The sequence below is a fragment of the Alexandromys fortis genome, unplaced genomic scaffold (genome assembly GCF_014885135.2).
Source record: "Alexandromys fortis isolate MF-2015 unplaced genomic scaffold, M_Fortis_MF-2015_v1.1 scaffold_157, whole genome shotgun sequence".
NCBI lineage: Eukaryota > Metazoa > Chordata > Mammalia > Rodentia > Cricetidae > Alexandromys > Alexandromys fortis.
Window position 1 is genome coordinate 2,817,664 of NW_026068041.1, and position 68,995 is coordinate 2,886,658.

Sequence of the window (68,995 nt, forward strand, 5' to 3'; positions counted from 1 at the left end):
TCGGGCGCAGGGAGTAGCGTAGGTTACAGTAAGCTTAGCAGCTTACAGCCCTGCTCCTGGGAAATGTTTCCTGGATAGAAGAGCTCTGCTCCAGCAGGAGAGGCTTCCCCAGTGAAGGTCTTAAATTTTGGATCCAGTGCTCCTGAGTTTAACAGCTCTGCTCTGCTAGGGGAAGATTTTTTTTTTTTTTTTGCTCCAGTCCTCTGTCTCCAGCTCCTCTCCTCTGGAGAAAGAAGGTCTTCATCCAAACCTCGTTCAAGAGATTTACTGGGAGGGGAGAATCCAGGAGAGCGGCTGCCCCTGCCAGGGTGGAAGAAGAGCAGCTGAAAACTCAAGTGCTAACTAGGGACAAGCACCAGCACGGTCTGCAGTCTTTCTTTCCATAGGGGATCAAAAAGAAGAAGAGAGGGAGAGTGCTTGGGGGAGGGGAACAAACCCAGGGCCCTGGATTTCAAAGAAACACTGCATAAACTCACAGCCCTCCAACCAGTGAACAGCCCACCCTTCCTGCCCCAGAGGAAGTCAGTCTGAGTGCACAGCCAGCTTGCTCAAGGACCTGGAAGCTTGTTTGTATACTTGGTCTGACCTAGCCCAGAAACAGGTGCTGTGTCTGCTGGGGGAGTTGATCTGATCCAAGGTGGTCCTTGATGAATGCTAGCACGCCCATCTTTTTTGTCGGGGGGGGGGGGGCGGGGGAACTGAGTCCCTGTCAAGCAAGCAGTCTACCAGCTTCATCTCCTGTCCTGACCTGGTGTTCGCTAAGACTAAGATGAGCCTTGAAGAAGTGAAACAAGCCAAGGTGTCTGTCTCCCGCAGTTTAGTTAACAAGCGGTAATAAGAGAACAGATTTAACATTCTATACAGTGACCCAAAGTTCCTATTGGTAAGTAATCAACATTAATTGCATGATTTACAACAGCTGAGGGTCTTTCCTTTCCATTTTCAAGTTTGACAGAAAGTGTGTTTAGGGGGCAGAGTAAGGAAGAGAGCAAGCAAGAAATCTCAGACATTTGCAGGTTAAAATCAGCCCACTGGCGTTTTCTTACAATAACTATTAGTATTACATATTTTCATTAATTTTTAAAAATAATAAAACCTGGGGGCTGGAGAGATGGCTCAGTGGTTAAGAGCACTGCCTGCTCTTCCAAAGGTCCTGAGTTCAATTCCCAGCAACCACATGGTGGCTCACAACCATCTGTAATGGGGTCTGGTGCCCTCTTCTGGCCTGCTGGCATACACACAGACAGAATNTCTTTTTTTTTTTAAATTCTTCCATAAAGTGAGGAAAATAGGGAAAAATGTCAACCATCTGCACCAGTAAATAATAACTATTAATATTACATATTTTCATTAATTTAAAAAAAATAATAAAACCTATTGGAGGTGCAAGGCAGGAGCATATGGTTGGCTTCAGGCCTCAGTCGCCTCCCAGTGCACACTTGAACCACACACACAAGGGGAGAAAAACGGCTGGATTGACCAGCCATAACAAAAATATATTCTTTGTAATCTATCATCCCTCAGGCTCACCTAGCACGTTTGCTTAAACCACACACGGCTACTGCACAGTTTTTACATGTTCCAAGGAAAACTGTCTTTTAGGCTGAGAAAGATTTTTTTTAATTGTTTTCAGTACAAAAAGTCTTGTTAAGAGAAAATAACCTTTTTGTTCCCAAAATGCTACAAGGTGTCTCTAGTATATGTCTAGTGTACTCTGTGAGAGGTTTCTCCTGGAATTCCCTCTGAAGACCAGGCTGGCCTTGAATTCATGGATCCACCTTCCTCCCAGTACTTTTTTTTGGGGGGTTGGTTTTGGTTTTGGTTTGCCACAGGGCAACTCACGCATTTCAGAAACTGCAGTTGTAGTGGTTCCTACTCTGTCTTCTGAGGATGCCAGACACTGCTATGGCGCAGAGTGGCAGGATACACACACACACACCTATACACGCCTGGCTAGTGTTGCACGCCTTTAATCTCAGCATTTGGGAGGCAGAGGCAGGCGGATCTCAGTAAGTTTGAGGCCAGCCTGGTCTACAGAATGAGTTCCAGGACAGCAAGAAGTGTTTCACGGAGAAACCCTGTCTCAAAAAGCAAACAAATTATCAAAACTGAAAAATAAAGAAAAGTCAGTATGAATATGGATCTGTGAGTACTGGGAATCAAACCCTGCTCCTCTGAAAAATAGCCACTAACCACTGAACCATTTCTCCAGTCCTTGCCTTTTTTATTACATTTATTTATTTAGTGTGTGTGTGTTTGCTTGATATGGGGGCGGTGTGCATGCGGAGGTCAGGACAACTTCATGGAGTCGGTTCGCTCCTTCCACGTTTGCCAGTGGGGTTGGAGATTTGAACTCAGGTAGTTCGTGTGTCAAGCTCCTTTTCATGCTAAACCATCTCGCCAGCCCCAGTCTGAGAATTCTGAGTGACTAGAACATTTATAGCATACATAGTGATTAAGAATATTCCAGTTTCTGACTGAGCTGAAAGAGAGACTAGGCATTTCTTCTAGGCATCCAAGTAGAAAAGCACCTTTACTTCCTCCCTAGGGACGATGCGAAGTGTTGCCTGGCGCCTGGACGCGTCCATCCTAGGTGCTGGGAAGGGTTTAAAGTTGGCAGACACAGAAAGACGAGAGAAGCAGCCTCCAGGAGTTTTATGCGTTGCTAAGGCAGCTCCCCTTCTAGTGCACGCCGGATAAAACTACAACTCCCATCACCGCCCGGGCTACCCAACCCCTCCATGTTAAAGGCGGGGTGCGAGCGAGCGCGGAACCGGCTTTTCCTATTTCCTATGGTGTGATTGGTCCACAGCTCAGGCGCAGTAGCCAGTGAGCACACTCTTGGTCAGCAGCGAGGGCAATATGGCTTCCTGCACCTGGTGAATTTGGCACCATGGAGAAATCGCGGGGAACTGAGGTAAGAGGGAGAGGGCTCAGCCCCTCCGGGAAAGGGAACCCCGAAGGCCTCACTCGGCAGTGCGTCGTTTTAGCGACCCGTTGGGGGTGGAGAGGTGCAGGGTTGGTAAACTGAGGTAAGGAACTTAGTCCCGACCGGAGACCACTCGGGTTCGTTTTTGCTCCTGTGCTGTGGGCTCGGTCCGTGGAAGAAGGTAGGAAGGAAACGCCTCCCATCCAGGGGCAAGGAAACGGGGCTCCAAACTGCGACACCACTTCTTTGACTAATTGGTTTCGTGGTCCTGTGCTTTAGGGATTGTGCGGCCTGTCGCTTCCACGCGGGAAGTAAAGGGAAATATAAGTTGACTTTTACTCCACGCTGGGGCGTTCACGTGCCTGTCTGCCAGTTTAGGCACAACCATCTTCATTAGGGAGGGCTTAAAAGAGCCTGTTGGTTCCCCCCGGAAGTGGACACAGCTGCAAAGGGCAAGAGGTTGCCAGCAAGTGTGTCAGTTTCCAAAACTTTGTCATGTGTTCCGTGACACGGCAGCCGGTTGCCCACCACCCCTTCCATTTGAAGTCTCTTCCCTTTTCCACGCAGTAATAATGGCCAACGTTTACGGAGCGCTCTTCTCGTGGTTTACTTTTGTCATCCTTTCTTCCCAAAATATTATTGTAAAGTGATATTGTCCTCGTTTAGTGGAAGCTGAGACAATGGGAGTTGACTTGCTGTGGATTATACAGCTAGGAAGCAGTAGAGGTGGTATTTGAACCCTCGGGGGGGGGGTTATAATTTATTATGATTTATTTAACTTTATTTTATGTGCATTGGTGTGAAGTTGTCAAATCCCCTGAAACAGGAGTTAATAGACCGTTGTAAGCTGCCATGTGGGTGCTGGGAATTGAACCTGGGTCCTCTGGAAGAGCAGTCAGTGCTCCTAACCGCTGAGCCATCTCTCCAGCCCCGAACCCTGTGTTTTTAAGTAGTATCACATTTGTACCCCACGTTCTGTGAGCCAACACGTTCTGTCACAGGTGAGAAGACTGAGGTTCTCAGAAGGTAAATGACCCGAGGATCAGTAGTTGATTAAGATCCGAGCTTAAGTGTAAGCTGTGGTCCATACCATTATGCAATTACTGCCTGTGGCATCCTGCTCAGCTCCTCCTTGAGACAGTCTGGGTCTCAATTTTTATCTGCCTTTGCCTCCCCCTCTGTTAGGAAGAAAATAGGTTTACTGACTAGACTTGCAAGGGACAGTGTGCTAGGCAGTAACAGGATTACCACAGCTGCTGACCTTAAATGTGTCTTTGAGCCAGGTGGTAGTAGCACACACCTTTAATCCCAGCACTGTGGAGGCAGATGCAGGTAAATCTGTCAGTTCAAGGCCAGTCTGGTGTACTGTGTAAGTTCCTGCACAGCCAGGGCTCCATTTGGGTGTGCATATACTGAACAGGGAGAATGGGTTTCAAATGCTGTCTGCCCAGGAAGTTCCTTTGAGGTGTTTGGTATAGTTCCACTTTTTCTTTTTTTTAATTTAAAGTCCTCCTGATTCAAGTTAATTTAAATAATGAATTACTGTTGTGGTTTTTAAGATTTATCATTTATTTTATGTGCATTGGTGTTTTGCCTACATGCATGTCTGTGTGAGGGTGTCGGGTTCCCTGGAACTGGAGTTACAGACAGTTGTAAGCTGTCATATGGTTGCTGGAATTGAACTGAGTCTCCTGGAAGAGCCGCCAGTGCTCTTAACCACTGAGCCATCTCTCCAGTCCTCTCCCCACGGTATTATTATATAGAGCTCTGATCCCTGGCATAATTTTTTGACTTTATAGTGGTATGAGAACAATATTGATTCAGTGGACATTGTTCTATGAAGTTTGCTCTGTGCCCAAGCTCCCCATATGAGAGGTCGTGGTGGGCAGAGGCATACACAAACCACAGCTTGCAGTTAGCTATGCTAAGGTAGGTTAGGTGTCATCTTTTCCCTTCTTTCTTTTCTTTTCGAGACAGGGTTTGTCTGTGTATCTTTGGAGCCTATCCTGGAATTCGGTCTGTAGACCAGGCTGGCCTCGAAGTCTATGAGATCCACCTGCCTCTGCCTCCTGAGTACTGAGATTAAGAGGCCCATGCCACCACACCTGACTTCTTTAAGATTTATTAAGTAAATAAATTTTACAGTGTACAGTGTTCTGTCTGTATGTCTGCCTACAGGTCAGAAGAAGGCACCAAATCTCACTACATATGGCTGTGAGCTACCGGGTGGGTGCTGGGAATTGAACTCAGGACACCTGGAAGAACAGCCAGTGCTCTGAACTGCTGACCCATCTCTCCAGTGCCCCCATCCGTATTCTGTTTTGCCCATGTAGGGAGCTGAAGAGATGGCTCAGCAGTTAAAAGCTCTTACTGCTCTTTCAGAAGACCAAAGTTTTTAATCCCATCACTCGGAAGGCAGAGGCAGGCGGATCTCTGAGAGTTCGAGGCCAGCCTGGTCTACAGAGCTAGTTCTGGGACAGGCACCAAAGCTACAGAGAAACCCTGTCTCAAAAAACCAAAAAAAAAAAAAAAATAAAAAAAGAAGACCAAAGTTCAAATTCCCAGCCCACACAAGGTGGATTAGCAGGTCTGCAGATTCTCTTCTCAGGCCAAGCACATGTCCATCTTCCTCTAGGAGACGCCGTCTTCAGAGCCAATGGAAGAAGAGGAGGAGGATGACTTGGACCTCTTCGGGGGCTACGACAGCTTCCGAAGTTACAACAGCAGCGCAGGCAGTGAGAGCAGCTCCTATCTGGAGGAGTCGAGTGAGGCGGAGAATGAAGACCGGGAAGCCGGGGAGCTTCCCACCTCACCTCTGCATTTGCTCAGCCCTGGGAACACCCGCTCCCTGGATGGAAGTGGTTCTGAGCCAGGTGACTTCTTCACGGTGCCCTTAAAGATGGAGGGGAGTCGGGAGCTTGTGGGCGAACACATGCGATGTGGGCAGAGCCATGCAGATATCTAAGGGACTGTCCTCGAGGACCATTCCCTGTCCTGCAGTCTAGTTAGTCTAATTCTCTGACACCTCGTGTCTCTTGTGTCCATTCAGCACTTGGTAGGTGCCATTGCCCTAGTGTAGTCGCCTGGGTAGTCTGGGTCTGGGTGTGAAGGCGGTGAGACCCATAGAGTGGCAAGCACATAGCTTTTTTTAAATATAGTACGTATGCAGGGGTATGCAGGGTTCTGCCTCCATGTACACCTGCAGGCCAAAAGTGGGCATCAGATCTCATTATAGATGGTTGTGAGCCACCATGTGGTGGCTGGGAATTGAACTCAGTACCTCAGGAAGAGCAGCCGGTGCTCTGAGCTTCTGAGGCATCTCTCCAGCCCTGCAAACAGCTTATGGACTACAAGTTAACACATTGTAGGGAGACGTACAGGATAGTGACCTTCAGGTCAGGACAGACAGACAGACAGACGTGGAGGTGGGCAGAAGGGAGTGGTCAAAGATCATTTGAAAGCCAGTTGACTTCGAAGAGGTGGATCTTGATGGTTGCCAGTCCCTGTGTCAGGACTCCCAGAGTGTGAGCAGTGTGTCCTGAGAAAGAGGCAGGCTCCCATCTGCAGACGGCCCCTCCTGTTTCTTCATGCTTGCGCTCCTGGGCAGTGGGGTCCGGTTTCCTTCCAACCATCTTGACTTCTCCCCCCATTTCTTCATCTTTCGCCCTTCTCAAAATCTGAGCATTTCAATCCTAGCAGGAATCACTAGGGAGAGCCACTGGGCCAGGGGCTGGTTCCCTGGTCCTCTGGGAAGCTGGTTAAGCACTTCAGATGCCCATGTCACTGGGGCCCAGGCCACAGCACCGTTTGACCTACGGTGAAGTCAAGGGAAACACAGCTTGTCCACTTGTCCCTGAGAACACAGAGCTACAAATACTAAGTGACTTCAGCACCTCTCTCTTGTCCCTGTCCTCTCTCTAAAACTTGTCACCAGGTTCGGCAGGTGTTCGTGTGGGTTTTCAGACCCTTAGCACTGGCTCTTGCTACAGGCCCAGGAGGAATCGCCTGCCATCTTAGGTGGATAGATGGAGGGGCAGCTGCTGGAGGGGCTGACAGCAGAGGCAGCATGTTGCAAGACTCGCTCCTGACAGAAGACAGGCACTGTCCTCCCCCTGTCACTCATGTGGCTGACACAGTGCTCTGGACTCTGAGGAACCCATGGGTTGGTCTGACTTGAAGTACTTACGTCTGGAGTCATGTGCCGGCTTCTCTTTCTAGCGGTCTGTGAGATGTGTGGTATCGTGGGCACAAGAGACGCTTTCTTCTCAAAGACCAAGAGGTTCTGCAGTGTCTCGTGTTCCAGGAGCTACTCCTCCAACTCCAAGAAAGCCAGTATCTTGGCCAGACTGCAGGTGAGAGCAGCCACTCATGTCCATCTTGGGGTCCTAGATGCTGAGCTGAGCCATCATGTGATTGGAGGCAGACACATAGTCAGTTTGGGGAACTCATCTCTAGTGGTCACTCGAAGTACATGAGACCTTGCCTCAGAAAGTGCCACCCACTCCTTTCTTTTCTTTATTCTTTTTTTTTTTTTTTTTTTTTAAGATCAAAAGTGTCAGGGTGTCAGGTACCCTGGGACCTCAAGACTTTGAGGCAGTGGAGGCAGTTGTGAGCCAAGTAGATGCTAGGGACTAAACCTGGGTCCTCTTAACCAGTGAGCCATCTTACCAGACCCCTATTTAATTTAATTTTGTTTGTTTGGGTTTTTTTGTTTTTGTTTTTGAGACAGGGCTTCTCTGTGTAATGGCCCTAGCTGCTTTGGAACTAGTTTTGTAGACCAGGCTGATCTTGAACTCACAGAAATTTGTCTGACTTTGCCTCCAGAGTGCTGGAATTAAAGGCATGCACCACCACACTTGGCTCCTTTATTTTATTTTTGAGACAGGCTGAACTAAAACTCACTATGTAGACCAGGCTGATCTCAAACTCACAAAGATCTGCCTACCTTTTTCTCACCTGCCTCCCTGTTGCTTGGATTAAAGGCATGCCCTACCATGCCCAGTAATTCCTATTTTAAAAGGCTCAAAAACTTTAAGGTAATGGTTCTCAACCCTCCTAATGCTGCAGTTTAATACAGTTCTTCCTGAGTTTTTTGGTTTTGGTTTTGTTCTGTTTTTGTTTTTAGCTTTTCAAGACAGGGTTTCTCTAGCTTTGGGGAGTGTCTTGGAACGTTCTTGTAGACCAGGCTGGCCTCAAATTCACAGAGAATGCTAGGATTAAAGGCGTGCGCCGCCGCCACCACCACCCAGCATTTTTTTGGGAGGGTTGGGGTGTTGAGACAGGGTTTCTCTGTGTATCCCTGACTGTCCTGGAACTAGCTCTGTAGACCAGACTGGCTTAGAACTCACAGAGATCTGCCTGCCTTTGTCTCCCAAGTGCTGGTATTAAAGGTATGTGCCACCACGGCCCAGACAGTTCTTCATGTTGTGGTGACCCCCCCAACCATAAAATTATTTTTATTGCTACTTTATAACTGTAATTTTGCTACTGTTATGAATCATAATGTAAATGTCTGATATGCAGGATATCTGATATGTGACCCGTGTGACAGAGTTGTTTGGCGCTCCCTTCCCGCAGAAGGGTTGAGAACTGCTCAGTGCATGTGTGCTTCTGCTTAGCTGTGTGTTGAATGGACTCCCGGCCTTTGTCATGTTGCTTAGTTATCCTGTGTAAGTGAGCTTTCCCTGAGCCCTAATGAAAGCTCCCCAGCATGCTCTGGAGTAGACTCTTCAGGCCGTTACATATGAACAGAGGTTACCTGTGGGTTTGGAGAGTTTCTGGCCCCGCCGCAGTCACTCAGTAGTAGCTCTCCAAGGAGCTCTGCAGGGGAAATGTTAGGAAGAGGCTGGAGAAGTCAAAGGATGACCCCAGCCTTCTGTAACCCTCCCCTGGGTGTTCTCTCTCATCATCAGTTTTGTTTTGTTTTTGTATTTTCTGTGTATGTATCCCTGGCAGTCCTGGAACTCTCTGTGTACACCAGGCTGGCCTCAAACTCACAGAGATCCGCCTGCCACCACCTCCCAGCTCATCATCAGTTTTACAAAAGAAACTCAAGCCCAGAGAAAGTTAATTAGCTGGACCAAGACCATGAGCTCGGCCTGAGCAGTCCCAAGCAAGCTCTTCTTTCTTACTTGGTGTGGTGGCCTGGAATCCCAGCAATCAGGGGACAGAGGCACAAGAGCTACAAATTCCAGGCCTACATATCTCAAAAAAAAAAAAATCAAAATAGAAACAGATCCCAACTCATATCTGTCAGCCTGTCTGTTTCTCTTCTTGCCCTCCAGGGAAAGCCACCCACCAAGAAAGCCAAAGTGCTACACAAGGCAGCCTGGTCTGCCAAAATTGGAGCCTTCCTCCACGCCCAGGGGACAGGACAACTAGCAGATGGGACACCCACAGGACAAGACGGTAAGACAGAATCCTGGGATGGGGACCCGGGTCGGGAGTGGCCTTGCCTAGGAAGATGGACTGGAAAAGGTGACCTGCTGGAAGTTGGGGGTCCTTGCCCACCACGAACTGTCTCCACCTGCTGGATGTTGAGGAAATGACCCTAGGCAGTTCTTGGTGGCCCTCAGTTACCTGGGTCTGTGATAACCCTGAAACCAGAGTTAGCAGCCTCGTTTCTCTTTGCTTCTGTCTCCATGGCTTCTGTCTTCCTGGTACAGGAGAGGTCTAGGGTGTGTGGAGCAGGTGGAAGGGGCCTGTCAGTTTTCCAAGCATGGTGATTAATGAGCAAATTACACAAAGAAAACCTCAAAGAGGCTGAAGTGTTATCCCCAAGTCATGAGAAACCCCCCCCCCCCCCCAATCAACCACCAGGAGCCAGAATCCAGTGTAAACACAATAGGGTCTTTATTGATGCAGGTTTGAACCTGGGCAGCTACTCAGCACTCAGGTGACTGAGAGCGGCCCTGATCATTCATGGAGTAGGATTTATAAAGGGAAAACCACAAGCAAGTGTCACAAGCCTTGGCATTACTCGGAAGGTCATAGGGCGGTTGACATTTAACCTGATTGGTTGTGGTGAGCAGCATAGTACAGCATTGAGAGGTAGCTAATGATGTTAAAAATACGTCAGGCGTGGTCGAGGCATGTGTTAAGTGTTATACCCAGGGTGGGAGATCAACCCATTCCGGGAACTTAGGACCATGGAGAGGACATGAGGTGGGTGATCTTAGCTTAGTTTAATTTTAATTCTCACAACAGCACTGCGCAGCCAGGTGAGCCATGTGCCACTCTTCCTACCCTTGCCAATTAGGTGTGCCAATGACCGGGTGCAGGAGGAGGAATTTAATCGCCCTTTCTGTGGGGCATGAAGGGAGAGAAGTTTCTCTTTGATGCCCCTCTGCTCCACAGTCCTGATGGCCATTGGTGGTGATAAAGGGACTTGTTGCTAGAGCCCAGTGGGGCCTCCAGGTTCATGTTCTAACTCGGCTCCTGTACATAACCTACTTAACTCTTCCTTGTGCTCTGCAGCTCTGGTCTTAGGGTTCGACTGGGGAAAGTTCCTGAAGGACCACAGTTACAAGGCCGCTCCTGTCAGCTGCTTTAAACATGTAAGTTCCCTGGCAATGAAGGAGGAACAACCAGGGATAGCCAGGGGACATCTCAGGCTGCCTGCCTCATTGCTTCCCACACACTGCAGTTGAGCTGCTCCAGGCTGGACAGCATCTCTGAGAACAGTGGCCATTCCCCAGAAATCCTCCTTTGTCTTGCAGGGCTGGAGAGTTAGTTCAGTGGTTAAGAGCACTAGCTGTTCTTCCAGGAGCCCTGAGTTCAATCCCTAGCACCCACATGGCAAGTCACAACCATCTGTAATTGTATTCCCATGGGATCCTGTGCCCTCTTCTGGGGTGCAAATAAAGCACCAGTATGCTTATACAATATATGCTAGGTGTGGTGGTACACGTCTTTAATCCCAGCACTCGGGAGGCAGAAGCAGGTGGATCTCTATGAGTTCGAGGCCAGCATGGACTACAGAGTGAGTCCCAAGACAGCCAGGGTTACATAGATAAACCCTATCTTGAGAAACAAACAAAAAACAACAAAAACAAAAAAGGGGGAGCGGGTATCAGATCTTCCAGAAGTGGAGTTCTCTGGATGACCGTGAAATGCCATGTGAGTTCTGGGAAACAAACCCTGGTCCTCTGCAAGACCAACAAGTGCTCTTAATCAATAAGTTATTTCTCCAGCCCTCATTTGTTTGTTTTTAGTTGGTTTTTTTCTTCCTGGCAGGGTTTTATATATCCCAAGCTGGTCTCTAACTTCCTATATAGCTGAGGATAGCCTTGAACTTGGATCCTCCTACCTCAACCTCCCATGTGCTGGAATCACAAGCGTGTGCCACGGTGCCCAGCCTCCTGCCAGTTGACTCTGGGCCCTTCTTTCTTTCCCCTGCCCTTAGGAATTGCATGCTCTTTATGTCACCAAGCTGCACCCTCAGGCTTGTCTAAGGACCTTTCTAATACCAGACACACTCCAGTGGGGGACTCCCTTCAGTTCTTCCTGGAGAACAAAGGATTTGAGTGATTTGAATGAACTTGAGGCCAAGAACTTAATAGCACTCAGCAGCTGTTCTTGTGCTGGCCTGGAGTAACACCAGGTCTTTTGTCATTTGAGGAGAGGTGGCTTTTCAAGACGGGGGTTTCTCTGTACAACAGCTCTGGCTGTCCCAGAACTCGCTTTGTAGACCAGGCTGGCCTTGGACTCGCAGAGAACTACCTGCCTCTGCCTACCAAGTGCTGGAATTAAAGGCGTGCACCACCTCTACCTGGCTTGTCTTGTTTTAATTTAAGACAGTGTCTCAAAGGGTCTCAGGCTGGCCTGAGAGCAGTCTTATGTCCTACTATGTCTTTCTCTGAGTTGTTAGTGAGTATGTATCTTTCCTGCAGGGTAAGAAAACGTTCTCTTTTACCCCCAAATTCTCCTAGTCCCCACATTTTTTTTTTTCAATTTAGTGTTCTGGCTGCATGTATGCCAGCATGCCAGAAGAGGGCGCCAGATCTCTATGCAGATAGTTGTGAGCCACCATGTAGTTGCTGGGAATTGAATTCAGGACCTCTTGAAGAGCAACCAGTACCATCTGAGCCATCTCTCCAACAGGCCTCCTCCCCATTTTTATTGTAGGGAAATTAGGTCTTTTGTTTTGTTTTGATTTAGCTTTTAGCTTTTGGAGCCTGTCCTGGAACTCACTCTGTAGACCAGGCTGGCCTTGACCTCCCAGAGTTCTGCCTGCCTCTGCTTCCAGAGTGCTGGGATTAAAGGCGTGTGCCACCACAATTAGGTCATATTTAACACAAGATAAAGGATGCTCTATAAGGAGCTTTGCTGTGTGCCTGGCCACTGTGCTGCCCAGGCCTCTGTGAGCCTGTCTGCCTTGGGAGATGGATTGTTACCTGAGCAGCTTAGGCTGGGTCTGATAGTGAAAGACTCCGGCAGCAGATCGGGGTTAGGCTGTGGGGGAGGTACCAGACTGCCCAGTGGGGAAGGGCTGGGGTGAGCGCATGTGCTCTGCCCGCTCTGTGTAAACTGAGGTAGTCTCTGTGCTATGACACTGCTGTACAACTGGCAGGGGTCCACACTGGGAGTTGGAGCTGACCCTGGAATGCTGAGAATCCAGGTCTGTGCCTCTGACCCTCCACCCATGGCTGATGTCCACTGATGGCACACTGCCATCCCACACTCCTGGCCAGTGAGTGGGCAGGCCTTATTTCGCTCTTGATTCCTGGTTTTCTGCAGAGTGCATGGTGTGTGACGTTAGGTGCTGAGGACAGCACGGCTCAGGCCTGCGGCTCCTCCCAGCCTTCAACGCTCTCATCACCACAGGTGCCCCTCTATGACCAGTGGGAAGATGTCATGAAGGGGATGAAGGTGGAAGTCCTCAACAGCGATGCTGTGCTCCCCAGCCGGGTGTACTGGATCGCCTCTGTCATCCAGGCGGCTGGTGGGTATTCCTCTGGTCAGGGCAGGGTCTGGAGTTTGTCTTCAGAGTGACATATCTCGTGGGTGGGTAGTGTCATAGGGTGAAATGGGTTTCATAAATCAAAACCTTACCCACTGGCTGCTTTCTCCTTAGAGATTCGCCCTTAGATGAAAACACAGAACTGGGCAAACTCAAAAACTTTGTTTCATTTTGATTTTTTTTTAATGATTTATTTATTTATTTTATGCACATTGGTGTTTTACCTGTGGGTATGTATGAGGGCAACAGATCCCCTGGAATTGGAGTTAGACAGTTGTGAGCTGCCATGTGGGTGCTGGGACTTGAACCCAGGGCCTCTGGAAGAGCAGCAGTGCTCTTAACCACTGAGCCATCTCTCCAGCCCCTTATTTGATTTTTTTAAAGGTTTATTCTGGGGACAATGGAGGTGTAGAAGAGGTCACCAGACCAGAATGCTTCCTTAATATATGGCATGGGTTTTGCTTTGTTCTGTAGATCAGAGACCCCGCATATCTGGGACATTTCCCAGCTTAGGAAGTAGGAAATCTGCCTGGGGCTACAGAAGAATGAAAGCTTGAGAACATGCCTTCCCCATCTCCTTCTTCCTCACAGGTCCCCTTGTCCTTCCTTTCAGGGTACCGAGTGCTGCTTCGGTATGAAGGCTTTGAAAATGATGCCAGTCATGACTTCTGGTGCAACCTTGGGACTGTGGATGTCCACCCCATCGGGTGGTGTGCCATCAACAGCAAGATCCTGGTGCCTCCACGGAGTGAGTGAATGAGGAAGCTCCCCATGCCAATTCTTCCCCATGCCAGTTCCGTAGGGCTCCGGGTGGAAGGGAAACTCAAGAACAAAATGTCCCCCTTGTGCCTTCCCTACAGCCTAGAAATCTCTGGGCCATTTGGATTTATAGAACATATATATATGCATGTGTGTGTGTGTGTATACATTTTTAAAATATGCATACACACACACATTAATTTGTGTTTATGCCGGAGTGAATGTCTGTTGTTCACCAGGTGTGTATAAGAGCCTGAGAAAGCTGGAAGGAATGCTGATCTTTTGGAACTGGGGGTTAGAAGTGGTTGTGAATTACTATGTGTCCTCTGAAAGAGCAGGCGGTAGTGTTAACCGTGAACCATCTCTCCAGCCCCTTGAGGCTGGTTTTATGAGATGAAGCGGCAGAACTGAGTAGTCCCCCCCTCCAGCTGCTCTCTGGGTTATGAAGGTGCTGTCGGTCTATGTTACCGGCCTGTGCTGGTGTCTCCGCAGCCATCCATGTCAAGTTCACTGACTGGAAGAGCTACCTCATGAAGCGGTTGGTGGGCTCCAGGACGCTTCCTGCAGATTTTCACATCAAGGTCTGGCTGTGTTCCCAGCTATCCCCCTCCTCCCTCCCTCTCCCACTTTTCTCCATCCTTCATATGATTCATTTCAGGGGTTTTATTTTGATTTTGCAGTTCTGGGGGTAGGACCTGGGGCTTTCCATATACAAGCACTATGCGTTGCAGTACTCTTCTGTGACTACAGGTTTGGCAGTCTTCACCCCAGAACTGTCTCTGGTGGCTGACCAACTCCAGTTCCAAGGGATCTGGCACCCTCATACAGTCATACATGCAGGCAATACACCAATGTACATAAAATAAAAATAAACTATAAAAAACAAAGCACTGTGGGAATACAGAGTGTGTGTGTGTATAGTGCCTAAACTCTCCGCCTAGGGAGAGAAGTACGAGTCATGCACACTAAGAACGATGCGATCGGCACCGTCTGAGCTGGGGCTGTGCACCCATCTGTGTGGAGTATCGTTTCAGTTTAGAAGGCTTCTTTGGCTGAACATGGTGGGACATACCTTTAACTCCAGCACTTGAAAGGTAGAGGAAGATGAATCTCTGTGAATTTGAGGCCAGCATGATCTACATAGTAGGTTCTAAGCAAGCCAGGACTATACAGTGAAATCTGTTTCAAAAAAACAACAAAACCTTAGAAAACTACTTAAGCCTTTACCTTACAAAGGTCTGTGTACATAGAAATTGTTCAGAAGGATCCCAAACTCTACAGAACATGTCTCTCCCACCTCAGTAGACCTCTCACTGGGGCCTCCTGCGGGCTCCTGAGCGAAGCCAGGCTTTCAGGGTGTCCTCAGGAGGTGGGAAAGGCGTCCCAGCAGGATACAGGAAATGTGCAACACTTGCTGCCAGGGCTCTCACTTGACCTGGCCTTGTGTTCTCAGAGGAGCAGGTATCAAACAGGCTTCCTAGAGGCTATGGCTTTTGAATTGTACCTACATGGGCAGAGATGATGTGGAACCCAACTCCGAAACATAAAGGTGGAGTGGAAATTAGGGCCATTACAGAGGAGGCTCTGGGTGTAGGTGGAAAGCTGTGCCTGGGTCCTTCCAAATGTTTGTTTCTGCTGTTTTCTACAGACATAAAAGGCAACTGGTCTTTTGTTTGTTTCCATGACAGGGTTTCTCTGAGTAGCCCTGATTGTCCTGGAACTTACTCTGTAAACCAGGCTGGCCTTGAACTCAGAAACCCTCCTGTCTCAGCCTCCTGACTGTTAGAATTAAAGGTGTACATTACAGCCCAGCATTTTTTTTTAGACCAACCTAGACTATGTGGAGTATGATCTCACTATGATCCTCGTGTGTGCTAGAATTACAGCTACTATACCTGTCAGACATAAATCTGGCATGTGCCATTCACAGAGGACCAGGAGGCAGCAGGGAGTGTGAGGTGCCCAGGGATCAGTGCAGAGCCGTGAAAGGCCCAGTGGACACTAGAACTGAGTCTGCCTATACTTTTCTAGGTCATTTGAGTTTCCTTGGTCTGAAGTAGACTCTGGGATTCCCACCATCCTGACTAACTGAAATCTGGTGAGAAATGGGCACCCACTGAGAACTGAAGGTCTGCCCTCTGCTCTTCTGAGGGACTGGGACCCAGGCAAGACAGAGGGCGCAGTGTCTGAGATCCCACTGCCCTTCCCTGTCCTCTAAAAAACAGATTCAATTATTTTTATGTGTATGGATGTTATACCTTCATGTATATGTGCTGGGTGCGTGCAGAACCCTTGAAGGCCAGAAGAGGGCAATGGGTCTCTAGGAACGAGAGTTATAATAGGTTGTGAGCTGTCATATCAGTCCTGGGAACCAAATGTGGGTCCTCAGGAAGAGCAAGTGTTCTTAACTTCTGAGTCATCTCTCCAGTCCCTCCTTTGATGGCCTTTTGCTTGGATCACTTTGGTTTTTTGAGACAAGGTTTCTCTGTGTAGCCCTCATTGTCCTGAAACTTAGTCTGTAGACCAGGCTGGTCTTGAACTCAGAGATCTACCCGCCTCTGCCTCCTGAGTTCTGGGATTGAGGATGTGTGCCACCACGCTTACCTTTTGCTGGCAGAGCAGGAGTGTAAGGACTGGGTGACTGAAGCAGGTGGCCTTCCCTTGTCCTTGCAGATGGTGGAAAGCATGAAGTACCCCTTTCGGCAGGGCATGCGCCTAGAGGTGGTGGACAAGACCCAGGTGTCACGGACCCGCATGGCTGTGGTAGACACAGTCATTGGGGGTCGCCTTAGGCTTCTCTATGAGGATGGTGACAGTGATGACGACTTCTGGTGCCATATGTGGAGTCCCCTGATTCACCCAGTGGGTTGGTCCCGGCGTGTTGGCCATGGCATCAAGATGTCAGGTTAGTAGAGCCCCTGGCTGGTGTGACTCTGGGCACAGCCTCTCTAAAGATCGGTAGGACCTTTGCTGTACCTCACAGTAGTGTAGTGAGGTGGACTGCCATCACTGCCCTGCGAGGGACAGTGCTGAGGGTCAAAAAGACCCAGTGACTTGGCTCAGGTCACTCAGCCCAATCTGAATAGTGTCACAGTGCCAGCATAGAAAAGCCTAGCTCCCCCGTGCTGAATAGGCCACAAGCCTGCTCTGGGCTCCTCTCGGCTAGACTTGTCTCCTCTATGTAGGGTGGGGAGCTGGGGCACAGCTGAGAACAAATTAGTCTGCCTGGCCCCATAATTCTGGGGAAGTATGTGACAACCAGTGGCTGCCTTCAACTCCCTTTTCTTCCTCTCCTCTCTGTCACCTCCCCAAGAGAAACGATGTGACATGTCCCATCACCCCACCTTCCGGAAAATCTACTGTGACGCTGTTCCTTACCTCTTCAAGAAGGTAAGGTGCGGCCTGTGGGCACTTCCTTCCCGGGCTGCAGGCGCTTGACTGTCCCTTGCCTTTTTTGTAAAAGCTGTTCCATAGTCCTTAACAAACTTGCTAGGGAGTAGACTAAGGCAGGGTCTCGCTGTAACCCAAGCCGGCTTGTCACAGCCTCCTAAATTCTGGGATTATAGGTGGGCACCACCACACTGTCCCTTGCCCTCTGTTCCTCTTTCTTCCCCGGAATCCTCAATTGCCCCGTTCCCTTAAGGTCCGAGCTGTCTACACAGAAGGTGTCTGGTTTGAGGAAGGAATGAAACTAGAAGCCATTGACCCTCTGAATCTGGGCAACATCTGTGTAGCAACCATCTGCAAGGTGAGCCTAGGCCACTCTTTGACCTCCAGCATGGCTGTCTGTACCCTGCAGTTAGGCTCTGGGGACTCAGAACCTACCTGCATGTTAGGGCTTGAGGCACTCAACATCTGAGCCTTGCCCAATGTCGGGTACAGGCTGTCCCCTGCCACTTGCATCTCCTCTGCACACCCAAAGCCTCGGCCCAACTCCTTGCTCCTGCCTGCCTCATTGCTGCAGCCTGAGGATACCAGCCTGCTCTGTGCCTCCTAGCCCTGTGCTCCCTAAACGTGCTGTGAGCCCAGTGGCAGCAAGGCAGGTGCAGTCGTGGCTGCATGGGGTGGCCATCCAGTGGAGAGGATGCCTTATCGCACATTCCTCAGCGCTGGGTGCTCCACCACACACCTTGGGGCATTTTAGTGGGGGACAGATTCCATCCATCCAGTTGGATCCACCTCCATGTTCAGTCATAGCTACCTTACTGGGGTGGGGAGTGTCCTGCGGTCTGCTGTTTATTTCTCTACGCTCACCCCAAGGGCTTGTTTTTAATTACATTTATTTTATGTGCACATGCATGGAAGTCAAAAGACAATTTGTTGGTTTGTCCTTCCACTGTGTGGCTTCTTGAGTCATGCCAGATAGAAGTGTTTCTGACCTGTTGAGTCATCTTGCTGGCTCCTCCTCTAGGTCCTCTTGGATGGTTACCTGATGATCTGTGTGGATGGGGGGCCCTCCACAGATGGCTCAGACTGGTTCTGCTACCATGCCTCCTCCCATGCCATCTTCCCAGCCACCTTCTGCCAAAAGAATGACATTGAGCTCACACCCCCAAAAGGTAAGGCCTTGCAGGGTGAAGCCACAAGTCCAGCCCCATAGCTGACGTGAGGCTCTGTGGTGTGAGAGAGGTGTGGGCATCTCCTGCCACTGCTGCCTTCCTTTCCTCTGCCTGGCTGACCTGCCCCATAGCTGATGTGTGGCTGGTGAGCAGAGCTCCCGTGTGTCCTAAGGCAGCACCTGACCTGTGCAGCACGACTTCCTGGAGCAGGTGCCGTCCTGGGGAGGAGGGCAGCTGCAGTGACTCGCACTGTGTACTGCTCTGCCCCTGCTTTCCTCTCTTCATCTAAATGTTCTGCCCTCCAGGGTATGAGACCCGACCGTTTGACTGGGACACCTACTTGGAGAAGACCAAGTCAAAGGCAGCCCCTGCAAGACTCTTTAACATGGTGAGGAGACACAGCACTGGGTTGGGAGTCTGTGGCAGCCTGGCGACTGGCTCTGCTCACCGACATCAATTTCAACCCCATCTTTTCAAGTCTTTACTGCTGGGATCAGCCACTTCTAGAAAAGTCTGTGACATGAACGCTCTGGCCAGTGTGGACCAGGCCCTTCTCGTCAGAGGGGTTGGCACTTGAGAAAGAGTTCAGTGGGGTTGCTGTCTGAAGGAACCTGCTACAGTGGCCCCTCTCCCCACTCCTAGTTCTGTCAGCAGCTCCTTGCCTATCCGGGTGACCCCACTCAGGCCTAGCACTGGCCAGCTGGTCAACTGCCTTCTTCCCCTAACCAGGACTGCCCCAACCATGGCTTCAAGGTGGGCATGAAGCTAGAGGCTGTGGACTTGATGGAGCCCCGGCTCATCTGTGTGGCCACTGTGAAGCGGGTGGTGCATCGGCTCCTTAGCATTCACTTTGATGGCTGGGACAACGAGTACGACCAGTGGGTAGACTGCGAATCCCCGGACATCTACCCTGTGGGCTGGTGTGAGCTCACCGGCTACCAGCTCCAGCCTCCGGTGTCTGCAGGTCAGGTGCGGGGGGCAGCGCTGACAACTCCTGGATTTTCTGCACCTGTCTTTTTCTTTGCTGCCAGCTGCTCCTCCCCATGCCCAGCATAGTTCTCTGGCATGAGACTGAGAAGTCCCCAGGTTTCCTTAGGCCACTGCTTCTCAACTTTCCTAATGCTGCAACCCTTTAATTCAGTTCCTCATGTAGTGATGATCCCCTAGCATAAAATTATTTCTGTTACATCATAACTCCAATTTTGCTACCATTATAAATTGTAATGTAAACATTATTTTCCATGATCTTAGGCGACCCCTATGAAAGGGCCATTCAACACCCATAGGGGTCACGACCCTCAGGCTCAGAACCACTGCTCTAAGCAAAGTGTGTGCTCTGCCTTTCGTGCCCCCTCCCACCTTTGTCTCCCTCTCCTCTGCCCTGTAGAACACCTTTCTTCAGCTTACTTTGCCCTAGGCCTGGGTCCTCGTGCACCCAGACTCCTTGAGCAGCTCTGGTGACAAGAGGTGGGTGGGGTAATTGTTCTCCAACCCCTCCCCATCCTGCTCTTAGTGTCCAACTCTGGCTTCTCTATTTGGAGTTCCCCATATATGAGGGCCAAGGGTCTTTTAGGTTTCCTGTACCCTTCCAGAACTCATCTCTTTTGTTCTTTCAAACATTAGAACCAAACACACCTCTGAAGGGCAAAGAGGCCACAAAGAAGAAAAAGAAGCAATTTGGGAAGAAAAGTAAGTGAAGTCCCAAAAGGCCAGCGCTGGCTTCTGGGTGTTGCCATGCATAGGTCTCTCTATGGCGGTCTCACCGTTCCTCTTTCTGGAACTTGCCCCAGGGTACCCTGTGCCTTAGGGGATCAGAACACATTCAGGAATGGGGTGTGTACTGAGGAAAAAGGAGATTGGAGCGGGGAAAGCTGGGGGGGGGGGGGGTCCTATCCCTGCTGCTGCTTGTCCGAAGTACCTGTCACTGGGTTGTGAAGAAAGACAGCGAAAGAAAGGAGCCCTGTGTCCAAGGCTCTCTTTCCTCATGCCCTCCTGGAGCAGCTAGGTGGGGCAGACTCCATCTAGCTGTCCAGAGGGACCCGCCCTTAGTAGATCATGGGGCTGCAAGAGGAGGGGACAGAAGGACAGGTGACAAAGCCATCTTCTACTGTGGACTGTAAAAGGTGGTTCCACACATGGCCACCAGGCAGAGGGAGACAAAGCCAAAGCAGGGCCTAGGTCGCTAGGCAGGAGTGACCTCTGGATAGAGACTGTGCTGTTCAAAGTGGGACCTGATTGTGCCGTTGTTACAATCAAATCAAACGTCAGAAACCTAGCCAGGCAGTGGTGGTGCACATTTTTATTCCCAGCACTCAGAGGCTGAGGCAGGTATATCTCTTTAGTTCAAGGCCAACCTGGTCTACAGAGTGAGTTTAAGAGGTACACAGAGAAACCTGTTCTCAAATAAAAAAGAAAGAAAACTAACAGCCACAACATCTTTGACCTCAGCAGGCACCTGACCAATAAAGGGGGTATTTACCTTGTGCCCCACTGCCTGCTAGTACCAATGCTGGGTTTGTTTTGTTTTCATTCACAGGGAAAAGGGTCCCGTCAGCCAAGACTCGTCCCGTCAGACAGGGCTCCAAGAAGCCCTTACTGGAGGATGACCTGCAGGCCTTGGGGGTCTCATCGGAGCCTGTTTCTGATGACAGTAAGAACGGCTGGGCTGAGCTGAGGCAGGGCCAGGCTGTTCCATTCTGAGATGTGGCCTCTTTGCTCTTCCACCTGGGCACAAAAGAATAGAGTTGAGTTTGAAGGGGATTTTCCAGGCACCAAATCTCTGGAACTAGAAGGCCTCCTAAACGCCCAACCAATGTAACTGGACAGAACCTCTCCAGCCAGTGTCCTGGCTCCTGCGTCCTCCCACCTCTAACTGCCCACATGCTCACTCAGGTGGCGGGCTGGCAGGAGCAGATTTCTGGCAGTCTCCCTGGCTAGGCTATGCCTGGGGCCTTTTTTTTCTCTCCTGGACTTTTATTCCTGTACATTGGGATTGCTCAAGTAGACCACAGCAAACATGTGGTCATCAGAGGGCGGTGTGCAGGAGTCCATTCTGTCACATCGTATGGGTCTCGGGGGTCAACCTCAGGTTTTCGGCTTGGCTGCAAGTGCTGTTATCTGTTGAGTTACCTCACTGGCTATGCCTGCAGTCATGGACCTTCTCTTGTTGCTGCTTCTGGGAGGGTGAGGAGGAGAGTGAGGTGGTCACTTAGGCTCCCTGCTAGCCCCAAAGCACCACCTCCCCCCCACACCAGGGGAAAACAGCTCCCTTACTAGCCTGTCATCCCACCCCAGGCTGTCACACCTTCACACACTCATTGTCTGCTCCCCACTACCCTCCCTGTCCCCAGTCATTGCTGTGTGTGTGAAGGAGGAGCACCAGGACATCTCCTCGCCTGACCGGTCACCCAGTCCACAGCTGCCTCTCCCCATTGAGAGCATCAAGCAGGAGAGGGACAACTGAGCCATCCCTAGTGCCAGTCTGGAGGCCTGGCTTCACTGCTGCACACCGAAAGGACAGCCTGGTCTTCTAGGCCCACCTCTGCCCACTGGCCAGGCTTGTGGGCTGGGCAGCTCGAGGTCTAAGCTGGTCTGTTCACTGCATCCTCAGCACACTGGAAAACTGGACTGCCCCCACGTGTTCACCCAGGGAAGTGGAGGAAGTAATGTTACAGAGCAGCCGTGAGCGGGCAGCCCTGGCAGGCTCTGGGTGGGAATGAGGCCACCTCTGCCTAAGACAACTTGAGGACCTCTGCCTCCTGGGGTGCCCTGCCCTGCCTAGCGCCCTGAGGCCCTGCTGTGGCAGGTAATCAGGAGCGAATGAGTGAATGGCCTTGACCTCAGGGTTGACAGGAACACTGACTTCTTTCTTAAGCAATTACTTGTAGGGACCTTGGGCCAGGCTACTTGCTGCCAAGTACAGGATCCTACAGTGACTTGGCCCTGGGGATCCTGCTTCTGGAGAGCCTGGCTGGTGTTGGACCTAGCATTTCCATTTCCCTGCCTTGGTCGGCCAAGTCACTGCTCAGCTCGCATCTTTACCTCAAGTTTGAGCTTTTGTTTTTCCCAGGCACACTTTTTGTTGTGGGTTTTGTTTGTTTTGGCTTTGTTGTTTTTGTTTTTGGAGACAGAATCTTTCTGTGTAGACCAGGTTGGCCTCTGACTCAGAGATCTCCCTGCCTCTGTCTCCTGAGTGCTAGGGTTAAAGGAGTGCACCCGGCCCCAGTTAAACACTCTAGAAACTAGTCATCTAGCCCTCCGGGAACATCCAGGAAAACCAGTGGGGCTCCTGCAGTCGGCCGTTTCTGTTTCTCTGTGTTTTGGAGAAGCAGTGTGGCCGTGGCTCCGTGTCCTGTCGTGGCTGTGCTGTGTTGCACAGCCGCCTTTTGTGCTGGTCAGTCTGCACCGTCATCCTGACATGTGCTCCCTGGCTTTGCTCAGGACCTAGGCTGGGTTCATCCCTGAGGTGGCGTGTGAGTGGCCAGTCTGTACAGACTGGGAAGGTCAGGAGAGAACTCAGCCCTGACAGAGCCCACCCTGTGCAGAACCTAGGTGAGAGAGGCGTTTGTCACAGCCTGATTTCCTCAAAGGGTAAATAGGTCTGGAAGTAGATGGAAGACCACAGCAAAAGGCAGGTTCAGTTCCCAGTATCCACTCATAAGCACCTGTCACTTGAGCTCCAGGGGGACCTGCACCTGTCGTTTCCATGGGTACAATGTATAATTTGTGTAGATGTACATATAAATGTGTAATTAAAAATAAAATCTTTCAAAAAGAAATATGAGGTGAGTGGGCATCAGGCGCAGGAGAGGATGCTGGGAGGAAGATGGCTGAGTGCCTCTAATGTGTCAGGAGCATGAGACCCCCCCGACAAGAGGGTGGATGCTTGGCCTTCATTCCAGCTCTGGCCTGGCCTTTTCACGGATGAGCAGAGGGAGCTGTGGTGATCATTGCTGGAACTTGAGAGCCTGAGGTGACTGGACCTTAGGCTTGCTTGACTCCAGGCCCTTTTTTCCCTTTATTTATTTAGCTTTATTTTATGTGCATTAGTGTAACTATGCCAGATCACCTGAAACTGGACAGTTGTGAGCCGCCATGTGGGTGCTGGGAATTGAACCCGGGTCCTCTGGAAGAGCAGCTAGTGTTCTTAACTGCTGAGCCATCTCTCCAGCCCCCCAGATTCTTGTTATTCTATTAAAACAACAAAAACAGGGTCTTATGTAGCCCAGGCTGACCTTAACTTCTAACCTTTCACCTCCTGAGTGCTGGGCCTGCAGATATGTGCACCACACCTGTATGAGACAAGTCCCAACCTACATGGCCTCGTCTTAATGCCACTTTAGAGAGTATTGAGACAGTTAACACACAAAGGGACAAGCAATAGACTGCCCTCTGTCTCCATAGCAACCTCAGCTGTGTTGTCATTGGTAGTTCTGGGAGCTCACCTGTCCCTAGTTAGTGAGGTGCGATGCACATAACTTACGTTGCAGTTGCCAACGGGTTAGATCTGTGGTCTCGCTGTATAGCTCCGGCTGTCCTCAAACTCAACCATGCCTCAGTTCCCAAAGTTGTTGGACAAGGTCTCTTCCCCCCGCCCCCCAAGATAGGGTTTCTCTGTGTAACAGTCCTAGCTATCCTGGAACTCCTTTATAGACCAGGCTAGCCTCAAACTAACAGAGATCCACCTGCCTCTGCCTCTTGAGTGCTAGAATTAAAGGTGTGTGCCACCACACCTGGCAGGATAAGGTGCATGATACAAGTTATGTGGGTTCTAAGAGTCAAACCTGCTTCCTCTAGAAGCTGGTGCCCTTAGTGCTGAGCCATCGCTCCAGCCCCTCTTGGAAATGGGGGTTTCTGCCTCAGTTTGCCCTTGGTTAAGAACTAAAGGCCTCAGAGTCTGAGCGGTGGAGTTGGCTGGCTAGCATCATCCTGGCGTTCCCTCCTGACACCCACTTCATCCACTGGAGGCTTGCTTTCCATTAGACCAGATCTCAGCACTTCAGGAGCCCACCCTCTGCTTCCCAACCTTTCTGGAGATTGAGTCTTCCACCCTTTGAGGGAAGGAGAGCCTTCTATGCTCGATGCCAGACTACACGTTGTAAATAGCTAACTCATTTCTGCTGGTGCCCTTGTGAGGTGCATCCTGGCTTCATTTGCAGATGGGAAAAAGAAGGCTCAATGAGAGATAAATTGGTAGCTTAAATATACAGGATAGATACAATAGGAATGAGCCTAGGTTGGTCTGCAAAGTTACCACCATATCTGGGACACCCCTTAATGACCTTTCATGACCACACACCAAGCTTGATGGGCTTCATGCCAAGTCAAGAGCACAGGTGTGGTCCAGCCTTCCTGCAGGCACTGAATCCCCATTGGCTATCAGGCCCAGGGGACATACGGACAGTGAGCTGGACTCAGGAGTTTGAACCCTGAAGAGTCCACCTCCAGCCAGCATGCACTTGGAAGGGGTGTGGTATAGACCAGCAGGGCAGTGGAGTGGGTGTGCGGTGTAGACCAGGGCAGTGGAGTGGGTGTGCGGTGTAGACCAGCAGGGCAGTGGAGTGGGTGTGCGGTGTAGACCAGCAGGGCAGTGGAGTGGGTGTGCGGTGTAGACCAGCAGGACAGTGGAGTGGGTGTGTGGTGTAGGCCAGCAGGACAGTGGAGTGGGTGTGCGGTATAGACCAGCAGGACAGTGGAGTGGGTGTGTGATATAGACCAGCAGGACAGTGGAGTGGGTGTGTGGTGTAGGCCAGGGCAGTGGAGTAAGTGCACTTGCCACAAAGCCAAGGACCTAAGTCTGATCCCTGGAACCCACATAGGTGAAAATGACTCGAGTTGTCCTCAGACCTTGTGCACACCAAGACACACGTACAAATAAGTGTAAGAAGTACATGGTGGCTTTGAGGGAAGTATGGGGCCTCTTGGGCTATTTGATCCATTTTGATTTTATGGAGATAATCTCATATAGCCCAATGTGACCTTCCATCATTTTCCCCTGCTCCTCCAAGGACTAGATTATAGTCGCTTGTCACCGTCCATGTCTAGTGTTGGCATCTGGGTTCTAGGCGACTCCGATGTACTGATGACTAAAAAGGCTGGAGAAGGCGATGCCAGTGAGTGGCAACTGTGTGCTTCTGCTGCTGCCCCCAGAACTAGCTCCAAGTCTGTTTCCTAAGGACTTGTATCCTGCAGCTCGAGATCTTGCTTTCCTTTGTGTGTGTGCGCACACTTGCATCCACCACCACCTCACCTCTGTCTCAGGCACCCCCTCTCATCTGAATGCTGGTGGAAGCCAGAGGTGTTAGGTCCCCTGGAGCTGGGATTACAGACATCTGTGAGCCATTCCACATGGGTAATGGAATAAAACTCAAGTTTTCTACAAGAGCAGTAAGTGCAGAGGGCAAGCCTTGTGCAGGTCAGAGACTGGAAACCAGATGCAGACTTGGCCAGAAAAACAGACTTCTGAGGGCTGAGAGCGGCTTTGTTCTTCTTGTCCTTGTTCCGCTCCAGTCTTCTGTGTTCTGTTCGTCTACCCTGTTTTCCTTCCTCTTTCCTGAGGACTTCCTTCTACATCTTTCCTAGTGTTTTCCTTCTCCCTTCTTATTTTTTCTCCTTACAGCTTATATACCCCAGCAAAATCAAGAAGTAGAAAGATTTAAGTGAGTGATTACAATGACTACAAGTAAAAACCATGTTTTCCATATCCCTGGACATGATTAAACATTTTACATATTAGAAGTGAAAAATTAGTAGCCCCAAGAAGCCGCATACATTCATGTCCAGCAGCTTGTTATAGATTAGCAGAGTGTGAGCAAGCAAGGTATTTTTCTCAGCCAGTTCTTTGACTGGCAGGCTGATTTCATGGTTACAAAGAAAGGACCAATCATTGTCTATTTAAGCCTATATAAGTCTTGAATCACAAATCTAAAGTTTTATATATGAAAAACAATTTTAAAAACTTTAAATCCACAGGGTGCATACCCCCTCATCAACAGTTTTTTTATACCAGGAAGCGGAGGACAAATGGGCACAAGGGATGGTCATCTTCGATCACCAACCCATCCTAACAAGAAAGGCGCGCCAGCCAGTAGCTGGGCTGCTTTGTTCTTCCCTGACAGTGACGAGTCCCTCACTCAACTCTGCCTTTCTAAACTCCAGCTAACCCAAGCTTTTCATCTCAAAGGTATTAGCAAAAACATCTTTCTTTTAACATTTAATGCTTTATTGAGGCATAACAAATATATGAAAAATTACACATGTAACATAAACAAAAACATCTTAACCAGATCTTATTAACAATTCTATTATGTCTAAATTCTTTCTAAAGGTGCCCAGCAGCAATGCTTAGGGCAAGTCAGTCACTATTACTGTAAGTACCAGTACCACTGCCTAGTGGGGGGCTAGAGACCCCCGAGAGTTTTTCTACAGCCCATAGACAGGGATGTGGTGGACAGAAGGCGACGCTCAGCTGTGCTCTGTAACAGCATGAGGTAGGTCCTCAGGACATGGAGTCCTCAGGGCTTTGCCTCTCCACGGCTCACTCGGGTGTGGCTTTGCCAACTGCCTAGCTGTGTTCCATGAGTTCCAACATTACCTGTTGCTCCCCTCACATGGTCCCCAACATTCAAGGACACCTCAACCTGTGACTGACAGGTGGTGGGAGGCAGAGCCAGGTCTGAGGTCAGGATAGCAAAGGGTGGAGTCAGCAGAGGTCAGTAAAACAGGACTGGGGTAAATACGTGGTGTCCAGTGAGGAAAGCAGCGTTGCTGCATCGTGCAGCAGGACCATGGGTCACTGCCCAGTTCAGGAACTACAATTCAGGACCAAGAAAAATCAGGGCTTCCCAGCAGGTTGGGACCCAGACCTCCCTCCCACCTAAGGGCCCACCTTGTCTGTTCACTGATGTCTTCTGTTGCTAGGGCTTCTCCTGGCACTGAACCTGGAGCTTGGCGTCCTCTTGGCCTTCCTGGCAGTCCAGCCTGGGCAAACTTCAAAGACAGTAGCTGCAGCTTTCACCTTCTGGCCACGGACACTGGGAGGGGTGGCACAGGTGGCCCCTACCCGCAGGTTCAGCCCAATGAGCCACCTGAGGAGGAAAGAGATGGGGAGCTCACTGCGGGCGGCATGCACCGGTGAGAGATTTCCCGAGGAGTATGAGGAGGGGTCAGGAGCTCTGAGGCAGGGCACCAAAGACAGTCTCCACGGAGAGTTCTGACCGGGTGGCTCGCCTCTGATTCCTTCTGCATAAAAAGACAGAAACAGTAGCAGTGCTTACTGTGTGCCAGACATTCTACTGACACCTGCTAACGGTACTGAATTCTCCAGCAGCCATGAGTCTGTGGATTAGACTGCTCATCCTTTTCACAGATGAGCAAAGGGAGGTTATGGAACGTATTACATCAGAGCCTGGGCTGACCGGCCCTTAGGCTTGCTTGACCCCAGACTTGTTATTCTACTAAAACAACAAAAACCGGGTCGCATATAGCCCAGACGGACGTCAACTTCTGATTTTCCGGTCTCCACCTCCTGAGTGCTGGGGTTAGAGATGTGGGCACACACCTGGTACTTATAAAACAGGGACACCAGGTCTCATATAGCCCAGACGGATGTCAACTTCTGATCTAGTCTCCACCTCCTGAGTGCTGGGGTTGCAGATGTCTGCACACACCTGGTATTTATAAAGACCGAACCCTGGGCTTCGTGCTAGGTAAGCAATCTACCAACTGGGCTCTGTCCCCAGCCTTTGTTTTTATTTAATCCAGGCTGATCTCAAACTCCTGATCCTCCTGCCTCCACTTCCCAAGTGCTGGGATTACTGCCATGGTCACCAGCCCAGCTTCTGGTTGCTTTTTTATGTCATCGTGCCAAATACACATATGTATTTTTTTTTTTTTTTTGGTCCCAGCTCACCAAGAGAGGACGAGATCCCAACTTTATGAAGGAGTCAAAAAAGCTCAGTCCACCTGCGTCACTGTGTTCTCTTCAGCTTGACTCAAATGACCCACCGAGGAAGAAGGGGCCTCGGTTGGGAATTGCCTCCTCCAGACTGGCCTGAGGCGTTATCCTGATTAATAATTGAGGTAGGAGGGCCCAGTTCACTGTAGTCCGTGCCAACCTAGGAAGTTGGTCCTGGCTTGTATGGGAAAGCAAAGTGAGCAAGCCAGCCAGCAGAGCAGTCTCCCCGCCTGGCTCTGCCTCAGTGCAGCTCCTGCCCTGAGCTCCTGCCCTGGCTGCCCTTGATGAACTATATAATCTGTAAGCTAAACCCATTCTAAGTTGCCTTTTGATTTGTTTTGCTGTTTCTGTTTTTTGCTTGATTTTGGTTTTGCTTTTTCTCATTTTTCGAGACAGGGTTTCTCTGTGTAGCTTTGGAGCCTGTCCTGGAACTCGCTCTGCAGCCCTGGCTGGCCTCAGACTCACAGAGATCAGCCTGCCTCTGCCTCCTGAGTGCTGGAATTAAAGGCTTGCACCACTAACACCTGGCTTATTTTTGGTTTTTTAAGACAGGGTTTCTCTGTTTAGCTCTGGCTGTCCTGTCCTCTTGCTCTGTAGACTGAGCTGGCTTCCAACTCAGATCCACCTGCCTCTGCCTCCCAAGTGCTGAGATTTGAAGGCCTGCACCACCGCTGCCTGACTGTTTTGAGATAGAATCTCACTATGTAGCCCTGGCTGGCCTGGCCTGTATCAGTCAGGCTGGCCTCCATCTCACAAAGGTCTGCCTGCTTCTGCATCTTGACTGCTGGGACTAAAGGTTGTTGCCACTATGCCCACCACACCTGTTGTCTTTTGGTCACAGCGTTTATCAGAGCAACAGAGACGCTAACACCATCCTAGGTACTTAGGAATAGCAATGACTTGGCAAGAATGCCTTCATGCTTGGCTTCGAGGATCCTCACAGGCGCCCTAAGCTGACTGGTGGTGCACAGCCACAGCACCTCCAGGGAGCTAGCTGGACTTCATGCCAGCAGTTGATGCCGCTGCGGGGGGCTCTGGTGGGGGTGACTACCTGTAGAGCGGGAGCAGTTGGCAGTCACAGTGGAAGGGATTGCCACTGAGGTCGATGAGCTCCAGCCCGCTGAGCCACGGCAGCGCAGGCAGGGACTGAAGTTGGTTCTTCTGCAGGTACAGGTTCCGGAGCCCTGTTCCCAGGCCCGAGAAGGCCCTGGGAGAAATCTGCAAAGAAATGCCAATTCCCGTTGTGTGCCCCTGCCAGGCAGACTGCCCCAGGTCTGCAGGGACGGTCCATCCTCTCCAGCAGAGAGATGGAAGGCCCAAGTGGGTCCACGTGGGAAGGGCAGTTAATACCCAGCGTGATCTCATTCCAAGTCACACAATGCCCAGCTTCTGTCAGTTAGGCCTGAACCTATCATTGCCATGCCTCTTAGGGACTCTTCACAGCAGTAACTGCGCAGACTCCAGTTCTTCCATGTCCCTCGACAGGCCTCTAGCTGCCCCTGGCCTGACACCCACACCTGAACTCCCTAAGGGTTTAGGGGAATGTTTGGTTTATCTTAGGGTTCTCGTGCCCTGCCTAAAATGCTTGCCGAAGGAATGTACTCCTATGGCCTGTGCTTCCTGCCTGCCCTTCGCCCAGCACCCACCTGCTCCAGGCCACTGCTGTTCAGGAAGAGCTGCCGCAGCGACCTCCCCACAGGCTGAAAGGCCCCATCTTGCAGAGCCCTGAATGGGTTCCCGGAGAGCTGCAGCTCTGTGAGTGCCGGCAGCCCCTCCAGGGCGCCTGTGGGCACCTCTCGCAGCTGATTCCTGTCAAGATGCAGCTTCTCCAGCTCCCGAGCTGGCCCCAGCGCCCCAGGTGAAACCTGGGTGATGTGGTTTCCACTCAGGTAAAGGCAACGCAAAGCCCGCGCTCCTGCCAGGTCCCCAGGCGCCAGGCGGTCCACCGCGTTGTCCTGGAGGTGTAGCGAGAAAAGGCTGGGTAGGGCGCGCAGAGCAGCCCCCGGGACCCTCAGGAAGCGGTTGTGCTCCAGGTACAGGTAGGCGAGGTGAGGGGCTCCTTCGAGGGCTGCGGCGCTCAGGCCCGAGAGCTGGTTGTCTGAGAGGTAGAGGTAGACCAGGCGCTCCAGGCCCGCCAAGGCGCCGGGCTCCAGCTCCGCGATGCCGCAGTGCTGCAAGTGCAGCGACACCAGGTGGCGCAGGCCCGGGAAGGCGGCACGGGGCACCGAGGGGAAGTTGTTGCGCCTCAGGTCCAGGAGCTGGGTGTCGTTGGGGAAGCCGCGGGGCACAGCCCGCAGGCCGCGGCCGTCGCAAGCGCTGTGCCGCGTCTCCCCGACGCACGCGCAGACCGGAGGGCAGGGCGTGGCCGTCGGGGCCTCCTGGTGCGGGGAGCGCGGAGGGGCGCGGGGACCCGCGTCGGCCTCGACCTCGTCCTCGTCCTCCGCCGCGTCCCCGGGGCAGCGCAGGTCTGCAGGCCGCAACGCATCCAGGGCCTCGCCTCGCAACCTCCGCGGCCCGCGGCACGCGCCGTCCGAGCGCACGCGGGCGCGCACCAGCCACTCGAGCAGGGGCCGCGCGTGGCAGGCGCACCACAGCGGGTTGCCGTGCAGCCGTAGCCGGCGCAGCTGGCCCGGGCCCTGCAGCGGGGGCAGGCTGCTCAGCTGGTTCCCGCGGAGGTCGAGGGTGTGCAGGCGCGGGCAGTGGGCGAAGGCCCGGGGCCCCAGAGCCTGCAGGGCCCCGTGGTCCAGGGCCAGCTCGCGCAGGCCGGGCAGCGCCAGGCCGTCCTCCTCACCCGTGTAGGTGAGCGGGTTGTGGCCCAGCTCCAGACGCGCCAGGCTGCGGGCCTGGGACAGGGCGGCCCCGGGCAGGGCCTGCAGCTCGTTGTGGTGCAGGCTGAGGCGACGCAGAGCGGGCAGACCCGCCAGGGCCTCGGGGGCCAGCACGCTGAGCGCATTGTGGGACAGCTGCAGCCAGCGAGTGCGCAGCAGCCCCTGGAAGGCCATGGCGGGCAGGTAGACCAAGGCGTTGTTGGCCAAGTTAAGTGTGACCAGCGAGCCAAGGGCACCGAAGGTCCCCGGCCGCAGCTCCTCCAGCATGTTCCCCTCCAGCTCCAGCCGCCTCAGTGAGCCTAGCCCGTCCAGAGCCTCCTGGGGCAGCATGCTCAAGCGGTTGGAAGCCAGGTTGAGGAGGAGCAGGCGGCCCAGGCCTCGGAAAGCACCCTCGGCCACCAGCTCCACCTGGCAGTGCCGCAGGTCCAGATGTGTGAGGTAAGGCAGGTCCTGGAAGGCGGCTGGAGGGATGACCTTCAGCAGATTGCCCTGGAGGTCCAGCCTCTGGGTCAGCTGGGGACAGGAGCGGGAAAGGACACTGAGCTGCACGGGAACCTGAGCCTTGGCCTCTCCCCCTCACCTCTCTGATTCTCTTGCCACTGAGCCGCCCTCACTGTGCTCTCTTCATTCCTGTCACTGCTCTTGGCTTTCTCGCCCGTGAACTCATAACTCCATAGGGCAGAAAAGGTATCTTCTCCCGGCACACCCCCAGTTCACCCCAGAACCTGTCGCGAATGCAATATTTGTAGTCACGTAGATTGTAAATAAATTACATCGTTATTATTGGTTTGTTTGGTTTTGTTTTTTGAGACATGATTCTAGCTGGCCTGGAACTTGGTATGTTGACCAGGCTGGTCTTGAACTCAATGAGATCCATCCTTCCTAAGTGCTGGAATTAGAGGTGTGAGCCACTGGACTTGGCTGTTACAGGTTGTTTTTTTTTCCCATTTTTTTCCCAGGCTCAAGGAGCGGGACTTGAAAAACCAGACAGTGGCAGAACCACTGGTGTGAGCCATGGCTCCTGCCACTCTTCCCGTCTTAGCACACTGCTAACCCATGCCAGTGTGACCCGTCTTAGCACACTAACCCATACCTAACCCATGCCAGTGTGACCTGTCTTAGCACACTGCTAACCCATACCTAACCCATGCCAGTGTGACCCGTCTTAGCACACTGCTAACCCGTGCCAGTGTGACCTGTCTTAGTACACTGCTAACTCATGCCAGTGTGGCCCGTCTTAGCACACTGCTAACCCGTGCCAATGTGACCCATCTTAGCACACTGCTAACCCATGCCAGTGTGACCCGTCTTAGCACACTGCTAACTCATGCCAGTGTGACCCGTCTTAGCACACTGCTAACCCGTGCCAATGTGACCCGTCTTAGTACACTGCTAACTCATGCCAGTGTGGCCCGTCTTAGCACACTGCTAACCCGTGCCAATGTGACCCATCTTAGCACACTGCTAACCCATGCCAGTGTGACCCGTCTTAGCACACTGCTAACTCATGCCAGTGTGACCCGTCTTAGCACACTGCTAACCCGTGCCAATGTGACCCATCTTAGCACACTGCTAACCCGTGCCAGTGTGACCCGTCTTAGCACACTGCTAACCCGTGCCAGTGTGACCCGTCTTAGCACACTGCTAACCCATGCCAAACCCATGCCAGTGTGGCCCGTCTTAGCACACTGCTAACCCGTGCCAGTGTGACCCGTCTTAGCACACTGCTAACCCATGCCAGTGTGACCCGTCTTAGCACACTGCTAACCCATACCTAACCCATGCCAGTGTGGCCCGTCTTAGCACACTGCTAACCCGTGCCAGTGTGACCCGTCTTAGCAAACTGCTAACCCGTGCCAGTGTGACCCGTCTTAGCACACTGCTAACCCATGCCAGTGTGTCCCGCCTGACCTCGGGGATGGTGTTCGGCACCTCGGTGAGGTTCTGGTGGCGGCAGGTCACGTGCCGCCTGGAGTTGTCACAGACACAGGTCTGTGGGCATCGCTGGGCAGCTACGTGCCAAGCTGGGCCCAGTAGCAACACCGAAAGCAGCAGCATGAAGACAGGGGTGGAGCTCTGGGGCCTGGGAGGAGAGGGAGAGCTGATGTTCATGGGCCCTCGACCCTGGTGGGCACCAAACCCGATCCAGGACAACTAAGACCCCTGCAGGCCTTCATTCTCTGGGCCCAGAAAAGTGCCATGGCTTGGGCCCCTTCCCTCACCTCCCACAGGAGCAGCTTGTAATCAGCTTTGATTTACTGAGGAGGAACTCAGATGCAGAAAATCAACCTGACTCTGCACTTCATTGGGGAGGTGCAGATGTTGAAGGACCTGAAGTCCCTGAGTGAGTCTGTCTTCTACCCAGAGACATACTATCATGGTAAGCAGGCAGCTCAGGCCTCTTTTGTCCTCTTGTTACCTGAGGACCACACAGTTCACTGGCCTGATACAGGGGAATGGAGGACCTGGGGTTTGGACTGCACCAGGCAAAATGTATCTTCCTTGTCTGCCTACCTTTCCACCCCTCCACCACACAACTACAGTCACTGCCCATCCCGTCTCACAGATGGTTGTTGCCACCGTGGCTTTCCTGTCCTGCCCTGGGCTCCACCTAGCAGCCAAGGGAATTTTCCAGACTAGAGACAGGCTCCTGATACCAACAGAAATCTCCCAGCATCTGACTGTCACTTTCAGCACTGTTTCAGAAAGGATGTAAATGTTCTCCATCACACACCTCAGGTGGTTTGGGTACCACTGCACGGGTCCAGCACCACCTAATTCTCTCAGCTCCTCCTTTCAATATACTTGGGCCATGTGTGAATGCCGAGCTCCTTCCCTGATGCTGGGCTGAAACCTCATCCCATCTCCCCATAACTACTCCCAGGATTGTTACTGTCTGCCATTGTCTCCTTAGTCTCAGAATTCACTCCCCTTCTCGGGGCTGGTGGCTTTCTCTAGACTCTGGCTTGAGATAGGGTAGGAAGGGGGCCCGTTAGGCTGATTTCCTGAAGAGACAAAGGTACAGGACATAGACAGCTGCCATGGGTCTCTCTTCACCTGGCCCCAAAAGACTAAGCCACAGGACTGCACCAGAATGGCTACATCCCCCTTTCTTCTTTAAGGGCCACCTCTGGAGAACCTCAGGTACAAGGAAGATCCTGTGGCCTACCCCCAGCTCCTCAGAGGCACAAAAGAAGAATACGGGATCATCTATGGCCACCTAGGTCATCTATGACTCCCTTGCACCCTCAGGGCCCCAAAACTCACCCCTCCATGCCGACTGGAACTGCCAGCCCTGTCTGGAGGCCCTGCACAAGGGAAAGACCAGGGACAATCCCCGACTGGTTGCCGGCACTACCCCCCCCCTCCCTTGCCCATAGGCTTGGCAGCAGGGACAGAGCTGAATGGGAAGCATTGTCGGCAGCCTGGCCGAGCTGGGGCTTCCCCAGGCTGTGGGCAGGGGGTGGGAGCTCGGCTGGAGTTACAGGCTGCCTGTCCAGCACAGACCTAACAACATGGTCCGGGCCTGAGTCCTTGGACTGGTGGGGATGGGTGGGAGGTCTGGAGGAGCCTGCGCATGGGTCAGTATCCCTGGGCTCCTGCAGACTCTGTGGGAGCTAGGAAGAGCTCACAGCTGGAAGTTAGACCTAGCTCACCAGGTTGCTGCAGGGGTTAAGGTAGGGAACCTGGACCCCAGGCAGGTGCTCAGGAACCCTTAACTCCTTCCTGTCCGTGCCTGCACTCACACACACTGAAGCTGCACACTTTCCTTTCTGCTTCCCCAGCAGGTTACTGAGAATTATCCAAATGGATGTCTAGCGTCTGTTCGTAGTTTTAAACTGTTATAGGGTATTGTATTCTATAAACAGACCTAAGACCTAACCAGTCAGTGGTGTCTGCCTATATTCCAGCACTCAGGAGGCTGAGCCAGAACGATCATAACTTCAGGCCAGCATAAACTACATAGCAAGACTGCCCCACCCACAGAGGACCAGACTTACTGGTTCATCTGAGATAGTTTAAGGTTTTCGGTTTTCTTTACTTTTTATATTTGTGCTTAGCCGGCATGTGTCCATTGCACAGTACACATGCCTGGCACCCACTGAGAGCAGAAGAGGGCACCAGACCCCCTGAACCTCCATGTGCTGGGAACTGAACCCAGGTCCTCTTCAAGAGCAGCCTCTGCTCTCAGCCCATGAGCCACCTGTCCAGCCCTGTCTTAGATATCTTTATCATTCCCTGCCTTCCTGTAAAATGTGGTTAGCAATAGATGTAGGAATTCAAGCCCAGCCTCAGCTACACAGCAAATTAGAGGCCAGCCTGAAATAACTGAAACCCTTGAAAATAAAAGGTAAGCTGGGTGGCGGTGGCGCACACCTTTAATCTGGGCAGTGGGGAGGCAGAGGCAGGTGGATCTCTGAGTTTGAGGTCAGCCTGGCCTACAAAGCAAGTTTCAGGACAGGTAGAGCTACACAGATAAACCCTGTCTCGAAAAGCCAAAAAACAAAACAATCTGCACCTACAGTGCATCTGGATCATATCACTCTTAAGACCCGCGTTTCTGGTGGCTTTTTAGCTTTCGTTTTACAGTATGCTTGGCTTCTTGAGACGGTACTATGTAACCCTCCCTGGCTGGGTCCACACTTGCTGTGCACCTACGACTACCCTTGCAAGTGTGTGCCACCATTGAGTTCAGCTAACTTATGTATAGCTGTTTTGGTTTTTGTTTGTTTTGGTTTGGTTTTTGGCTAATTTACATGTAGTTGTTGGCTTTTTGTTTGTCTGTGCCCAAGACAGGGTTTCTTTTCTTGGTTTTTCGAGACAGGGTTTCCTCTGTAGCTTTGGAGCCTGTCCTGGAACTTGCTCTTGTAGACCAGACTGGCATCGAACTCGAGAGATCCGCCTGCCTCTGCCTCCCGAGTGCTGGAATTAAAGGCATGCACCACCACTACCAGGCTCAAGACAGGGTTTCTCTGTGCAACCCAATCTGTCTTGAACTCACTGTGCAGACCAGGCTGGCCTTAAACTTGCACATATGCGAACAAGAGTCTTAGACATTTTATTCAGTTGCCTTTACTTCTTGTTTAACTGTTCTGGCTGGGACTTGTAGTATCACCAAGTTGAATGTAAACAGTCGTTTTTATTTGTAATAATTTGCCTCACCCTCCCCCCCAACAGATTTTCACTCAACCCTTCATGTAGCCTGTGCTGTTCAGGAGCCCATGGAGGTCAGAAGAGTGTGTGGAATCTCCTGGAACTTGAGTTACAGGTTCTTGTGAGCGCCAAGTGGGTGCTGAACCTGGACCCTCTGCAAGAGCAGCATATATTCTCAGTCACGGAGCCACCTCTCTAGCCCAAACACAATTTTATGATTGGTTTTTAGTGTTGGAGCTGTAGGAGGCACAGAAGTTCTTGTGTTTTCTTTTGTTGTTTTGTTTTTTGAGACAAGGTTTCTCTGTATAGCTTTGGAGCCTATCCTGGCACTGGCTTTGTAGACCTGGCTGGCCTTGAACTATTTATTTATTTATTTATTTGTTTATTTATTTATTTATTTATTTATTAAAGATTTCTGGGCTGGAGAGATGGCTCAGGGGTTAGCAACAATGGCTGCTCTTCCAGAGGTCCTGAGTTCAATTCCCAGCAACCACATGGTGGCTCACAACCATCAATGAGATCTGATACCCTCTTCTGGCATGCCAGCAGAACATTATACATAATAAATAAATCTTTAAAACATTAAAAAAAAAAGATTTCTGTCTCTTCCCCACCGCCGCCTCCCTTCCCCTCCCCCTCCCCCAATCAAGTCCCCCTCCCTCGTCAGCCCAAAAAGCAATCAGGGTTCTCTGCCCTGTGGGAAGTCCAAGGACCACCCACCTCCATCCAGGTCTAGTAAGGTGAGCATCCAAGAAACTGCCTAGGCTCCCACGAAACCAATAGGTCCAGTAGAATCAAAAACCCGTTGCCATTGTTCTTGAGGTCTCAGTAGTCCTCCTTGTCCGCTATGTTCAGCGAGACCAGTTTTGACCCAGGCTTTTTCAGACCCAGGCCAGCTGGCCTTGGTGAGTTCCTGATAGAACATCCCCATTGTCTCAGTGTATGGGTGCACCCCTCGCGGTCCTGAGTTCCTTGCTTGTGCTCTCTCTCCTTCTGCTCCTGATTTGGACCTTGAGATTTCAGTCCGGTGCTCCAATGTGGGTCTCTGTCTCTGTCTCCTTTCATCGCCTGATGAAGTTTAATATTCAGGAGGATGCCTATATGATTTTCTTTGGGTTCTCCTTCTTATTTAGCTTCTCTAAGAACCCGAATTATAGGTTCAATGTCCTTTATTTATGGCTAGAAACCAAATATGAGTGAGAACATCCCATGTTCCTCTTTTTGGGTCTGGCTTACCTCACTCAGGATGGTGTTTTCTATTTCCATCCATTTGCCTGCAAACTTCAAGAAGTCCTTGTTTTTTACTGCTGAGTAGTACTCTAATATGTATATATTCCATACTTTCTTCATCCATTCTTCAATTGAAGGGCATCTAGGTTGTTTCCAGGTTCTGGCTATTACAAACAATGCTGCTATAAACATAGTAGAGCATATACTTTTGTTGTGTGATAAGGCCTCTCTTGGGTATATTCCCAAGAGTGGTATTGCTGGGTCCATGGGTAGGTTGATCCCAAATTTCCTGAGAAACCTCCACACTGCTTTCCAGAGTGGTTGCACAAGTTTGCATTCCCACCAGCAATGGATGAGTGTACCCCTTTCTCCACAACCTCTCCAGCAAAGGCTATCATTGGTGTTTTTGATTTTCGCCATTCTGACAGGTGTAAGATGGTATCTTAAAGTTGTCTTGATTTGCATTTCCCTGATCGCTAAGGAAGTTGAGCATGACCTTAGGTGTCTTTTGGCCATTTGAACTTCTTCTGTTGAGAGATCTCTGTTCAACTCAGTGCCCCATTTTATAATTGGGTTGATTAGCCTTTTACGGTCTAGTTTCTTGAGTTCTTTATATATTTTGGAGATCAGACCTTTGTCAGTTGTGGGGTTGGTGAAGATCTTCTCCCAGTCAGTGGGTTGCCTTTCTGTCTTAGCAACAGTGTCCTTTGCTTTACAGAAGCTTCTCAGTCTCAGGAGGTCCCATTTATTCAATGAGGCCCTTACTGTCTGTGCTGCTGGGGTTATACGTAGGAAGTGGTCTCCTGTGCCCACGTGTTGTAGAGTACTTCCCACTTTCTCTTCAATCAGGTTCAGTGTGTTTGGACTGATATTGAGGTCTTTCACCCACTTGGACTTGAGTTTTGTGCATGGTGATAGATATGGGTCTATTTTCATTCTTCTACAGATTGACATCCAGTTTTGCCAGCACAATTTGTTGAAGATGCTCTCTTTTTTCCATTGTATACTTTTAGCTCCTTTATCGAAAATCAGGTGTTCATATGTTTGTGGGTTAAAGTCAGGGTCTTCTATTCGATTCCATTGGTCGACTTCTCTGTTTTTATGCCAATACCAAGCTGTTTTCAATACTGTAGCTCTGTAATAGAGTTTGAAGTCAGGGATGGTAATGCCTCCAGACGTTCCTTTATTGTATAAGATTGTTTTGGCTATCCTGGGTTTTTTGTTTTTCCATATAAAGTTGATTATTGTCTTCTCCAGATCTGTGAAGAATTTTGATGGGATTTTGATGGGGATTGCATTGAATCTATAGATTGCTTTTGGTAGAATTGCCATTTTTACTATGTTGATCCTCCCAATCCAAGAGCAAGGGAGGTCCTTCCATTTTCTGGTGTCCTCCTCTATTTCTTTCTTCAAAGACTTGAAGTTCTTGTCAAATAGATCTTTCACTTCCTTGGTCAGGGTTACCCCAAGATATTTTATGCTCTTTGTGGCTATCGTGAAAGGTGATGCTTCTGTGATTTCCCTCTCTGTTTCCTTATCCTTAGTGTATAGGAAGGCAACTGATTTTTTGGAGTTGATCTTGTATCCAGCCACGCTACTAAAGGTGTTTATCAGCTGTAGGAGTTCTTTGGTAGAATTTTTGGGGTCGCTTATGTATACTATCATGTCATCTGCAAATAACGAAAGCTTAACTTCTTCCTTTCCAATACGAATCCCCTTGATCCCCTTATGTTGTCTTATTGCTATTGCTAGAACTTCAAGCACTATATTGAAGAGGTATGGAGAGAGTGGACATCCTTGTCTTGTTCCTGATTTTAGTGGGATGGCTTTGAGTTTTTCTCCATTTAATTTAATGTTAGCTGTCGGTTTGCTGTAGATAGCTTTTATTATATTTAGGTATGACCCTTGTATCCCTATTCTCTCCAAGACCTTTATCATAAAGGGGTGTTGAATTTTGTCGAATGCTTTTTCCGCATCTAATGAAATGATCATATGGTTTTTTTCTTTCAGTCTATTTATATGGTGGATTACATTGATAGATTTGCGTATGTTGAACCAGCCCTGCATCTCTGGGATGAAGCCTACTTGATCATAATGGATAATTTTTCTGATGTGTTCTTGAATTCGGTTTGCCAGTATTTTATTGAGAATTTTTGCGTCGATATTCATGAGTGAGATAGGCCTGTAATTCTCTTTCTTGGTTGGGTCTTTGTGTGGTTTTGGTATCAGGGTAACTGTAGCTTCATAAAAGGAATTTGGCAATGACTTTTCTGTTTCTATATTGTGAAATACGTTAAGGAGTATAGGTATTAGCTCTTCTTGGAAGTTCTGGTAGAATTCTGCGTTGAACCCATCTGGTCCTGGGCTTTTTTTGGAAGGGAGATTTTTGATAACAGTTTCTAGTTCTTCGCGACTAACAGGTCTATTTAGATCATTCACCTGGTCTTGGTTTAGCTTTGGTATATGGTACTTATCTAAAAAAATGTCCATTTCTTTTGCATTTTCCAGTTTTGTGGCATACAGGCTTTTATAGTAAGATCTAATGATTCTCTGGATTTCCTCTGTGTCTGTGGTTATGTCCCCCCTTTCATTTCTGATTTTATTTATTTGCGTGTTCTCTCTCTGTTGTTTAGTTAGTTTGGATAGGGGTTTGTCGATCTTGTTGATTTTCTCCAAGAACCAACTTTTTGTTTCATTGATTCTTTGGACTGTTTTCTGTGTTTCTATTTTGTTGATTTCTGCCCTCAGTTTGATTATTTCCAGTCTTCTACTCCTTCTGGGCACCTCTGCTTCTTTTTTTTCTAAAGCTTTCAGGTGTGCCATTAAGTCCCCAATGTATGCTTTCTCTGTTTTCTTTAAGTGGGCACTTAGTGCTATGAACTTTCCTCTTAGCACTGCTTTCATCGTGTCCCATAGGTTTGAGTATGTTGTCTCTTTATTTTCATTAAATTCAAGGAAGACTTTAATTTCTTTCTTAATTTCTTCCTTGACCCAGGTGTGGTTCAGTAGTTGACTGTTCAGTTTCCATGAGTTTGTCGGCTTTCTGGGGGTAGCATAGTTGTTGCCATCTAACTTTAATCCGTGGTGATCTGATAAGACACAGGTGGACACTGATATTCTTTTGTATCTGTGGAGGTTTCCTTTGTTTCCGAGTATATGGTCAATTTTTGAGAAGGTTCCATGAGCTGCAGATAAGAAGGTATATTCTTTCCTATTTGGGTGGAGTGTTCTGTAGATGTCTGTTAAGTCCATTTGCTTCATTACCTCCAATAATTCTCTTAATTCTCTATTAGGTTTCTGTCTGATTGACCTCTTTGATTTAATTGTCCTGGGGCGATCTGCTCTTGGTGTTGCACTGGTCCCTGTCGCCTGCGTTGTCTGCCACTGTGTCAGTACCCGCCGGTCCTGGCCGCTGCGCCAGCTACGCCGCTGCCGCCGTGCGCGTCCATGGAACTAGCTCTTGTAGACCAGGCTGGCCTCGAACTCACAGAGATCCGCCTGCCTCTGCCTCCCGAGTGCTGGGATTAAAGGCGTGCGCCACCACGGCCCAGCTCCGGCTTTCACTTTTTAAAACTTTTAATGTATTGTGTCTATGAGCATAGGAACATGTATGCCACAGCATATATGTGGGAATTGGAAGACAAATTGCAGGAACAGGTTTTCTCCTAATTCAGGAGTCCAGGCCTAAATTCAGGAGTCAGGCTTGGAGGTAAATGTCTTTATCTGTTGAGCCACCTCACCAGCCCCTTAATTTTAATGTATGTGTATTAAAATGCTAATGTATAATTTTCACACTTTGGGGTGGATGCAAAGATAACAGCAGGTGTCAAGGTCAGAAGATAACCTGGGGGGTGGAGGGAGGTCAGCTCTCTTTCTACCCTTAGGGTTAAACTTTGGATGTCAGGTTTGGCAGTGGCCACCTTTCTGGCCAATCTTTTATTTTTAGGGGGCTGGAGAGATGGTTCAGATGTTAAGAGCATTGACTGCTCTTCCAGAAGACATGGGTTCAATTCCCAGCACCCACATGGCGGCTCACAACTGTCTAGTGGACCAGACACCCTCACAGACACGCAGGCAAACTACCAATGCACATAAAGTAAAAATATACTTAAAGGCTGCTATTTAACACCACAATATCAGCTGGAGCCGGGCGGTGGTGGCACACACCTTTAATCCCAGCACTCGGGAGGCAGAGGCAGGCAGATCTGAGTTTGAGGCCACCCTAGTTTACAAAGTGAGTTCCAGGAAAGCCAGGGCTACAGAGAGAAACCCTGTCTCAAAAAACAAAAAAAAACAAAAAAACAAAAAACAAAAACAAAGTTTATTGCTCTTACAGAGGGCCACAGTTCTACAGTTCAGTTCCCAGCACCCACGCGGAGCCTCACAAAGCCTATAACCTCCAGTTCCGGGGAGTTCGACTTCCTGGGACCTGAGCTATGGGTAGTTGTGAGCTGCCATGTGGGTGCTGGCAACTGAACTGTGGATCACCCAGACAGCAAGTGCGCTCACTGGCTGAGCCATCTCTACTTCCCCAGCAAGTGTTTAAGCTGAGCCTTATCCAGAGAAGGGGGTATTGATGGCCCACTGTGAGGTAGATGAGCTCTTGTTTAAAGTAAAGGTTTATTTACACTCTACCTAGGAAGGTCAGCCTCACGTCACTACTGGAAGGTAGGTAGGCCCCCAGCCCATCTTCTCTATCAGGCGCCACCCTCCTGGCTTCCCATCTGAACCTCAAAACTATTTTCGAGATTCCTTAGTACTTGAAGGTTTCCCTCCCCCCTGTCCACACCCTTGGTCACTACTGTGAAACCTCCATGCCAGACTGGAAGCTCCAAAGTGCAAGCAGGTAGAAAGAGACCTAGGCCACCCCTCGGCATGTGCGCATGTACATAGCCCTACCTACCCAGCTTTTTACAGGGTCTTGGAGATCTGATCATGTTGTATAGAAAGTTGTCTTAACCACTGAAACACCAAACCATCATCCCAGTCCTGAGATGTCCCCACTTTTGATGAAAATGCTTCTGAGTCTCTGCAGCTACCACAGTGACTTTTATTTGTGAAGCTCCCAGGCACAGCCTAGACACACAATACAAAGGAAAGCAGGAGGTGGCCACACAGCCACCAAGGGAAGTCACAGGGCAGCTCCTACCCAGCTCAGTCCCCACTACACAGGTTCTCTCCTGCCTCAGAAAACCCTCAAAGAGCAGCCCGATGTATAGCTCGGGCATTAGGGGGACCTGCCCTTCCCTCCCCAGGATGAAGAACAGGTCTGGGCCAGCCAAGGTGCTTCCTCTGGGTATAAGCCAGGGCACCCCAGGCAATTCCTACTCCTGGGCTATTTGGGGTTGGCCCCTGGCTCCTTTCGACCACTTGGCTGAGACCAGAGTTTTACGCTCTGATGACAGCTCCGCCTCTGACAGTTCCTTAGACACGGTGGAGACAGCAGGTCACAGTAACTTCCCAGGCTTTGGTGGGACAGAAAGGCAGGGTAGCAGGACAGCCAACAGGGCCTACGGCTAAGTGGGCGAAAGTTTAATAAGAGCAGCTTTCAGCCCTGTCCCCTGGGTGTCCCCCACAGTGGACCTGGGTTAGTCCAGCAGGGAAAGATGAACATCTGAAGTCCAGACCGGAAGTACATACCTACACACACCACACTGACACACGTACTCAAGGGACCAACATGACACAGGAGACAAAGACCCTCCCCTGCCTCTGGTCAAAGTCCTATCCAATGGAGACGTTGGCTGAGCTCAATCCATCCAAGTCCCCTTATTCACTGGTTCAGGGTAAGGGCCGAGAAGAAGCTGGTTTTAAGCTTACATCTTGTACAGTGTCTGCAGCAGATTGTGGCGAGCAAAAGAGCAGATTTCCAGTGCGCCATTGGGCCTGTGAGAAGATAGTGCAGTGAGTGCAGGGATAGTTCGGGGGGGGGGGGGGGGGGGGGGGCAATGTGTCAGACTCTGCAAGGACAATGTGAGTAACTCTGGCCTTTCCACAGGGGCTGGGATGGGACTCTTGAGGACGCATGTGCCCTGACCAGTCAAGGAGTCTTTCTTAGGCAAGAATGGGCAGAACAACGAGGCCACAATGAGGCCACACTTACTTTGTCACAAATGCCAACAGCAGGGGTACAAGGGTTTTGGGGAAGTAATCCTGCTGCACCATGTGGTTCAGCACCATCAAGGGGCCATACAGACTCGGGATGGCCTTGATCTTGTCTTCACTCTGCAAATAAAAGTGTGTGAGCTCCACAGTCACCTGTGAGACCCTACTGAGAGTGTCGTCGGGGGAAGTGGCCTTCTCGGGGCCTGCCACTTGGAAGCCTCACCTTGAGCAGACCCATGTGGATGAGTAGTCTGGTGAGGAAGGTGTTGGAATTGAAAGATGAGGAGCTGAAGGCCTTCTTCATGAGGGCATCTACAGGGGCAGAAGTGGCAGGATGCACGCAGGAGAGGGTTAGTTATAAGTCAAGGGTATCCGAGCCCCTAAGTTCTGCCCTGTCAAGGGGTAGACATGGGAGGGACGACAGGTATAGTAGATGGGCGGGGGTGCCAGCACCAATGGGAGACTCAGTTTACCAGCTGCAATGCCTTCTCCACTTGGCCCCTTATAAAATGGGTGTGGTGACAGTACCCATTCTGACGACCTTGCACGTGGGGCCAGGGGCCATGGAAACCACCAGGGAAGGTTTTAGGTATCAGGCAAGAAAAGGAGACTGATGGGACTGTGCAAAAGAATTTAGGTCTCTTGCATCTTTAGAAGTTAATGATTCCTGAAGAGCAGCATAGAGCTGCTTCCTCGCTAGCCTCCCCTCACCAGTGAACAGCCCCCTATCCAGAATACCACAGCCTAAGAGGCATGTGTTTCTGCTCCCTTTTTCTTGCCAGGAGCTAGACCTTCCCTGGGACTTCTGGTCAAACCTGACACACCTGGAGGCTCTAATGGCTGTGATGAGGGCTGAAGATTAGCAAAGAGTCCAGGAAAGCTTGTGAAGGTAACCACATGTGCAGGGTCTCCCACAGGGCACAAAGGCTGCAGACTGGACTATCAGGCTTTTTGACTATCTGCCCTGGCCACTCTTGGACCAAGTTCTAACTATATACAACAGACACACAGAACACAGGACAGCATCTGGGTCTACCAGCCCCACCCAGCTCACGTTACCGACGGCATCCAGCACTGCTGTCTTCACTGAGGCTTCGTCCCTGTACACAGATGCTACCTTCAGGAAGGCCGAGACAACCTTCTCAGGGTCAGAGGTATCAGTCTGAAGACAGAGGTAATGGCTGGTTAGGGGCCACAGCCCCTTGGCTCCAACTTGGTAGAAAGTAACTGCAAAGGCCCTAGCAATATTTTGAGACCCTGGGGGGCAAGGACTTTATTTGTCCCAAATTATTCCCTAGAGTCTGGTAAAAACCTGGTCCACAACAGGTATGAGAAGCAAATGAAGTAAATGAGTTCCATCCGTGCTCTTCAGGGAAAGGCCACACTAGAGAGGAATGACCACTATCGTAATCGAACACTAAAAATCAGCCAGAGGAAGCCAATATTCACACAGGAAGGCTTGGCTCTCTTCTGTCAACAGTGAAGAAATGTAGAAAAAGCCAATTTTCAAAACTAGTGGCCCCAGTTTCAAGTGTGGGATCCACTCACTAGAAGCTCTTGAGAACTCTGAGCCAAGAAAATGCTGAATAGCATGGAATGAAAATGTTTATACCAAATAATCTCATTTGTCATGATGGTAACATCACAGAAAAGTTTTCTGGCTGCTGTCAATTGAGCTCCAATCTTTTTATTATTTGTTTTTGTTTTGTTCTTTAGGACAGAGTTTCTCTGTAGCTTTGGATCCTGTCCTGGAACTCACTCTTTAGACCAGGCTGGTCTCGAACTCACAGCGATCCACCTGTCTCTGCCTCCTGAGTGTGGGATTAAAAGGTACCTGGCTCAATTTTCTTCGGTATACTGTAAGAGTGGACTGGCAAGACAGTTCAACAGATAAGGGAACTTGCCACCATGCCTGAACACCTGAATCTGATCCTTTGGTAGGAGATAACCAACTTCTGTAAGCTGTTCTCTGACCTCCACAGACATACAAAATAAAATGGGTTTTAAAAAATTTATTGACAGGGTCCCACTATGTATCTCCAGCTGGTGCTGAACTCACAGAAGACCACCTGCCTCCCAAGGCTGAACTTACAGGTGTGTGCGACTATGTCTGACAAAATGTAATGCTTTTAACAACTAGGAGGACATACGTGGTCCCCTTTCGGGTGACATGGAGAAGTACAATGTCAGGGGCTACTCTTCCCTGAATGACAATCTCATGAGCTACACAGATGCCCGGGAAAGGGGATGTGCTCTAGAAAGAGCTAGACAAGCAGAAGCCCGTGGAACATAATGAAGGCATACACAAGTGTGAGACTGGAAAAAAAAAAGTCAGATTCCCTAACTAACTCTAGTTTCTGCTGGGACATGGCAGGGATCCTTCACTGACAAATCTAAGAAAGGGATGCAGAGGTCCTGGAGCTGGGAGAGCTCTTACCTGCTGGACTATCAGCACGGAGACCTTGGGACCAAGGCGCAGCAGCTTCTCTGGGGAGGGGAATGACAGGAAGGTGGAGAGGTCTGTGGGAGGCGGGGAGGACAGCACGGGAGCTGGCTCCTGAGAAACAGGTGACACGGGCTCTGTAGATTCCTCCACCCTGGTGTGCCCATTCCCACTCCAATAACACCATTTCTCTAGCCAGGTCTAGACTTAGCTCTCCCTCACAGGACCCTAAGCATATGGCTTCTACAGGTGCTGATCCAGATGTTCCTGGGGTAAGGGACAAGATACTGTCGCCTTAGCACTCCAGGTGGAGCTTTGCTATGTGAATAAGGCCAGTGCCTGGGTCAGTGCTGTCAACAAATACCAGATGCCCAGGGAAACCCAACCCTGAGAGGCACTTTGTCAGTTAACTGCTCCCAGAGCCAGAAAAGCAGCCCTGATCTGCAGGGGTATGGGCAGTCAGATGGCTCCACCCAGACTCTCTGGGAATTTTATTTTGGAACCTATAAGATACAAACAAATCACCAGTGGGCTAGGGCAAGAAACTCAAGTCTCTCTCAACCTCAGTGACAATCTCTAGACTGTCCCTAGGAGGCGGTTGCAGGATATTTATACACCGTGGGAAGGTATATTTGCTGAGATTAGTGTATAAAAACCTGAACAACCAATAGCTAGGGAGGAGGTATAGGTGGGATTTCTGGGGAGAGGGAAAGAGATGAATCTAGGCATGCGAGACACCAGTAGACACAGGGAAGCAGGGTGGCCATACATGACAAAGCACAGATTAATAGAAGTGGGTTAATTTAAGTTATAAAAGCTAGTTAAAAACAAGCCTAAGCTAAGAGCATGCTCTTATAATTAAGTCCCCATGTCATTATTTGGGAGCTGGCTGTAGGGAAAGAGAGGACTCGGTACAGAAGCCACCAAGATAATCTAGTGGTGGAGAGGAGAAAAGACTTTGTACTATGTAGCCCAAAACTTTTCAGCAATCCTCCTGCATCATTCTTCAAAGTGCTGGGATTACAGGCATGAGTCATGTTCAGCTATGCTTTTTTGTATTCAATAAATAAATCTATGCAAAGTACCATGTGTTGTAAACACAGCACACATGTACACTTGCATTCTGGTAAAACACTCAGACATATACAAAAAGATCTCGCCCCTGGAACGATTTTCTGAGAACTGTGCTATCCATTTGGTGCTTGTAGCTATTAGACTTTTAAATAGCTATATCCCAACAGGCTTTCAGGGGCCCAGAGTGCCCAGCAACAAACTCACCCCACTGTTAGGGTCTGTAATCTTCCGTGAGGGTGTAGCTGACTCCTCTCCTTGCCCTCGCTGCTGCGGCTCTTCCTCTTCATCTTCCTCCTCCTCTTCGTCCTCGTCTTCATCCTCCTCCTCATCATCATCCTCTTCTCCCTCCTCATCTTCCTCCTCCTCATCCTCTCCCTCATCATCACTGCAGAGAGAAGCCAGCTAGAGTCCAGCAGCCCATGCGGATTTGGAGCCTATGGACTCTGGCCAGGCCCAAGAGCACTGCTCATAGGATGGCACTCAAGGACCACCAGAGTGTCACTTGCTTTTCATTCCCAAGGGATGCTTCCCATGCAACAGACACAGAACAATCAAATGGTCTCTGTCCCAAAGCCTCAGGTTCTGGGGTCCTGCCATGTGCATCTCATGTGACCACAGGATGGTATGACATTCTAGCTCTCTGGAGATCTGGTCTGCACTTGAGTCCCCAGTCCTGAAAACACCGAAGTATCTGACACGTGAATGAAGCCTGTGACAGAGGCACAGGAGATGGTGCTGCGAAAATGTCACCCCACTGCTGCCCACCTCAGCATCTCCCCCTTGGCTCAACCGCTTCTACTCCTATCAGCCACTGAGAACTGAAGCCATCCCCTTCAGTGCCTGAGCCTCCCACACCTCCATGTGCTGCTTCTGGGAGTGACCACACACGTCTTTAATCCCAAAGACTGAAAGGCAGAGGTAGGGTCACAGAGCGAAACCCTGTCTCAAAAAAACAAAAAAAAACGGCGAGTGGGGCTAGAGAGATGCCCAAGTGGTTAAGAGCAGTGGTTGCTCTTGCAGAATTCTGAAGTTCAATTTCAGCACCCACACAGTGGCTCACAGCTGCCTGTAATTCCTCTCCTGGGAGAGATGATGATGTAAGGGGGTCCTCCTTAACCCCTGTGGTCCTTTGCTGAACACACAAAAGCCCTTCCTCATTTCCTCCCAACACCTAGCCCAAGGCGCCAGCTACCAGACTAGCAGACAGAGAAACTAAGTGGAAGGAAGTGAAGAGCAAACCTGACCCCTGGTTCCTGGAGCCACCTTCCCAGAGCTCCCTACCTGAGGGATGCCAGCACCTTGGCCATATTGAAGCTGTCCAGCACTTCCTGAAGTTGCTCACAGCCCTCCTCTCCGAGCGCATTGCCTGATCCGGGAAGGAGAGCAAAGTCAGGGGGGACAGTGCTGGGGCCAGCTGAGCCGAGGCTGACCGCCCACCACCGCAGCCTACTTACCATTGAGGTCCAGCTTTTCTAGCTCAGCCTTATCAGCCACAGCCTCAGCAACAACCAGGGAAGCATCTCTCTTGATTTCACAAAACGACAGGTTCAGTTCCTAGAGAAAGGGGTAGAGAGGCATACCATGCCTGATCGAGGAAACAAGCCTTACTCTCTCTAGCTGCCCCACGAGCAGTAGAAGCAGGCTTGGCCTCCCAGCTTGGGCATAGGGGTATGAAGAAAAATAAAAACGATATTATGAACCCAGGGCAAAGCACCTGAGGTGTTTACACAAAAGGGAAACGACTGAGACCTGGCCCAGCCCACCTTCCTTCACACCAAACCCCTTATGCCTCAGATCCTACCACCCTAGGGAAACCCTTGGCACGGGGCAGCCTAGACCCTGAAAGGAAGAGGGCAGGGGAGAAGTTGGTACCTTCAGCTTGGGCAGGCCCCCACGGACAGCATCTGCAATGGCAACGGCTCCCTTAGAGCGCACGAGACAGTCCCCGAAATTGATCACCTCCACTTGCCGCAAGATCTTCAGGGTCTGACAGGACGAAGCCAGGGTCTAACTGAGGTGGCGCTATCAGTCGTCCACGGGTCTGACCATCTAACCACGCACCACACTACTCCCGTGTTATGGACAGATTTCTTCCCGGAGCATCAATCAAATTGAATTGCACCCTATCAGGGCTTAACATCTTCCATGGTTCCTACTTACAGAGCTGCCAACACTACAGGGTCTCAAATCCCTTCCCCTTCATTATTCCCAACACCCTTTGGGCCTCGTTTATTTCACATTAGGACCAGCTGAGGAAGGCTCCCGTTAGTCTGCAGACCGCTCATTCTGTTAATCACTGTGCCGGAACCACTCACCCCCACCGCTTGTCAGCTTAGCCAGAAAAAGCAAGGTACCACAGGAGCCAGCCTAAAGTCCAATTTGACCTTTCACTGATGCCAACACCTGCATCTGTGATGCAACTCCATGGGCCCCACCAACCCAGAGACCATAGCTCTGTGCTCATAGCCTACAAAAAACTGGTTAGCAGCTCTTTTCTTTATGGAAGAATCTCCCTGAAGTAGGGACCCTGCCTGCCAAAGCTCCACCTGGCGCAAACTGGGCACAGACAAAGGGCTCAACATGCAAGCACTGAATGCACCAAAAATGAAACAGATAGGGCCAAACAACTTCTTCCTTTGCAGCTTGAACAGAACCAGCACCGGCTCCTGAGGACCCAGAGGTCACTCAGCAGGGACTTGTAACACACAATCTTGCTCTATGCAAATGGGAGGGGCTGTGGGGTATTTGAACATGAGAGGGCAGAAGGGTAGGAGCAGAGCCATGCTTGCCAATGAGCCTCCTGAGGCCCACATGACCCCTGCCACACTCGCCTCACCTCAGCCATGGCCACTGCACCCTTTTCAGTGAAGGTGTTGTCATTCAGGTTGATGACTCGCAGCAGGGGGTTGATGGAGAAGGCCTGGGCCAGGGCTGTGACCCCAGGGTGGTTAATTCCATTCTGTGGCATGTGAACTTCTTCCAGAGTCCCGATGATCTGCCGGGAAGAAGAGAGTTAGCAGTGTGGACCGATGCCATTGTGACACATAGCAGAGTAGTAAGGGAGATGCCACCAGCATCAGGCAAGGGCTGTCTGGGTTCCCAGGGTACAGATCTTAAAGCAAAGGTTTGGACATAGTCATGTCAGATCACATTAGAGCCACAGAGAAGTCACCACTGCAGGGCTGAAGGGGCTTTTTTAAAGCATGTTTTTAAAGGAAGGTACTGAGGTCTATTAAGTCCAAACAAATACTCAATATCCCTATTGTTCTTAGTTCCCAGTACTAGCTCCATCATCTTCAAACACCCTTCTTTCTCAATTAGGAAAGAAGGCAGAGTTGTAGGAAGAAGCGCCAAGGCAAATGGAAGACAACTTGTCTGGATAGGATAGCCTTTGCTCATGGCATAGCACTGTCCCCAGCCCGGCACCATGCAGCCTGAACGGGAAAGATTCAAGTGTGGGAAAGGGAGGTTTTTACTCTATTTTGGTTTACAGTTCTGAGTCATTGTTGAAGAGCGAGCGTGCCTGCTGCATTGCCTCCACAGTTAGGAGAGAGCAAACACCCTCACTGCTTGTTCTTGTTCAGCTTCTCTTCACTCACAGTCCAGGACACAGCCTGTAAACGGTGCTGCCCACATTCAGACCCACACAGACATGTCCACAGGCCAACCTGATCTAGACTAACTCCACTAAGACTCTCTTGCCTGGGGCTGGAGAAACGGCCCAGGTCTGGTTCTCAGCATCCACAGTCAGGCCTCACTGGGTACTAGTGGCACAAACACACACATGCAGCTGAAACACTAACACAAAATAAAAATAAAGACCCTCTTTTCAGGGACTGGAGAAATAGCTCAGTGGTTACACACACAGACAGCTCTTGGAGAGGACCTCAGTTCAGTTTTTAGCATCCATGTTGGGTAGCTCACAACTGTCTGTAACTCCAAAGACGGGGTAAGCCAATGCCTCTGGCCTCTGTGGGTGCCTGCACTCATATGCACAAACCCACATATAGATTTACACATAATAAAACTCTCTTCCCATGTAATTTTTCTAAGGTTGTATCAAGCTAGTAATAAAAACTTGCACACCTGGGAAGACTGGATCCTCCCAACCAGGACAGGAAGCCTGTGTCCTCAGAGCCCCAGTTGGTCCTGTCACTGAGACAGTACCTCGTTAGTCCCAAACTTACAAGGAGAGGCCCAGTCTTCGGGCAGACTAGAGCACTTCAAAGAGACGGTCTAGCACTGTCTAAAGAGCATGAAGTCTGGGTTTAAAACCCAGCGCCCACAATATCCAAATGTGAGCTCAGTCAAGTGCTTGCCTTGTTATTAAAAGTGAAGAACCGAGTTCAGTCCCTAGGATCCACATGAAGATGTCAGCCATGGTGGTGGAAGGGCAGAGACAGGAGATTCCCAGGGCTTGTGATCAGTCCCTCTAGCCAAATTCCTGAGCTTGAGTCAATGAGACCCCGCCCCAGGAGCTGAACCTGAGTCTGTGCGCGCACACACACACACACACACACACACACACACACACACACCAAAGAAAGGAAACCAAAACAACCAAAAGGTGCGTGTGGATCTGAATTACCCATGGCAAGGTGCTCCTACTTCCCACAGTCCAAACGAGACTGGTTAGCAACATTAGGACTGATAGTTTTTCCATCTCTATTGAAAGACCACACAGACTGGGGTGGGATACCATGGATGGAACAAGAACCCCATTCTAAGTAGATTTGAGACTGAAGGCTGCAGGCCACTGGAAGGGTCTGCGGATAGCAAGTAGCCCCCTTCCGGCCCAGAACTCCCTGTCAGGGCCATTCCCACTGGGGTGGATAAGGAGGCCTTACTGGCAGCTCCTAGGCAGGGTTATCAGGGCTGCTGTTTGGGCAGTTTGGTTAGTGCTGGTGAAATTCTATCTGTTGGGAAAGAAGGGAATGGAGACCCAAGTTTCCTGGCCTGGCTGGGGCAGATTCAGTCCTCACAGTGTCCCAGAACATGGGGACAGGAAGACTGAGTTGGTAAAGAGTGCTGCAGGGGCCAGTGAGATGGTGCAGTGGGGAAAGACCCGAGTTCAACCTCTGAAACTCACGTAAGTGGAAGGAGAGAACCAACTCCGCCAAGTCACCCTCTAACCTCAACATCTGCACCATGGCACGGGCACCCACACACACTCACAATAAACACATTTTTGAAAAATAAGCCAGGGGTGGTGGCGCATTAACCCCAGCACTCAGGAGGCAAGCCTGGGCTACATACAGAGTACAGAGAGATACCCCATCTCAAGTGAACATAACAAAACAGAAGCTTCTCAACCTGTTATGACCCCTCTGTGTCTGGCACAGCAGGGTATGAATGACTCACCCCAAAAGCTTCTGCCAATGCAGTGGCTCCATCATTCTCCAGGCGGTTTCTGCCAGCCACAAAGACTTTCAGGGCCAGGGGCTTGCCTTGGGCACTGGACTTGCGGTGACACTCTGTCAGAGCTGCTGCCAGGATCTACAAGGAAAGGCATGGGAGTTGTGTGCCGATCTTGGCCAGGCCCTCACACCAGTGAACCACACCTCCTCCGTGGTGGATCCAGGGTGGATCCCAGGACGGACACTGCTAAAGCACAGTGGGCCCAGCACTTCACAGTTTACGTAGATCTTCTATACTTTCTGGTGTTTGTACACTTGGGATGCAGGGGTCCCCAGGTAGACACAAAGGGAGCAGCTGGATTTTAAGTCAAGGGCAGTGTGGATTCCCAGATATTTCAGGGTTTTCCTGGGTTAAAACTGTCATGAGTTCAACCTTCCAGAATATGAGAAGCCAGGATCTTTTAATGAGACAGGGTCACATTATGTAGCGGAGGCTGCTCTTGAATTCACATTGCTCTAATTCAGCCTTCCAAGATCCACCAACAGTCTTACATGTTGTCCAGGCTGGTGATCCTCCTGCCTCGACCTCCACAGTAATTAGACTACCAGCATGTGCCAAAACAACCAGCCTACGTAGGCGCTTCTCATGGTCACTAAACCAGAAGACTTTGACCACCACCCGGAACCTCAAGATCTCTCCCACATTATGGGACCATGGTCCTCGATACCATCCAACAGAACTTGTTGTGCTTAAGCAACTTTTATTTTACCTAAGAATAGCCACAGCCATCCGTGGTGGCACACACCTTTTAATCCCAGTACTTAGAAGGCAGAGGCAGGCAGGTCTCTGTGAGTTCGAGGTCAGCCTGGTCTACAGAGTAAGTTCCAGGACAGCCAGGGCTACACAGAGAAACACAACAAAACAAAACAAGGGGTAAAAAAAGAGCAAGTGGGGCAGGAGAAGAGCCCCAAAGTGATAAAATGGATGATGTAAGTCATTTAAATATGCTAAACAGAAGATATAACTACTTTCTAGTTGGGGATTAGCTGAGTTGGTACAGTATTTACCTAGAATGCACAAAGTCATGGGTTCAATCCTCAACACACACAAAAAAAAATGGGCAACATGCAGCATGCCTGCAATCCTAGCACTTAGGAGGTAGAAGCTAAAGGACTTAAATTCAAGGTCACGCTCAACTAGATACTGAGTCTGAAGCAAGACTGTGCTACAAGATACCCTGTCTCAAAAACAAAATACAAATAAAAACAGCTCCCTTTAAGCTCCTTCTAAGTTATTAAAACAGGGAAGAGGGCACCTAGGAAAGGACTGGAACCTGCCCCTATTCTCCCTTTGCAGAACAGGGCAGCCTCTACAGAGGCGATCACTCGTCCTTAACCTGGACAATTCAGCTCATTCTAGTTTTTCCTTTCTGGATGGGGCCTGTGGGGTAGAGACATACCTCTACAGTGTGTGCTGAGCATGTGTTAGGCTCTAGGTTTAATCCTCACGGCCACAATAAAGGAAGGAAATAAAAAAGAATGGCTCAAACCCTATACCTCCCCAAACTACCACTGCCATGTGAATAACATATTCAATACATCCAAATGTTTGTGAACTCAAATAGAAAAATGTAGGTAGCACCAGCAATGCCCACAGAGCATCTTCACAAATAAACCCACACCCGTCAGTGTTCTGTGACCCAGCTCTGTGTCTGATAGAGCCTCAAAAAGAGAGGGAAACAAGAGGGCCAGTCTCCCTCACTGTATGGCTGGTAGTAGCCACAGGGTGAACCTGGAGCAGCTCTGTCCAGGAATAAAAGAAAACCAACTCGGCAGGAACAGTTTTCTCCATGGGCTCTTTCCTCTCCAGGGCTGTGCCAGCTGTTCTGAGTAACAAGAGGTTTGGTACAAGGATATTCCCCAGCCCGAATTCTGCACAGCAAGCAGGTCAAAGCAGGTTATGCAGCAGCACTGCCTCTGTGTTGCCAAGGCAACCCAAGAACTTGGAATGGTTGCTTAGCAACCCAACCCTCTGGGCTCCTTTCCTCACTGGCTGCAGGCTGCTGTCTTTGAGGCACTGCTTTCTCATCTGAAGTGAGGGACAACAGTCCCCCGTGGTGGGGCAAAGGGCTGGCACACAGTCCAGTGTGGATGCAGGAGGATCATCCAGGGCTGTCAACCCACCTTGCCACCTCCAATGCCCATGCCACAGTTGTTAAGCTTGAGCTCGTGCAGGGTGAAGCAGGCTGGGCTCTTGAGGAGGGCCTCGAAGCCTCGCACTCCATCAGGCCCAAATGCGTTGTCACTGAGGTCGAGTTCCACCAGCTGTGCTCCTGCAGTGATGAGCCCCTCCCCTAGTGAGATCTGGATGGAGAGAGAACTCAGTCAGCTTCTTAGACCCCTACCTAATGCCACTTCTGGGCCAGGCCCAAGCCAGTGAGAATATGGCACAGACAGTGGCTTAAAAATCATAGATTATTGTTGCTATCATTTTGTGTTTTAGTCTAGGCACGTGTGTACTGGAAAGAGAACAACTTGGTTCTCTCCGTCTACTATGGTATTTATTACCCGAATGCAGCTTGAACTGCGGTGCACAAAACAAGTACCTTTATCCACAGAGCCATCAGGCTGGCCCAGACACTGGCTTTTACAGTAGTTTCCATCACTATGTTCCTACACTAGAATGGGAGGGAGGGAGTGGTGCCTAGGGATAGGAAAACCTAGGATGGCTCTCTGTACGAGAAGGCACTGAGCTCACTGAAGATGACAGCCAGTCAGTCAACACAGAAGGATGCCAGATAGCAGCAGAAACCACAGCAGGGATAAAGATGGGTACGGCCTAAGCTGGGGGTCTCCTGGACATGCAAGAAGGCCTCATAAACACCTCTAGTTTCAGGATTACCTCAGCAGAAGACACCTCCAGTCCTGCCAGGAGAAGGGACCAGAGGAGGCTCTGCTAGAGGTGGGATGGGAGAAGAGGGTGGGCAAGTGGCCCAGAATATCAGAATTCAAGAGGGAACACCGTGCCTTTGCCCATACCACGCACAAAGTTTCCTATTATCCTCTCACTCAACAAACAAAATGATGGCTGCCCTGCTAGCTGAAGGTCTAGCCCCGGCTGACCTCTAGCCCTCTGGTGGCCACACTGTACACTGCGCCTACTTCTCCCTGGACCAGAACCATCTAGTGTCCCATGTTCTCTTACTTGGAATGTGGAGATAAACCATGCCTTCAATGTCAAGCAAACTAAAGGCCACGCGAAGCTGCTCTATTCTCTGTTCCACCTGAAGAGTTCACTCAGCCTGCATTCTGAATCCCAGCCTGCTTATCGTTCAATCCCCACCATCTCTCAGGAGCTGGTCCCCCACAGTAGACCCCTCTAGACCCTTTGAGAGACCAGTATCTCTACTGTGGCTCTTTAGGAGGGAGGATGGGGTGTAGGCTTTTCTAAAACTCCACTGCTGTGCTGTACTGAAGAGAAGAAGGCAGGACCAGGGCAGCCGGTCTAGCACCCTCCACCCCCAACACATTCATCCTGAGGCCTTGTGCTAGGCACACAGACCTAGACCTAGCTCACTGCCACCTGTACCCCTGCTAATCTCTCTCCCCTCTCTCTCTCAGGCTGGGAACTTGGCCCTAGAAATTGGATCCACTATGAAGGATCACAACACTCAAGAGTGACAGGGAAAGATGGAGCAGCCCTAAGAGACTGCATGCTGCAGTCCAGGTCCTGAGGAACAGGTCCTCTATATGCAGACTGAGGTCAAGAGGAAGCAGGGGCACAGGAGAGGGTGGTCACAGCAAGAGGAGATTGGGAACACCTGCTTGAAGCAGCACCTCCTCCCATCTGAGGCCCTGTGGGCTCCATCACCTGTCGGGACACAGGGCAGGTGCTGGGCGTGCCTGGTTTTCACCTGTGGGGTTAAGCAGATTCTCCAGAGAACAGAGGTGTGAGGGGCATCTGACAGGGTTCTGTGCCTGCAGGGAAGCACCACCTGGTCCTTACCAGAGCTGGTGGGATCTCGGACCGAAGCCTTCCGGTGAACATGTCACTCCAGTGGCATCGCTGTGCAGGAAAAAGGGAAGTGTTATCCGGAGAACCCAGGAGCAGCCTCAAGTCTCACACCAGCTCCCGGGGAGCCTGGGCTCCCGACAGGACTACAGATGTCCTAGTTTTGGTTTTCTCAGCAGGGAATTGGGCCAATTCTGTCTGCAGCCCGAGGGACTTGGCGGCAAAGGGTAGTCTCTCTGGTCTGTCCCACCCTTTGGTGGGACACATGGAATTCTGAGTGACAGAAGAACACGAAATTAACAGGTCTTATGGAAAAGTAGTACCTCTTTTCAGGTCTTGTAACCACCTTCATCCACAGCTTGTAGGTCCTACCTACCCCCATTGCTGGCTGACCACTTCCATCCACGGCTTGTGGGTCCCCATTTTTTGCCTCTTTAGTTGTTTTCCAGACAAGAGTCTCAGGAGGCCCAACCTAGCCTCAGATTATGTAACTGAAGTTGGCCTTGAATTCCTAATCCTCCTTCCCCAACCTCCCAAGTACTAGGGCTTCAGGCTTACACCACCACATCCACCCACCTTACTTTTTAAGGGAGAACGAGACTCAGACTAAAAGCCCTTGGGTGGTAATAGTATCAAGCTAAAATTCACACTCTTCTATTTTCTTTTCTTTTGTATTACATCTGATGACTTCCTATTTAGAGAAATGGTACTTGCCTTCGATTACTTTAAAAGCTAGTTTAGGGGCTGGAGTGATGGTTTAGCATTTAAGATTACTGGTTGCTCTTCCAAAAGACCCTGGTTCAGTTCTCAGCACCTATGTGGAGGCTCACAACCACAGATCCATAGGATCAGTCCCAAGAGATCCTATGTCCTTTTCTGCTAGGCCCAAGCACATATATGGTGCACACACATACATGCAGGCAAAATACCCATACAAATTAAAAGTTTTGTTTTGTTTTTCTAAAATACATAAAAAGTAAGTTTAGTAAAAACGATCAGATAATGACACAAAGGTAGCAGCCATTTACAACCTGTTGCCAAAGTCATACCCCTAGCTCTGGCTGCTACAGGCGAGTCTGGCAGAAGAACATGCTGGCTTCTTGTGGGAGACGGGACATTAACTGGGATTAGAAGACTCCCTCAGGGGGCTGGAGAGATGGCTCAGAGGTTAAGAGCATTGCCTGCTCTTCCAAAGGTCCTGAGTTCAATTCCCAGCAACCACATGGTGGCTCACAACCATCTGTAATGGAGTCTGGTGCCCTCTTCTGGCCTGCAGGCATACACACAGACAGAATATTGTATACATAATAAATAAATATTAAAAAAAAAAAAAAGACTCCCTCAGTTTGTCTTTCAAGGGTGCTACCTCTAATTAAAACTCATAATGCTACCTGAAGAGTGTCTCATTTCAGAAAAAAGACCAAAACCCTGTGCTCTGGCGTGACCAAAGAGAGAAGGACGATGTGGAACCAGTCACCAGGACGAGGGGTCACCAGGCTCTGGACCTAGGCAGCAGCTGCGGCAATGTGAGCGGACTCTTCCGCCTGTACTCTCACCTTCAGCTCCGACTTCTTCTCTAAGGCCTTGGCAATGACTTTGGCCGCTTCCACACCCACTGTGTTACCTTCCAGCCGTAGAGCCTCCAGGCCGTCGAAGTCTTCAATCTCCTTAATCACGTCTTTAGCTGTGGAAACAGGGCACCTTAGGCTTCGGCAGTTGAGAACCACTGGGACAGGAGCAACTCAGGAAGCACCAGAACTCATTTCCTTCAACGCTCTGAACCACAGATTTCCAGAGACAGAAGGGACAGGCTCCCTGCCTAGTTAGGAGCAGGGCTGCACAGACGATTCTCCACGTTCCAGCGAGCACAGCTATTCACTGTGGTTCAATCAGGTGGGCACGAGTGACATTATGAATAGTTTCTCTTTTGGTTTTGTGATTTTTTTAAAGATAGGGTCTCTGTAGCACAGTTAGGTTTTGAAGTTTACTATATAGCCAAGAATGACCTTGAAATTCTTCTCTTGCTGCCACGCCTGTGGCTAGAGCCTCCTCTACCGCTGTCCTGAGGACAATAGCTAGCTAGGGTGATCTCTGCCTTTTACAAGACTTGCTCCAAAAGGTGGCCCCTTCTAATATCAGGAGATTGGCCTTCTCAGATGTTGTTCAAGAAAACACTTATGCAAGCCATAAAAGCAAAAAGGGTGGGGCTGGAAAGATAGCTCAGTGGTTAAGAGCACTGACTGCTCTTCCAGAGGACCAGGGTTCAATTCTCAGCACCCACATGGTAGCTCACAACTGTCTGTGACCCCAGTTCCATGGGATCCAACACCATCACACAGACATATATGAAGGCAAAAACACCAAGGCGTATAAAATAAATAAATTAAAAAAAAAAAAAAGCAGAAAGGGCAGGGCCAGGCCTGGTGACACACAACTTTAATCCCAGCACTCAGGAGGCAGTGGCAAGAGGATCTCCTTTTGTTTAAATCTCTAAAGGTGCGCACTTTCTGCAGAGACCTAATATAATGCTGATGAGGTAGGAAAATTGACCACCTGAATTTCAAAGCCAAACTCAGGGCCTTTGTCTGCCTCCTGTATGGCTAGGCATCAAATCCAGGGCCTTGTACACTGAACCACATCCTCAGCCCACAACTGCATTTTAACTCTACTTCCACTGCTGGGGACTACGGCCTCAGGGGAGTTACAGTATATCCTTAGTCAGTTTTCAAGTCTACAAGATGGGGATAAAGCCTTCTAAAGGGGAAAAAATTCACACATTATTAACTGTGTTTGTGTGAGTACATACAAACATAGAGGTCAGAGAACAACCTGCAGGGGTCAGGTCTCTCCTACCACATGGGTTCTAGCAACTCAACTCAAGCCATCAGTGTATAAACGTGCCTTTAACCACTGAGCCATCATCTCTCTGGCCCAGCAAACAGCATTTTCAAGTTTGGATTTACTGAATGAAGTTCAGTGTCTGTTCGGAAGCACTGGAGCAATACCAGCATTTCTACACCCACCTCCCCGGAGAGGACCAAGGAGTTCAGGGCCATTCTCTGCCACACTGCCAGCTTAGGCCAGCCTGGGTACAGAGTTCCAACACAGTCAAGGCTACATGGAGAAACCAAGTCTCAGAAAGACAGATCTAGTGGTGAGTGCCTTTAATCTCAGCACTCAAGAGGCAGCGCCTCGGCTACTTAGTGAGACCCTGCCTTAACAAAACAAACAAAAAACCCACAACAAACTAATAAGGAATCAAAATGTACAAAGCAGGTGAAGTTGAGGGGTTGGGTATCCATGGAGGAATCTGTAAACTTCAAGCTACTATGACTTTGTTAGAGATCCTCACCCTCCCAAAGGTCACAAAGGCCCCAGGAGTAGAGGAGTTAAGTTTAGACAGTCTGGCAAGTCCAAACCAGTTTCCCTGGTTGGGCCAGAACTCCAAGCAGCCTCATAAGGTCTAAAGGCAGAGACCTTCATTTCTAGGCAGCAAGGGATTCAGGGTTGTCAGCTGCCTAAGCCTTGGTCATGAACAAGAAGATAGGAAAGCAACCTTTTCCCTCTGCCAGTTATGCCTGGTTACAAGGACTGGAATTTCCCATGAGGGCCCAACCCTACTCTTGCATTAAGAAACTCCCTCAGAGCCTCAGCCATAAGGAAGACAGCTGACCTGGGTTGGTGAGGGTAAAGGGGGCGGGGGACTGGACCTGAAGGCAGGGGCTAGACTAGATGGACAAGTTTGAGACTAGTCTGGTCTATACATTGATGAGACCTTGTCAAAAGAAGAACACACAGACAGACACACACAGAGACCAACAGAAAACTTGTTAGAATGGACCAATGATGACATTGACCTCACCTCCCAAGACTGCCAGGACAAATGATATGATAAAGATAGGGTGGCTCAGAAAGCCTGAGACCCACCCCACCCCCCACCGAGACACACACACACACACACACACACACATACACACACAAACACACACACAGAGCTAGCCCAGGAACTTACCATCTTCAGCAGTATTCAGTTTGAGACTCTTGCCCTTGAAACTCAGCTGTCCCCCGGCCACCTGGGTTTTGGCCAGGGTCTCTGCCAGTTTGGCAATATCTTCAGAGGCCATGCTGGTGACAAAGGTGGGCTGCGCTAGAGATCTGCAAACTGAAGACAGAAACTGCATTTTAAAAAAGAATCTTAAAAAAATTTAAAAACAGAAAGAAAAAAGAATCTCAGGTCTCTGCTCCCACCCGTTCCAGAGACAGCCTCATCTACTTGTTAGCGCCAGCCTTGTCTCTAACACATGATGGTGAAGGTCCTGGGTACCAGAACTTCCTTCATGTCTGACAAAGTGGATGCTGTTGCCTTCACTGACCTCAACTACCTGGTCTACGTGTTCCAGTGTGACTCTACCCATGGCAAGTTCAAGGGCACAGCTGAGAACAAGAAGCTTGTCAACAGAAAGGCCATCATCTTTTTCACAAATGTAATGGGGTGGATGCTGGTGCCCAGTATGCTGTGGAGTCTACTGGGGACTCCACCACCATGGAGAGGGGGAGAGGGCCAGGGCCCACTAGGAAGGTGGGGCCAAAAAGGTCACCATCTCTGCCCCTTCTGCTGATGCCACCATGTTTGTGATGGCTCACTCAAGATTGTCAGCAATGCTTCCTGCACCACCAATTGTTTAGTCCCCCAGCCAAGGTCATTCATGACCACTTTGGCATTGTGGAAGGATTGCCACCCAGAAGACTGTAGATGGCCTCTGAGACGCTATGGTGCGATGGCTATGGGGCTGCCCAGAATATCATCCCTGCATCAACTGAATGGGAAGTTCACTGGCATGGCCTTCCATGTTCCTACCTGCAATATGCCCGTTGTGGATCTGACATGTTGCAACCAGGAGAAAGCTGCCAAATAGAATGATGACTTGATGCCAAGTATCACCAAGAAGGTGGTGAAGCAGGTATCTAGGGGCTCACTAAAGGGCATCCTGCGCTACACTAAGGGCCAGGTTATCTCCCGTGACTTTAACGGTGACGCCCACTCTTCCACCTTTGAGGCTGGAGCTGGCACTGCTCTCAATGACAACGTCGTAATATGGCTACAGCAACAGGGTGGTAGACCTCACAGCCTACATGGCCTCCAAGACCAGAGACCACCCACCCCAGCAAAGACAGGAGAGCAAGGGAGAGGCCCGCCCCAACTTAGCCCCTAACATTGAGCATGCCCCTCAGTTTCCATCCCAGACCCCCAGAAGATGAGGAGGGGCTTAGCGATCCCTATTCTCTTTAATTCTACCAATAAAGTCCATGGCATGCGTGCACACACGTGCACACACACACACACACACACACAAAATCTAGTGAAGGGGAAGTTGAGAGACGACTCATCAGTTAAGAGTACTTGCTGCTCTTACAGAGAACCCACATTAGATTCTCATCACCCACACTTGTTAGTTCAACTCCAGATCAGAGACCACATTCACATGCATCTACTCACGCTCACACAGACACGTTACAAACTTGTCCTTTGATCTACACACACACACACACAGTGAATTAAAATCTTTAAAGAATTTTTTAAAGGGGCAAGGGCAGCAGCTATCATGCCAGGGTCACCTAGACCATCAGAAAACATATTTACATTACGATTCATTAAGAGTAGCAAAACTACAGTTATGAAGTAGCAATGAAAATAATTTTATGGCTGGGGTCACCACAACATGAAGAGCTGTATTAAAGAGACACAACACTAGGAATGTGAGAACCATGGGGCTAGGGAGATGGTCAGTACTGAAGAGGCTGCTTGCCCAGAGAAGTTGAGTTCGACTCCTGGCATCCATACAGTGGCTATGGCCTCTGTAGGCACTGCAGGTAAATGGTGCACACATATATGCAGGCAATATACCCAACTCATTAATAAATACATATCATACTGGAGAGATGACTTAGCAGTCAAGAGCTCTGGCTGCTCTTCCAGAGATGCTGAGTTCAATTCCCAGCAGCCATATTGTGGCCCATGACTATCTGTAATGAGATCTGGTGCCCTCTTCTGGTCTGGCCTGCAGACATACATGCAGACAGAACACTGTATATATAATAAATCAATAAATCTTTAAAAAAATCAACAGCAACATATCAAGCCAGGCATATGCCAGCACATGCCTTTAATCCCAGTACAAGGGAGGCAGAGCAGGTGAATCTCTGAGTTCAAGGTCAGCCTAGTCTACAGAGTGAGTTCCAGCATTGCCAGGGCTACAGAGAAATCATGTCTCAAAAAAAAAAAAAAAAAAAAAAAAAAAAAAAAAAAAAAAAAAAAAAAAAAAAAACAAAGAAAGTTTTTAAGAAGTATTCTGGGGGGGGGGGGCTGGAGAGATGGCTCAGTGGTTAAGAGCATTGCCTGCTCTTCCAAAGGTCCTGAGTTCAATTCCCAGCAACCACATGGTGGCTCACAACCATCTGTAATGAGGTCTGATGCCCTCTTCTGGCCTGCAGGCATACACACAGACAGAACATTGTATACATAATAAATAAATAATTTTTTTTTTTTTAAGAAAAAGTATTCTGGGAAGCTTAAGGCCCTGGTTTTGATCCCTAGCATAACCCCAAAGTGTGTGGGGGGGTGTCCCCTTAAAATCTCTGGTGTGTATATAGCAGGGGTAGGGAGGAAGGGGGTGCATTAGCCCTCTTCCTGTCATGGAGGACCCAAAAGCACCAGAGAAATGAATATGGGATAAGAAGAACAGTCTGGAAAGGTGGCAGAGTAGTAACTTCTTCAAGTCCCTCTCCAAACTGCCCCAGGAGGGAGACACACCCAGTGCAGTCCCAAAGCAATGGGGGCTCCAGGAGTCACACACCTGCCTGGTCATCTTGGCAGCACTCTGTCTGAGGGTCCAGTTCCTCAAACAGGACATAGATGGCTATGGGATCCAGGTCATTCATCCCAGGGAATGGCCCACTGCCCATGCTGGCATGATTCGAGGTGGCACACAAGGCTAAGGCATGTCTGGTTTCAACCCTGGCCAGGAGACTGCACACGCCACAGCAGCCTCTCAGAGATGCCTAGGAGACCAGAGGGACCTACATCACAAGGGCTGCCATCACAATAGACTCAGCTTCTCCACTGTGTTTCAAAGGCACACACTGCACACATCCAACAAGCAATCACTGCAGGGGCACTAGCTCTGTGTATCCTCTAATCCAGTCCTGACACTCAGATCCCAGGGGTTGAGGGCTCAGTCTACAAGGCTGCCCCACATGTGATGTTGACATGAACCCCAGGGTATTTACCCATGCTTCTGATCCACTGGCTATGAACTATGGCTGCCATGACCCTCCCCTTGGGGTCAACTCAGGGAAAACATACTAGATCTACTGATTTATTATAAAGGATGTGTATGTGTGTGTTAGGGTGGTACCCAAGACCTCTACCATCATACCTTCAAACCCCAACATGACTTATTCAGTCAGTTATTTATTTACTTAGAGACGGTCTCAATGTGTATCTCTGGCTGGCTCGAACTCAAGCTATAGGCCAAGATAGTCTCCAAGTCACAAAGATCTACCTGGTTTTGCCTCCCCAGTTCTGGGATGATGTCCACCATCATGCCAGCAAACAAAGGATATTTTAAAGAGTACAAATGAACAGTCAGATAAATACAAAGAATGCACAGGGAAGGTAAGAGAAAAGGGACCAGAGCTTCATGTACTCGTAAAGCCTGCCATCCTCCGAGAATCTCAAGTTCAGGTGTCTGGAAGCCTTCTGAGCCCTATTTTTTGGAGGTTAATAGACTTTGTTACATAAATATGATGGTTAAATCTTAGGTGTCGATAAATCTGAACTTGGGATACAGGGCAAGAGTCCCAACTTTGTAATTCTGTTTGGGTTTTCCTAATTACTACCTCCACCCATCCTAGCACTTCCAAAGGCATTGAGAGCCAGGAATCAGCATTAGAGTACAAAGGCGCGTCACTTTAGAATTTCAGGAGTTTTATATGGCAGGAAGCATTACTATAACCAAATACATATTTCATAATCTCACCACCAGCAACAAAGCTGCCCACAGCTGGGAGTTTAACAGACTGGCAGAATGGAAAGGTAAGGCTGGGGTACAGCTAAGAGAAGGGGACCTGTCTACCATGCAGAAGTCTGCAGGCTTAAGCTCCAGCACTACCTCGGAGAGTGAGATACCAAGAGGATGTGGCAGGTACCAGGGTGAGGTGGTCCGAATAAGAAAGGCCCCATAAGCTTATAAATCACAATCCTCTCTCTGCCTTCAGATCAGGTTGTTTCTCAGCTATTGCTTCAGCCCATTGGTGCCACTACGCTCCACAACATGATAATAATGCATCAAACCTATGAAACTGTAAGTGAGCACCCCACTAAATGCTATTATTATTATTATTATATTATTATTATTATTTTATTATAAGAGTAGTCTTGGGTCATGGTGTCACTTTACAGCAATAGAAAGCTGATTAAGACACAGGGAACAGTCAAGTCATTCTCTGAGTACCTTCTGAATGCTAGGCCACACGCACACAATGGATCCTGCTACCCATAGGTCAGGGCAGGAGTTTCAGCAACGAACTAGGCCCCACCAACCTCCTGCTCCTCAGATATCCCGCCACATACCAGGCTACCTCTGGGCTCAGGCTGCCTTCTTACTCCTGAGTACCCTGGTTTATCTAGTTTATCAATAATCACAGACTAGGGCTGGAGAGATGGCTCAGAGGTTAAGAGCACCGACTGCTCTTCCAGAGGTCCTGAGTTCAATTCCCAGCACCCACATGGTGGCTCACAGCCATTTATGATGGGATCTGATGTCCTCTTCTGACTAACATGGAGGCAGACCGCTGTACACATAACAAAAAATAAATATTAAAAAGAATAAGCATAAATTATTACTCAGGATAAAACATCAGAACATTCAACAAAACACTGTATTCAGCATTCCCTACTGACACTTCCAAATACCAGGAGATTTGCAGTATGTCACACTCTGAAGCTTACACTCTTAACAAAATCCTTTCACATGTTAATGAAAAGGAACCTGGAAGTGAGGGAGGGGCAGTTTGGGGTAGAAGTCTTGCCTGGAATTTATGCCCTGGTTTCAATTTCTCTCACCACAAAAAAGAAAAAAAAAAAAATTAAAGAACCACCAGGTGGTGGGTGCACACCTATGATCTAGTACTTGGGAGACAAGGCAGGAGTTCGAGGCCACTCTCAGCTACTGAGGGAGTTGAGGCCAGTCTGGATTATGTGAGACCCTGTCTAAAAATACAAAGAAAAAACCCACAGAACCAACCAGGAAAGGAAAGCCAAGAAGGTGCTTTTGGGGGTTGTTGAAAAAATTTTTTTTCTTTTTTGGAGAAGTGGAAGGTTGCAATTTTTTTTTGGGGGGGGGGAGGTTGCAATTTATAGTAGAATAATTAAAAGTGTTTTCTGTAAAGAAACTAAAGATACCACAGATGGAGCCACGTGAAAACCAAGGGAAGAGCATCCCTATAAAGGGAACAGAAAATGCACAGGCTTGTGGGAAAAGAGGAGGGCCCTGCAAGGCCAGTGGGGCCATGGCTAGAGCAGAGAGACGAATATAGAAATGTTAGAAATTAATTAAGGGCCTCAAACCGCCAAGGCTACTTTAAAGGTTGTGTAGCAGTATGAGGGTCCCTGGGGGGTTTCAAGCAGATAAAACTGCATCAAGCTGCTTTGACAGGAAGAGCGTCCTGGTAGAAAGCCTGACATTGCTTAGGCGCTCCTCAAAGAATGACAACACGAGGATGAGAAACTGTCACCTGTTACAGTTCTTAGATGGGGCAATGAGTTAAAAATGTGGCGGCGGTGGTAAGGCTTCAGGTGGAAAGGAGGCATTCTTAGTTCATGGGACGGGGACACACAGGCGCACACAGGCCCTCCCCCGTTCGCTTTAAAGGCTGACTAACCAAAGCACAGAGGGACTGGAATTGATCTGTCCAAGGTCAGCAGCCTGCCTGCGAGGGAGCACACGCAAACGGTCAATACACAAACGCCCTCTCCTCCTGGGCGGCCGCGTGGGAGGCGTCCTCAGGTGCACATCCATCCATCCATCGACCCGGCAAAGCGTCAGCAGTGACTCATGCCCGGCTTCCCGCGCGGACGTGGGCTGACTTGGGTAGGCGGCGATGGGCGGCGGGGCCCCACCCGGAATACCAGGTGGCTCGCACCGCCTCCAGGTGAGATGGATGCCAACATGAGACGCCACCCCGGGCAGCAGCGCTACGGAAGGCAGTTGAGGGATGGGTCCTCTCGAGGCCTCAGTTTCCCCAAACGTGAAAGGGGCAGCGCTGTCCAGCGCCCCTCCCCACCACGCGGGGCCGCGGTGGGCGCCGCGAAGTCAAGGGGTAGGCACGAGGCGATCGCTTCGCCCCACCCAGGCCCTGGTGGCCCAGGCAGGTGACAGAACAACACGAGGGCCCCGACTCACCGCAAACAGGCGGCGCCGCCGCGTGGGGCGACGGAACGCGCGTCGGTGCGGAGCGTCGGAGATGGCTCGAGAGCCCACGTGAGGGCCGGGCCGGTCACCGCGCCCCCGTACGACGGTCCCAGTGCGCAGTCCCGCCCGACTGTCTTCGCTGCAGCGGCTGCTCGTCTCGCTTGTGCACACCACCTGCTCCAGGATCTCCAGCGATGATGGCGGCGGAGGAGGATTTTTGAAAGCCGGCAGTTTCTTTCCTTCGATTTGATTTGTTCAAACCGAGGCGGGGTTTTGCCGGGCCCGCGTGCGGAGCCTCCCGGGAAGGGAAGTCCTGTCCGCAGGCACGGGTATGGCTGGACTTGCGGGACGAACTACAATTCCTATGAAGCACCGCGCTCCGAATTAGCAACCCTCTTTCCGCCCGCCCTCTAGGCTTCTGGCTCTTTCCTGGATGGACTACGTAGGACGGTGCTTGACGGGAGCACCCGCAGACTACAAATCCCGGCAGACTATGCGGCAAAGCGCCGCACCCTTCCGTAGAGGTTTGCGCTCTTATTCGTGCAACTTTATTGACAAAGGCGATGATATCAAAGGCACAGCGAGGGATGTCTTCAGCTGTAGTAGGGATCCACTTGACGAAAAGAAAGACTTTTATTTTCTTTTTGTTTCCACGAAATTGAAAGGAAACTCCAAGGATTCCAAGAAAATTGGAAAAAAAATAGCTATTTTATAGTAGAAACAATTGGTCCATATTAACATCAATAACAAAACAAACACACCATCATAGCCTCACAGTACGGCACATTGAGGATGGCAGCATCGCTGTCCATTCCTTCAATTCATAATATTAATCAGATCATGGGCGGGGGGGGGGGGGGACGTATTACCAAAACAGAGAAACAAAACCAAGATCACCTTCAAGAATAACTGGTCTGTACTGTCCCTAAATTCTGTGTGCCGTGCAAATTGAAGAATGTTACTGATTAAGAGATGAAGATGGCTGTTCTGGGGGTCCAGCTCAACCTCGTGCTCACAGGACCTTGTGTTCATACCCAGCACTGAAAAATAAATAAATAGGCCGGGCGGCGGTGGCACATGACTTAAATCCCAGCACTCGGGAGGCAGAGGCAAGCGGATTTCTGTGAGTTCAGACCAGCCTGGTCTATATGAGCTAGTTCCAGGACAGGCTCCAAAGGAAAAAGAAAAAGAAAAGAAAGAAAATACAATATTGAGAGAATTAGCAAAATTTGTCTATATACTAAATCTTAGTATTGATACTATATTTATTTTATTGTCCGTGGGTTATGTGTGATATTGTGAAATAAAATAACAATAACAGTCTTTGTACCCTCTTGCTAGCACAAATTCCTAAAGTCCTAGGAGGACACCCAGCCATTATCTGTTGCAGAAATAACTGTTGCTGGGCGTGTGGGGAAACTGCGTATGGAATCACATTAGTAGTCTGGGCTGGTGGCTGAATGAGAGATTGGGGTGACAGGTATTTTCCTCTTATGTTTTCAGAGCAAGACTGCCGTCCTGGAGAAAAGTACTGGAATGATTAGAGACAAAGGAGCATGATGTCTACAACTTCCTCTTAAAGAGTATTTAAAAGGTGTGTGTAGGAGGGGCTGGAGAGATGGCTCTGGGGTTAAGAACACTGACAGCTCTTCTAGAGGGCCCAGGTTCAAGTCCTAGCACCCACATTGTGGCTCACAACTGTCTGTCACTCCAAGTCCAGGGGAATCTGACACCTTTACATCAATAAAGTTTTTTTAAAACAAATAAGTTTTAAAAAATGTGTGAGGTAGGGTTGGAGAGATGACTCAGCAGGTAAGGGCACTGGCTGCTCATTCAGAAGACTGGGATTCAATTCCCAGCACCCACTTGGCAGCTCACAGCAGTCTGTAACTCCAGTCCCAGGGCACCCAATGCCCTCTTCTGGTCTCTGCATGAATTGCACACATGTAGACATGTAGTCCACAAACATACCTGCAAATAAAACAACTATATACCCTCGAAAAAAAAAAAAAAAGAATTGTTTGTTTGTTTGGTTTCTCTTATTGTGTAACAGCCCTGGCTATCCTAGAACTCACTTTGTAGACCAAGCTGGCCTCAAACTCAGAGATCAGCCTGCCTTTGACCCCCCAAGTGCTAGGATTAAAGATGTGTGCCACC

The 68,995-nt window shown here is 49.9% G+C and overlaps 3 protein-coding genes, 1 non-coding gene and 1 pseudogene across 7 annotated transcripts; 2 read left to right on the forward strand and 3 right to left on the reverse strand.

Annotated features, from left to right (window-relative positions):
* The first annotated feature begins 2,795 nt into the window (after positions 1-2,795).
* Positions 2,796-23,012, forward strand: L3mbtl2 (L3MBTL histone methyl-lysine binding protein 2). 3 transcript variants are annotated; one of them, XM_050165578.1, is made up of 17 exons: positions 2,796-2,917; positions 5,565-5,802; positions 7,148-7,281; positions 9,214-9,337; positions 10,406-10,485; positions 12,668-12,872; positions 13,504-13,638; positions 14,142-14,230; positions 16,323-16,554; positions 16,963-17,039; positions 17,293-17,397; positions 18,061-18,208; positions 18,514-18,596; positions 18,938-19,172; positions 19,832-19,897; positions 20,745-20,858; positions 21,559-23,012. In XM_050165578.1, the coding sequence occupies exons 1-17, from the start codon at positions 2,894-2,896 to the stop codon at positions 21,669-21,671; spliced, it is 2,202 nt and encodes a 733-aa protein (XP_050021535.1). In that variant the 5' UTR covers positions 2,796-2,893; the 3' UTR covers positions 21,672-23,012. The 3 variants fall into 3 exon arrangements, with proteins under 3 accessions (XP_050021535.1, XP_050021537.1, XP_050021536.1); XM_050165580.1 differs by having other exon boundaries at positions 12,755-12,872; positions 20,745-20,867; positions 21,620-23,011; XM_050165579.1 differs by having other exon boundaries at positions 12,755-12,872; positions 21,559-23,010.
* A 1,899-nt stretch (positions 23,013-24,911) lies between these two features.
* Positions 24,912-33,103, reverse strand: Chadl (chondroadherin like). The gene is made up of 4 exons (XM_050165646.1): positions 32,903-33,103; positions 29,810-31,504; positions 29,215-29,381; positions 24,912-27,294 (listed from the first exon to the last, which is right to left on the reverse strand). Exons 1-4 carry the CDS (start codon positions 33,101-33,103, stop codon positions 27,105-27,107), a joined length of 2,253 nt encoding a protein of 750 aa, XP_050021603.1. The 3' UTR covers positions 24,912-27,104.
* Positions 33,104-42,405: 9,302 nt separating this feature from the next.
* On the reverse strand, positions 42,406-67,086 carry Rangap1 (Ran GTPase activating protein 1). Of its 2 annotated transcripts, XM_050165581.1 has the most exons (16): positions 66,830-67,081; positions 60,379-60,528; positions 57,923-58,050; positions 56,361-56,420; positions 54,539-54,718; positions 52,359-52,493; positions 49,834-49,992; positions 48,870-48,983; positions 48,452-48,551; positions 48,279-48,363; positions 47,202-47,382; positions 45,918-46,037; positions 44,540-44,642; positions 43,704-43,792; positions 43,479-43,600; positions 42,406-43,261 (listed from the first exon to the last, which is right to left on the reverse strand). In XM_050165581.1, the coding sequence occupies exons 2-16, from the start codon at positions 60,488-60,490 to the stop codon at positions 43,192-43,194; spliced, it is 1,758 nt and encodes a 585-aa protein (XP_050021538.1). In that variant the 5' UTR covers positions 60,491-60,528; positions 66,830-67,081; the 3' UTR covers positions 42,406-43,191. The 2 variants fall into 2 exon arrangements, with proteins under 2 accessions (XP_050021538.1, XP_050021539.1); XM_050165582.1 differs by lacking the exon at positions 45,918-46,037 and having other exon boundaries at positions 66,830-67,086.
* LOC126515852 (small nucleolar RNA SNORA55) lies at positions 50,320-50,454 on the reverse strand. Its single transcript, XR_007595939.1, has one exon. It is a non-coding gene; the product is annotated as a small nucleolar RNA SNORA55 (small nucleolar RNA).
* Positions 60,671-61,579, forward strand: LOC126515756 (glyceraldehyde-3-phosphate dehydrogenase-like; annotated as a pseudogene).
* Positions 67,087-68,995: the final 1,909 nt, after the last annotated feature.

What these genes read in the sequence shown, in the direction of transcription:
- Rangap1 (XM_050165581.1), bottom strand. Translation starts at nt 60,490, where the DNA reads ATGGCCTCTGAAGATATTGCCAAACTGGCAGAGACCCTGGCCAAAACC. An exon ending in GTGCAGTGGCCATGGCTGAG is followed by an intron (nt 48,984 to 49,833) that starts GTGAGGCGAGTG and finishes TCGTCCTGTCAG; the next exon opens with ACCCTGAAGATCTTGCGGCA. An exon ending in TTACAGACCCTAACAGTGGG is followed by an intron (nt 46,038 to 47,201) that starts GTGAGTTTGTTG and finishes CCTGTTTCTCAG; the next exon opens with GAGCCAGCTCCCGTGCTGTC.
- L3mbtl2 (XM_050165578.1), top strand. Translation starts at nt 2,894, where the DNA reads ATGGAGAAATCGCGGGGAACTGAG. An exon ending in CTGTCAGCTGCTTTAAACAT is followed by an intron (nt 10,486 to 12,667) that starts GTAAGTTCCCTG and finishes GGTTTTCTGCAG; the next exon opens with AGTGCATGGTGTGTGACGTT. An exon ending in TTCCTTACCTCTTCAAGAAG is followed by an intron (nt 17,040 to 17,292) that starts GTAAGGTGCGGC and finishes CGTTCCCTTAAG; the next exon opens with GTCCGAGCTGTCTACACAGA.
- Chadl (XM_050165646.1), bottom strand. Translation starts at nt 33,103, where the DNA reads ATGAACATCAGCTCTCCCTCTCCTCCCAGGCCCCAGAGCTCCACCCCT. An exon ending in TGCCGAACACCATCCCCGAG is followed by an intron (nt 31,505 to 32,902) that starts GTCAGGCGGGAC and finishes TCCTGTCCCCAG; the next exon opens with CTGACCCAGAGGCTGGACCT. An exon ending in ACAGCAGTGGCCTGGAGCAG is followed by an intron (nt 29,382 to 29,809) that starts GTGGGTGCTGGG and finishes ATTTCTTTGCAG; the next exon opens with ATTTCTCCCAGGGCCTTCTC.